Source organism: Rhincodon typus, chromosome 5 (assembly GCF_021869965.1).
Source record: "Rhincodon typus isolate 14 chromosome 5, sRhiTyp1.1, whole genome shotgun sequence".
In the NCBI taxonomy this organism is placed as follows: domain Eukaryota; kingdom Metazoa; phylum Chordata; class Chondrichthyes; order Orectolobiformes; family Rhincodontidae; genus Rhincodon; species Rhincodon typus.
The window spans coordinates 115,704,752-115,776,840 of record NC_063336.1 but is presented as its reverse complement, the minus strand read 5'-3'; the positions used below and the strand labels follow the sequence as shown (position 1 = coordinate 115,776,840).

At 41.8% G+C, this 72,089-nt stretch overlaps 2 protein-coding genes across 2 annotated transcripts in view; both read left to right on the top strand.

Annotated features, from left to right (window-relative positions):
- The first annotated feature begins 21,062 nt into the window (after positions 1-21,062).
- Positions 21,063-48,923, top strand: LOC109917191 (cytosolic 5'-nucleotidase 1A-like). Its single transcript, XM_048597174.1, has 6 exons — positions 21,063-21,328; positions 21,419-21,586; positions 24,807-24,936; positions 29,058-29,180; positions 41,800-41,984; positions 44,947-48,923. Exons 1-6 carry the CDS (start codon positions 21,173-21,175, stop codon positions 45,310-45,312), a joined length of 1,128 nt encoding a protein of 375 aa, XP_048453131.1. The 5' UTR covers positions 21,063-21,172; the 3' UTR covers positions 45,313-48,923.
- Positions 48,924-55,622: 6,699 nt separating this feature from the next.
- The window catches only part of LOC109920523 (cytosolic 5'-nucleotidase 1A-like), a 74,486-nt gene continuing 58,019 nt past the window's right edge, over positions 55,623-72,089 (top strand). The window contains exons 1-4 of the mRNA XM_048597125.1: positions 55,623-55,778; positions 55,869-56,036; positions 63,571-63,700; positions 66,963-67,085. Coding sequence (XP_048453082.1) covers positions 55,623-55,778; positions 55,869-56,036; positions 63,571-63,700; positions 66,963-67,085 — 577 coding nt within the window. The remainder of the gene's footprint in view (positions 55,779-55,868; positions 56,037-63,570; positions 63,701-66,962; positions 67,086-72,089) is intronic.

Below are 72,089 nucleotides of genomic sequence, written 5' to 3'. Positions count from 1 at the left end.
AAGATCTATCTGAAGGAGACATGAATGGGAGTATCATGAACAGTTGCTTCCAAAAACTAAAGTTAAGAGAAAGAAAGGAAACAAAAGAAGAAAAACTAAAATCTGCAAAGAGAAAAGACTCAAACTGTAGGTGTAGGTTACAAATTACAATCAAAAATTGTTGAAGACAACGTGTTCTGCTATTCAATGTTTATGTACCAATCATACAACAAGGACTGATAAAATAACAATGTGAGTTCTTTAGTTGAAGTTTAGACTTTATACCAACAATGTTAAGTAGAGGACAATGCCACAACTGCAGCCGTAAATGCATTCAGTGCCATAGAATGATGAGAATAGAATATGTCATGAATATATCACATTGTGTCATTGTACTTACAATTATCAGCTGCGTTGAATTTCACTCTGAACGGTGCATGTTCATCATATCACAACATCATTTTATTTTTCCAAACTAAAGTCGTACCCTTCAAGAATCAATCTGCTTACATGAAAGCAAAAGAAAATAACACTGGGTAGAATCTTACTGGAGTCTAAGTGACACTGGCCACTGGACACTGAAAGAAAAAATGATATTGCTGGAGAAACTCAGCAGGTCTGGCAGCATCTGGGGAGGGCGAAAGCAGAGTTAATGTTTCGGGTCCAGTGATCCTTCTTCAGAAATCGACTCTAAGTTCTGAACCCAAACCTGAGATTAAATCCAAAATGGTAACTCTGCTTTCTCTCTCCACAGGTGCTGCCAGACCTGCTGAGTTTCTCCACAATTTCTGTTTTTGTTCAGATTTCCAGCATCCTCGGTTCTTTGATTTTATTGGCTCCAGCGAAATTTTTGGTAGAATTGAATGAGAAGTCTGACAAGGGAAATCTTGACTGTGGGAACACCTTGCTCCATCTTTTATGTTTTTGATGCATGGTGAGGCAAGTTTCTTACTTGGCAGCAATGAGTTAATAACTAAAGGGGATATCTGCTTGTTAAACACCTTCTTAAGGCCCAACTCGTCTCATTAATAATTAGTTTTCTGTATTACCAAACAAGCTAGACGTTGATAAAACTCAGTTTAGGAGTCAATGAGGGTATCTGGCAAATTCAGCTAAGCACTTGCACTGAGCATCTTCCATATTGTGTACAATCAAATACCATTTCGGGGTATGACCCATGGGCACCATCCGCTTGCACCCCTCATTCACAGACGTTGCCAACCGCTTATGGTCATTATGGTATGTCATCGATACACTTGAGTGGCTTGATTTTGTTGCTTCTGCGCCACTACTTTGCCTGTGAGGGGCAATGCCAGATTGTCAACACTCGGAAATATGTTGATGATTTGCTTATCCATCCAGACTTGTTGCAATAATCTTGGCTCAATATTGCCACACATGCTTTCAAAATGCTGCAAAGGATGCTGTGATTGAGTTGTGTCTTAGTGCTCTGTTCAGAGTAGGATTACTTGATGCTTCTGATTGTGATATGATTCAGATTTGGCAGCTGTTCTGTCACAGACTGTCATACCATTGGATGTTCACTCTCGATATGATTTTGCTTGTGGGCATGTGCTGACAATCTCCATCAGATTTCATGCACCTTTCACTGGGGGTTGTACTTAAATACTTCAATCAGTATACAACGTTGGTGAGTTGTTACCTAGTTGTAGCATCTTTGTACTCTTGGGAGTATCCTGCTAGTGGTGACTGGCGAGCATTACCTGCTCTTGTCTGACAAATAATAATCACACGCTGGTTCCACTGTTCATAATTTTGGAATCGGTTTACATATTTATTTCCAACTGTGCTGCTTCCTCTGTCAGTTGTGACCTTGGCTCTGCTGGGACTGTTAAAGTTGCTGGCCAAACAGAATGGCTGGCAGCAACAGAGCATGGGGCTTCCATCCAATGAGGCCCAGAAATTCCACTCTGTACCAAGTTAACGCCCCACCCTAGCAGTGGGATGGGTTCTTCTCAATCTGCCAGCTGACCATTTACTTGCTGCCCACAAAAAGCTGCACTTGTTTCAGCCTTCTGAGTTGCAGTATGTTAAGCGGCCACAGCCTTAGCTGGTAACAGGTTACTGCCTGATCGCAACGGGAGGTATTATCAAACTACGTTTGTTTCCTCTCTCAGGCTTACTCTAAAACCCTGCCACAGGACAATGATTTTTGGACAAAACAGAACTGCAGGCTTCAATAGTAGAATTAAGCAGAGAAAGAAAGTAAGTTTTCAGCCTTCTGTTAGCTGTTACAAGTTATTAGGATTTTTTTATTGGATGAATGCTTTTGCCATAGCAACCTCATCATTGTTTTAATCTCCTTGGCCTCCTACTGGAATATGCAGCAAGCAGCAGTCATGGACCCCTCCAGCTATGGAGCTCTGCTTAAAGCTAAAACCTCAAAAATCATCTATTTAATCTTTGATCCTGTACAATATTAGGGAGATGATGGCCTAGTGGTATAACCACTGGATGGTTAATCCAGAGACCCAGGTAATATTCTGGGGAACTGGTTCAAATTCTGTCATGGCAGGTGGTACAATTTGAATTCAATTAAAATCTGGAATTAAGATTCTAGTGATGACCATGAAACCATTATTATTGTCAGGAAAACCTATCTGCTTCACTAATCTCCTCTGGGGAAGGAATTTGACATCCTTACCTGGTCTGAACTACATGTAAATCCAGACACACAGCAATGTGTTTGGCTCTTAACTGCCCTCTGGTATGGCAATAAACGCTGGTCCAGCTAGCAACATCCTTATCCTGTAAATGAATGAGAAAATTTTGTAAAAGATGTATATGAGTTAAGTCCTCCTAAATACTGTGTAGTGATTGTAACAAGGTCAGTCAGGTGGACCTCATAGAATATGAATTCCCTAATTAGGGCTCTTAATCTCATCCAATCATGGAGCTCTGGCTGACAGATTTAAAGAGGAGTGTCAGAGGTTCTGTTCACATTGAGAGCTGGCTCTGAGGAAACTGGACCAGTTTCAAATACTATGCACCTGTAAATAAAGGTAGACTTAGTGATGGGATACCAGCCTCTGTGGAGCTATTTCAGTGGCGATGAAAGTAAACAATGAGCACCTGAAGAAATTCACTTGCAGTGGTCATCTTTGAGTTGGGGTAAGCATTTCTGGCATCATGTGTTATTTAGCAAGCTTGACCCATTCAATCCTGACATCAAAGACTGGGTTCAGTATATGTAAAGAATGCATTACTTTTTTCAGGCAAATGACATTACAGCAGATGAAATGCAATGAATAATTCTCCTGACAGCTTGAGGACCTGCAGCTTTCTTGTTATAAGGAGTCTAATGTTTCTTGAGGCACCAATTACTGAAATCTTTTAAGAAGTAATGGATTTAGTTATGGAATATTACAACCCCAAGCCTCCTCTAATTCTGAGACACTGTCGGTTTTATTTAGCAGTTTGAGAACCAGCAGAATCTGTTGTGATTTTCAAAAAGATTAAGACAGCTGGCAGAGGCATATGACTTTGGTTTAACCCTTTATGAGATGCTGAAAGGCTGTTCAGTATGTGGGATTAATAGTGTAACCATGAAAAAGTGCCTATGGCTGAAACGCAACTGGACTACAAATTGGAACTACAACTGGCTTTGTCATTAGAAAATGCAGCAAGTGGAGCATATAAGTTACAGGGAATTCCAATGGAAGTGGACACCCTCGCCAGTCCGACTCAACTTGGGGGCCATCACTTGGCTGAAGGCAATTGTATAGTCTCACTCAGGACATATACTGAACAGAGGGAATCCAGGTCGGCCCACAGCAAAACCCCAAAACAAAGCCAAGTCTCAGCCAAACTGTTAACATTTTCTACAGGATCCAGACTGGCAAGGCATTGTAGTTGCTGCCAGTATGTAGACATGAGACAGCAAAGGAGTCCCAGTAGGCCTGAACTGAGTGAGAGAATTCTTAGGCCGGACTCCAAAAGGGTACATATCCTGGAAAACCCACCTACATTGAACTTGGAACCGTTAAACTGCTTAGCAACTTTCAAACAGAACCAATCAAAATAAACACCTGCTTAAATGGTCACCAGGTTCTAATGGAGGTTGATACTGGTGTGACTGTATCAGTGATTGCAGAACCAGTCTTTAACAAAATTCACTCTGGATTCCATCCCTAAAGTTTGCATAAGACTTTGGCTAGACTGAGAACCTATACCAAGGATCCTTTACAGATTAAGGATACAACTTCAGTTCTGGTCTTTTATGAGAAGCAGCTGGCTCGGTTACCACTGATTGTAGTAAAAGGCTCAGGCCCAAGCTTGATGGGGCGGAGTTGGTTGTGAAGGATTCACCTTTGATTGACTCAACACATTTCAATTAGAAAATGGCTGCCTGAGTGCAGTCCTAACTAAATACGCAGAAAGTTTTCGGGAAGGTCTAGGGGCTATCAGAAGAGCCAAGGCCACCTTGCATGTTGACCAGGAAGCAATTCCATGATTCTACAAGGCCCATTCAGTGCCATTTGCCTTAAAAGTAGAGTCAGACATCAGGAGGCTGGAAAGCACAGGAATCATCAAACCAGTCCAGCTTGTGAAATGGGCAGAACCGGTCATACCAACTGTGAAGCCCAATGGGTCGGTTTGCCTTTGAGGGGATTTTAAACAAATGGTAAACTGCTTTTCGCAGCTGGATTAATACCCAGTCCTTCACATAGAGGATTCATACACAAACCTGGCAGGGGGGACCAGTCCTGCACGAAGCTGGACATGAGCCATATGTACTCACAATTGCAGTTAAATGAGTATTCCCAGCCGTATGCTACAATTAACACTCATAAGGGTTTGTACCAATTTATGAGACCGCCATTTGGGGTATCATCAGCCTGTACCATTTTTCGGCGGACAATGGGAACATTTTACAAGGGCTACCTCAGATCACCATTTATCTGGATGACATGCTCATAACAGGGAAGACCAATAAGGAGCACTTAGAAAACGTGGATATTTCTCCCAGGTGGGCGTACACCTTACAAGGGATAAGTGTGGTTCAGGCACCCCAAGTGACCTACTTCAGTTACAAAGTTGATAAAACTGGGTTACACATGTTGGAAGATAAAGTGAGGGCGATCAAGGGTGCCCCAGCTCTCACATCTGTACCGGAGCTTAAATATTTCCTTGAATTGGTGAATTAATAGGGAAAGCTCGTACTAACCTGGCCTCCATCCTGCCACCCTTCCATCTGCAATTGAAAAAGGGTCAGCCTTGGAAATGATCTCATCACCAAGACATAGCCTTTAGGGAAGTGAAGGTGCAGCTTTCACTGTCTATTGCATGCTCTGACCCCAAGCGAGATTTGGTACTGACACACAATACCTGCCCATACAGTATTAGGGTAGTGTTGGCTCACAAATAGCCCAATAGAGTATGCTTCCCAGACTTTGGCTAGTGCAGAGTGCAAATGTGCCCAAATAGCATATAAGGACAGCTCCACAGCATCCATCGTCCAATGGTCTGGTGGAAAGAGCAGTCCAAACTTTGAAGGCAGGCTTAAAGAAGCAGCCTACAGCTTCACTTGATACCAAACTGTCCCAGTTCCTATATGATTATAGTTGCATTCCTCATGCAACTACAAGGATAGCTCCAGCAGAGTTGCCAATGGGAAGAAGACTCCGCACTAGGTTAAATCTGATCTTCCTGGACTGGGGAGGATGAAATGGCATCAGGAATGCCAATGTTGGACACGAGACTCTGCTAAGCAAGAGAGACTGTGTTTACTTCAGGGGATGACATTTGGTGTAGGAACCACAGGAATTGACCTACGTGGGTAAGAGGCATGTCCTGTAATGTACTAAGTACAAGTAGGTAAGGCAGTTCTGACAAGCATGTCGACCACCTGAAAGCTGCAAGCTTGCAAATGGAGCAGGAGCGAAATGTACCCAGGCTCTCAGAACAGCCGGAAAATCTATTGGAACCCCTGGGTTCTCCCCCTTCAACTAACGTCAAAGAAACTTCAGAGTCTGAGATGGACATGATGGATATCATAACCTCGATGCCTTCTCTGCCTGAGGAAGAGGATGAATTTCTTCAGAGATGTTCTGGATGCAAGACGCAAGCTTTGGTCCAGTATACGCTGCCCGTATCCAAAGCTGAGTTGGAGGAACCAGACCCAATACAAAATCGCCCCAGGAGACGCTACCAGAAAAAGAACAGACCTCTGTCCCCAGGCTTAGAGAGGGAGGGATGTAGTGATTGTAATGAGGTCAGCCAGATGGACATCGTAGAATGAGTTCCCTGATTGGGGCTGTTAACCTGCTTCAATCGGGGAGCCCTGGCTGACAGATAGAAACAAAAGTGTCAAACATCTTGTTCAATCTGAGAGCTGGCTCTGAAGAAGCTGGACCAGTACCAAATACTGTGCATATATAATAAAGGGTGGAGTGGTGACAGGAGACCGGCCTCTGGAGTTATTTCAACTAGGACCTGATCTGAAAGAGTTTTGGCCAGAAATGTTGACTTTCCTGCTGTTTGTCCAGCTCCATGTCTATTGACTCTGGCTTCCAGCATCTGAAGTCCTTACTGTCTCCTAGTCATTAAGGACCTGATGTCTGTAGGTTAGCGTGAGGTGTGGTATTCCAAAATGCAAGTACTGTGTGAAGGATTCCCTCAGAGCTGCAGAATCACAAAATTGTGAGCTAGTTGTCTCGGCTCTGTAGTTCTTTCGCATGTGCACAAGTTGAGGTCAGTCAAAGCTTTAAAAACCATGCTACCACCATGTATGTTCCTCTGTTTAATATAAAAGTACCAAACATACAACAAGGATTGTGAAGACAATATTACGGTTTATTTACTTGAAGATAAGTATGCACACAAACATTGTTAACTGAGAGATTATATTTGTGTCTGACCTTTGTCATAGCTGCTGTAGACTGAGTTCAGGGTGATGGAACGAATATTGCACATCCTCTATTGAGGGGGGTAATGATCAACAGCTGTTTATGACATGTCCCTTAAAGGTACATGCACATAATATTGCAACAGAGACCAGTTAAAACATGAAATGATGTTCCTGGAATTTCAATGGAACATTATAAAATGCTGAGGACAGAAATGTCAGGATGGGGCCAAGGCGGAGACATTGCTTCCAATTTCAATTGTTCTCTCATGTCCAAATTGTCCATCTTTGAACACTTTCCTTCATTTCTTTAACTTTTCTACATCCAATTCTGGGCATAACCTAGTAACTAATATCTACTATAAGCACACGGGCTTTCACAGTAACGTTGACTACACTTTCACACATCCCTTCTGGTTAGTACTCTATTCCATTCTTCCAACTTCTCCATCATTTCTCTTCCGTTAACGCAACCTCTCTCCCAACATATTCTCCCTTTCCATCACTGAGGATTCCCTCCCATTACGGTTGTCATGGCCCACAACTGCGTCAATTCCGTCTCAGCCGCTTCTGCTTTCACCAATCTCATTCTTCCCATATCTATGAAAGAGTTCTCCTTGCCTGCTTCACCAACCCCTGTATTCAGTGGATTACACTTCATCACTTGTGCCAGCTTTAAAAAACCTCTTCCCTTTCCCTTCACTCTTGCCATTTCACAGGGACCATTCCCTCAGTGATATCCTGCTCCAATCCATCACTGCTAGCAGATCCTGCATTTTAGATTAGATTAGACCTATTGTTGTCACGTGGACCGAGGTTCAGTCAAAAGTGTTTTTTTGCTTACTATACAGGCAGATCGTATCATACAAAATGCGTCAGGGTAGCAGAACAGAGTGCAGAATACAGTGTTACAGCCGCAGAGAAGGTGCTGAGAGGGAGATCAACATTTACATTTGAGAGGTCCATTCAAAAGCTGATAACCGTGGGGAAGAAGCCGTTCTTGAATTTGTTTGTATGTGTATTCAAACTTTTATATCTTCTGCCTGACAGAGGAGAGTGGAAGAGAGTATAACCTGGGTGGGAGGGGTCTTTGATTATGTTGGTTGCTTTCCTGAGGCAGCGGGACATATAGCTAGAGTCAATGGATGGGAGACTGGGGGTTTGTGTGATGGACTGGGCTTGTTCATAACTCTCTGTAGTTTTTGTATTGGTGGGTGTCATAGGAAGCAAAAGGGTGTGAAAAAGCTGATTTTTTTTTTGTCTACTTCTCACCATCAAGCTCTCATTTCAGGTGAATCAGTGATTTTTTTAAAAAAAATTTCTCTCAATGTGGTCTTCTCTCCACTGGTGTGACGAAATGCAAATTAAGTAACTATTTTGCAGAACACTCCTGTTCAGTCCACATATGCAAGCCTGAGCTCCATTACTTTTCATTTTAAATCTGCCTCTGTTCCCACTTTGACCTTTCTGTCGTTAACCTCCTCCTGCTGTGCTTCAATAAAGTGCAACATAATCATGAGGAATAGTACCTCATCTTCCAATTGTGCAGTCTGGGATTGACATTGAGTTTAACAGTTTTAAATCATAAACTCTGCCACCATTATGTTTCATTTTTATTTGCTGTTTGTCGCTTTACTCTTATGGTTCTCTCTCTTTTCCTTTTTCTTTGGCTACCATTCAAAAGCAATCAGGATCCTATCATTCCCACCACCTCTAGGCACAGTTTTTATCTCTTTACTTAGAGTCATAAAGTCATACAGCATGGAAACAGACCCTTCGGACCAACCAGGCCATGTTAACCATGTTCTCAAACGAACCTAGTCCCACCTGCCTGTGCTTGGCTCATATCCCTCCTAACCTTTCCTATTCATGTACTTACACAAATGTCTTTTAAATGTTGAAACTGTACCTGCATTCCTCTAGAAGTTCATTCCACACATGAACCACTCTATGTCCTTTCTAAAGCTTTCTCCTCTCACCTTAAAATATGCCCCATGGTTTTGAACTCCCCTACCCTAGAGAAAAGACCTTTGCTATTCACCTTATCTATTCCCCTCATGATTTTATAAACTTCTGTAAGGTCACCTCTCAAGTGAAAACTGTCCCAACATTTTCACCCGAGTTTTATAACTCAAACCCTCCATCCCCAGAAATATCCTAGTAAATGTTTTCTGAACACTCTCCAATTTAATAGCATCCTTCCGATAGTGGGGTGACCAGATATGCACACAGTACTCCAGAAGAGGCCTCACCTTTGTCCTCTACAAACTCAACACGATATCTCACCTCATACTCAAAGCTTTTCCCTTTCACCAGGAGCTCATTACCCATTTGATACTTCCTGCCTTCTACCCTATTAAAATGTCCCTCCTTTCTGCTTCTCCCTTTCAATTGCTTGAAATATAATTAGCTTTTCCTAGCTCCCATGTGGTGTCATGTAGGCTTCAGGAGGAGATCACAGGTCCAAAGGGGATTGCAGGTAGAGTCGGGAGTCAGCTGTTGGGTTAGGTTCAGTGGGTCATGTCAGGTTCTGAGGGGTATACTCTGGGATGAATTATAGGTCAGGCTGGGGGATGGCAGTGGAATTTAGTACTATTGGGAAGTTAGGCTCAGGTGCCCATGAAGGGTTAAAGAGGGGGTTTATTTAATTATTCCACAAGAGTTAAGTTAGATTTGAATTCTTCTAACTCTTCCTGCATAACTATTAACTAAGTCAGAACTCTCCAAAGTCTCCAACTCTGGCTCAGTGTTTAGGATCTTTTCGGGGGGATCCAGCCGGTGTGTAGTTGCCCATCACAAGTTTCAATTTCCCAGGAAGTTATGAAGACTGCGCTGCCTGCCCAGTGCCACGGTAAAAGCATATCCTCAGGGTTGGAGAGGAACTGAGTGAGAAAGAAGAGATCCAGTTGCTGTTATTCATGTTGATAACAATGACATTGATAGGACAAGAAAGGAAATTCTGCTGAAAGAATTTGAACAGTCAGGAGTTAAACTAAAAAGCAGAACCATCAAGGTAATCACCTCTGGATTACTACCTGAGCCACGGGCAGACTGGCAAAAGGTTAAAAAGTGGTCAAGGATTTAAGTGTGTGACACAAAGATTGGTATGGGTGGGTTGGGTTTCAGTTCATTGGGTATTGGCACTAATACTAGGGTAGAAGGGATACACTTCACTTGAACATACAAGTGCTGGCAAGGCAAATAACTAGGGCTACAGAGAGGCCTTTAAACTCATTAAGAGGGTGGAAGAATTTGGGACAGGAGAAATGTAGGTTTATGAAGCATTGGCAGCATGCAGGGCAGCTATTGGGATACTGACACCCAGAGTGGAACAGGAAAGGACAGTTTCCAAACAGAAATACAGCAAGAGTGGTTAACGTTGGGAAAACAATGGTAAAACAGCTGAATGAATGGCTCTTAACTCGATTGAATGTAATATTCAGAACAAAATAAATGAGTTAACAGCACAAATAGGGATGAATCAGCATGATCTTATAGTCATTACACAGACATGGTTACCAGGAGGTCAAAGCTGGGGGAGCCAAATATTCGGAGAAATATGATTTTTGAAGATGACAGGCAGGAATGAAAAGATGGTAGGAAAGTTATTCATTCAGGATGGAATAAGCATGATAGCAAGAAATAATCTTGGATCAGAAGATTTAGAATCCATGTCAGTAAAGGCAAGAAATAACTAGGGAAATTTCTTCCCTCAGGATAGTGGATCTGTTGGAATTCTTTACCACAGAGTGCTATCGAGGTTGGGTTGTTAAACTTATTCAAGGCTGAGATAGACAGATTTCTAATCAATATATTAGTCAGGGAATCTAGAGTTAAGGGAGGGAAGTCAGGAGAGTGGATTTAAGGATTATCAAATCAGCCAAGATCTCATTGAATGGCACAGCAGACATGATGGGCTGAATGGCCTACTTCTGCTCCTATACCTTATTATCTTGTGGCCGTATCATCCTTTCAATCGGCAATTAAATGAAAAAGTTCTACTCGTACACCATGGCTAGTGAAAATGATCAGTTTGTTGTTGTAATTCATCCTTTACTTTTTGAATTCCCTCTATCTTCTTGGATGTCAGAACATGCCAACATTCTTGATGCCCACTTATCATTGCAAAAGAGTGAATGGCTGGAAATGCAGCACCTCACATACTCCTGCTGCTAAAAAAAACCGAAAGAACTGCGGATGCTGTAAATCAGGAACAAAAACAAATTTGCTAAGGAAGGGTCACTGGACCCGAAACATTAACTCTGTCTTTTCCTTCACCGATGCTGCCAGACCTGCTGGGCATTTCCAGCAACTTTGCTTTTACTCCTGTTACTAATTCATCATCTTAATGTGTCCATCCAAATATGGGAGGATGTGTCCCAATTGGAAGTGTGGCATAAAGATAAAAAAAATTGCTGATGGCTTAAGATCCAGAAAGAGCAAAACAGACACATTGCAACAATGAAAGAAACATTCTAAAGGATGAATCTGCCACCTGTACTTAACTAAAAAAGTCTAAGATAAAAACTCAAATTCAAACACAAATAAAGGACATATACTTGTGCAAGGATGGCTGGTAGGTCAGAAATTTGGACGGAGTATTTGAAAAACAAAGCAAAGAATTACTAAAAGATTAATCAGAAGGGACAAATTACAGGACAGGAGAATATCAGCCAAAATGTGAAAACAAATCGGAATGTTAACAAAGTAAGTGTTCATCCTATAGCAAATGATTCTGGGACTTAGCAATGGAAGATAGAGTAATGGTAGGTTAACTGAAGGGATATTTATTGTCAGTCTTCATTAGAGTGGATACAAGTAACATCCTAGGGAAAAAGCTGTAAATCAGGAATTAAAAGGGAGAGAAGAATTCAAGAAAAATACAATTCCCAGGAAAATAGTACTAAGTAAATTGTTCGAACTGTGAGTTGACAAGTCTCCAGTTCATGATGGATTTCCATCTAATGTCTTCAAAGAAGTAATTAGTAAGATATTTGATGCATTGATTTTAATTCTCCAAAGCTCATTAGATTCAGGAAAGGTTCCTTTAATTGGAAAAGAACAAATGTAACTTCTATATTCCAAAAAGTCAGGAGGCAGAAAGTATGAAACTATCCATTTATTACAGACGTACAAACAACGGGTTTAACATCTGTTTAGAGAAAATATGTGAAACTATTATTAGAGACATTATAACAGGGCATTTGGATAGGTTCAAGGTAACCTGACAAAGCCAACATGGTTTTGCTAAGGAGAAATCATATTTAACCAATTTATTGGAATTCTTTGCAGAATCATAGCATTATACTATGTGGAAGCAGACCATTTGGCCCATCAAGTTGACACCGACCCTCGGAACAGCATCTCATCCAGACCCACACCCCTATCCTACCCCTGTAACTCTGCGTTTCCCATGGCTAATCCACCCTAACTCCCACATCTCTGGAAACGACGGGCAATCTCCCATGGTGAATCCACCTAATATACACATAGAACATAGAACTCAGAACTGTACAGCACAGGAACGGGCCCTTCGACCCACAATGTTATGCCGAGCATGAAGCCAAATTAAACTAATCCCTTCTGCCTACCCTTAGTCCATATCCCTCCATTCCTTACATATTCATGTCTTATCTAAAAGCCCCTTAAATGTCGCCTTGTATCTGCTTCCACCACCATCCTGGCAGTGCATTCCAGACTCCTACCATGCTCTATGTAAAAATCACCTGTGCCTCACACCTCCTTTGAATTCCACCACCAACCCCCCCACCCCCCACCCCAACCGCTCACCTTAAATGCATGCCCCCTAGTATTAGACATCTCAACTCTGTGAAAAAGATTCTGACCATCAAGCTTATCTATGCATCTCATAATTTTATAAACTACTATCAAGTCTCCCCTCAGCCTCCACCACTCCAGAGCAAACAACCCGAGTTTTTCTAGCCTCTCCTTTTAGTTCATACCCTCTAATCCAGGCAGCATCCTAGGTAAAACTCTTCTGCACCCTCTCCAAAGCCTCCACATCCTTCCTGTAATGTGGCGACCAGAATTGAATGCAATACTCTTAAGTGTGGCCTAACCAAAGTCTTATAGAGCTGCAAAATGACATCCTGACTCTTATACTCAATTCCCCGACCAATAAAGGCAAGCATATCATACACTTTCTTTACCATCCTATCTACGTGTGTGGCCATTTTTAAGGACTTGAACTCCAAAACCCTTCTGTATATCAATGCAGTTCAGAGTCCTGCCATTAAATGTATACCTTTCCTTAATATTTGATCTCTCAAATGCAGCACCTCACACCTATCCAGATTAAACTCCATCTGCCATTTCTTTGTACTGTGGGAGGAAAATGGAGCACCTGGAGAAAACCCAAACAGCCATGAGGACAATATGCAAACTCCACACAGACAGTCGCCCAAGAGTGGGATTGAACCCAGGTCTCTGGTGCTGTGAAGCAGCAGTGCTAACCGAGCCACCGTACCATGAGGAAGCAACTTATGCTTATTGATAAAGGGGAACTAGTGAATGTATTCTCCTTAAGTTTCCAGAAACTGTTTGATAAAGCGTCATCAAAGGTTATTGTGAAAGATAAAAGTTCAAGGTGTTAGTTAGTAATATATTGGTGTGGATAGAAGATTTGTTGGCTAACCCAAAGTGGAAATAAAATCTTCTAGTTGTCAGGATGCTATGAGTGGTGTGTCACAGGGTTCACTGTTGGGGCCTCAATTCTTCATAATTAAATTATTTAGACAAAGGGACCAAAGGTATTGCTGCTAATTTTGCTGGTGATACAAAAATATGTCAGAAAGTGAGTTATGAAGGAAACCTAAGGACTCTGCAAACGGATCCAGATAGGTGAAGTGAGTAGGCAAAGATCTGGCAATTGGAATATCATGTGGAAAAGTGTAAAATTGTCCATCTTAGCAGAAAAAATAAAAATAAGAAGCATGTTATCTAAATGATGAGAGATGGAAATTTCTCTGTCTGAGGTGTATAGAGATCTGAGAGTCCTTGTGCTGTAATCACAGTAGGTTAGTACGCAGGGTCAGCAAGTAATCAGGAAAGCTAATAGAATGTTACGTTTTATTGCGAGGGGAATTGAATGCAACAGTAGGGAGGTTATGCTTCAGTTACACAGGGCATTGGTGAGATCACTCCTGGAGTACTGTGTACAATGCTGTCCACCAAACTTATAGAAGGAAGTTAATATGTTGGAAGCAGCTCAGAGAAGGTTTACTGGACCATTACCTGGAATGAGCAAATTGTTTTATGAAAACAGGTTGGACACGCTAGGCCTGTATCCTCCGGAGTTTCGAAGAGTCAGAGGTAACTTAAATGAAACATATAAGATCCTGAGGGGACTAAATTAGGTGGATGTTGAAAGAATGTTTTCCCTTTTGGGAGAATCTAGACCAAGGGTCGTAGTTTAAAAATAGGTGTTTGCCCATTTGAGAGTGTTTGAATCTTTGGAATCCTCTGCTTTGAAGGCAGTGGGTGCAGAATCCCTAAATATTTCTAAGGCAAAGGTAGATAGATTCTTGATTACCCAGGGGATGAAAGATTATCCAGATAATATAGGAATGTAGAGCTGAGGTTAAATTTATGTCAGTCATGATCTCATTGAATGGTGGAGCAGGCACAAAGGGCTGAGTGGCCTATCCTTGTTTCTTGTTTGTTTATATTTTGACCTCTTTGAGACAATCTCAGAAATGCTTTCCCTTAGGCAACACTTGTCTTTAATTGTCCATATTCTTTTAGATTTTACTGACATGTAAAGTCCTACCACCTTGCTGCTGTGAATGGAAATTTGCCTGGTGAAGCAGTTTCATGTTAAATGCTTGCCATTTCTGACTTCACAGAGTCATACAGCCACACAGAACAGAAGAGCCTGTCAGGCCCATCACATCTGTGCCAACCTAATCCCATTTTCCAGCACTTGGTTGATAACCTTGAATGTTATGACTTTCAAGTGTACAATTACATACTTTATAAAGGCTGTGAGGTTTCTTGCCTCTACTGCATTCCAATTGCCACTAGCCTCTAAGTGAATTAAAATGCCCTGAAATCCCTTTTACATCTCCTGCCCTTCATCTTTAAGTTATTCTCCCTTGTATTGACCCTTCAACTAAGGGGAACATCTGCTTCTAATGCCCCCGTCCTTGCCCCTCACAATCTTATACACTTCTATCAGGTCCCCTCTCGTCCTTCTCTGCTCCAGAGAAAACAACACCAGCCTTTCCAGCTTCTTGTCATCACTGAAATGCTCCAGCCCAGGTAACATCCTGGTGAATCTCCTCTACACCCCTCCAGTGCAATCACATCCTTCCTCTGGTGCAGTGGCCAGAACTGCACACAGTACACCAGCTGTGGCCTGAACAAAGATTTGCACAGCTCCAACATAATCTCTCTGCTATTATCATCCATGCCACAATTGATAAAGGCAAGCATCCCATATGCCTTCATAACTACCCTCTTAACCTATACTGCTGCCTTCAAGGATCTGTGCACATGCATCTCAAGATCCTTCTGTTCCTCTGAGCTTCCTACTATCCTACCATTCCTTGAGTACTCCTTTGTCTTGTTCCTTCTTTCAAAATGTATCACCTCACACCTTTCAGGGTTAAACTCTATCTGCCAACTGACCAATTTGTCTACATCCTCCTGTAACCTTTTTCCTTATTACTAAGCACCCAGACATTCTTTTGTCATCTGCATACGGACTTATCATTTCTCCCTTCCTCCCATATTCTCATCTATATCATTTACATATAACATGAACAATAAGGGACACAGCACCGATCCCTGTGGTGCGCCACTTAACACCAGCCTTCAGGCACACAAACAGTCCCCTACCACTCAGCCGGCCTTGAATCTAGGTCTAGGCCCGAAACGTCAGCCTTTCTGCTCCTATGATGCTGCTTGGCCTGCTGTGTTCATCCAGCTCTACATCTTGTTGTCTCGGATTTTCCAGCATCTGCAGTTCCTACTATCTTTGAATCTAGCTTGCCAGGTTACCTTGGATCCCACTTGCTTTTACCTTCTATTTTGGTCTCCCCTGTGGGAGATTGTCAAAGGCTTTGCTGAAATCCGTATAAACTACCCAGTGCACTACTCTCATCTATACACTTGATCACTCCTCAAAAAATTCCTTCAAATTTTTTGAGTACCACCTCTCTTTGACAAAGCCATGCTAACTATCCCTGATCAAATCTTCCCTGTCATATTGCAGATTAATTCTCTCACACAGCATTTTCTCCAGTAGTTTCTTTACCACTGATGTGAGACTCCGAGGTCTGTATTTCCCTGGTTTATCACTATCACCCTTCTTGTAAAGTGGAACCACGTTAGTTATCTTCCAGTTCTCTGGCACCTCCCATGTGGCTAATGAAGAACTTAAAATTGGAGTCAGAACACTTGAAATTTCCTCCTGTGTCTCCTAAAACTGCTTACTATACAGGCCATCTGGATCCAGGGAGTGTGTCTAATTTTAAACCCACCAAAACCATCGATATCTCCCCACTCCCAACATCAATCTGATCAAGTCATTGACAGTCCCTGTCCCCAAATTATGTGCTGCCTTCTCCGCGTGAAGACAGGTATGACGTACTCATTTAAGACTCCGCCAATGTCCTTCAGGTCCACAAACAGATTGCCCCCTCGTCCATAACAGGAGCTACTCATTCCCTGGTTATTCTCTTCTCCTTAATATACTTCACAGTACCTTGTGATTTTACCTGTTGGTATTTTCTCATATCCCTTCTTTACTCTCTTAAGTGCTTTCCTTTAAGTGTAAGTTCCCCCTTACGCAATCAAGGTGCACCAGGTCCTCTGTTGATTTGCTATTTTTCCATCTGCTATAAACCTTTCTTTTCCTTCCAATGCTGTCCAGAATATTTGTAGACATCCAGGGTTCTCTGGTCTCATCGCTCCCACATTTCACCCTGAAGGGATCACGTTGGGCCTGTATTCTCTCGTTTACCTTTCTGAACCATCCCTGCACTGTTCTGCTGTAGATTTTTCTATGAGTAGCTCTCTGCAGTCTACTTTGACCAGATTGTGCCTTATTCTAATACAATCTGCCTTCCCCCAATTCAAAATGATTCTCTGCAGACCCTTCCTTTTCCATAACAAACTTATAACATATGGTATAGAGAGAGAGATAGTGGGAAGTGCCGATGCTGGAGATTCTGAGATAACAAGGTGTAGAGCTGAATGAACACTGCAGGCCAAGCAACATCAGAGGATCAGGAAAGCTGATGTTTCGGGTCTGGACCCTTCTTCAGAAAAAAAAATGGTGTTGTGGTCCCTATCACTGACATGTTCCCTCACTGCCACTTCAAACACCATTCCAGCTTCATTCCCCAGAATTGGGTCCAGCACTGCACTGTCCCTTCTAGTATCACCTACATGTTGATGTATAAATCTCTTCTGTACACATTTCAAGAAATCTACTCCCTCTAAACCCATTATGTCTATCCCAACTAATTTTCTGGGAGTTGAAATTCCCGAATATAATCACCCTCTTTTTATTTTTGCACATCTCAGTGAATTGTCTATCTATCTGCTCCTCTTTAGTCCCTTTGACTATTTGGGGGTCTATAATACAGTCCGAAATATGCCTGCTCCCTCTTTGTTCCTAAACTTTATACACAAAGCTTCTTTTGAAGGCTCTTCCAAGATTTTGTCCCTCTTTATTGCAGTAACTAACGTCTTCATTAATAAGGTGACATCATCTTTTCTATTACACCCTCCCCTGCCTTGCCTGATGATCTATTATCCCAGAATGTGAAGCTACCAGTCCTCATCTCTCTCAACCACGTTTCTGTGATGGCAACAATATCACAGTTCCACATGTCAATCCAAGCTCTTAACTGACCCTATCATACTCCTACCTTCCTGCCTTGAATAAAGATGGCTGAACTCTCTATGCCCTGGCTCTTTTACCATATTGTCTTTTACCTGTGTCCCTATTGTCGGCATGCTGGTCTCATTCTGATTTGTACAGGTTCCCCAGAAACAGTCCCAGTGATCCAGGAATCTAAAACCCATCTTCCTGCACCAATTCCTAAGGCACGCATCCATTTACCCTACTCTCCTATTTCTGTACTCACCAGCACATGGCACCAGGAAAAATTCAGAGGTTACAAATGTAGAGGCCTTGCTTTATAATCTACTGCCGAGCTCCCTGAATTCTTGATGCAACACCTCATCCCTCATTCTACCCATGTTGTTGGTGCCAATGGGTATAGTGACCTCCGATTTATCGTCCTCCCTCTTCAGGATGCCCTGTAGCTACTCAGTGACATCCCTAACCCTGTAACAATGGAAGCAGCACACCACCCTAGGGTCATGTCTGTATGTTCCGGAACGAATGATGTGTTGGATGTATCTTTCCAAAGAAGAGAAGTAGAGTTTGTTCCTCACTAAAATAATAATTGCAGTATTTCGTACAATCCCAAAATTGTAGTTGTGATAAACCTGAAGGTATTTCTTATGAATTTAATGTTTCATTGCAACAAACAGGATTAACTACCAAGACTGCATTACCTACACATGATGCAGAAATCATCCCATTAAATTATTGTCAGAGGTGTGTCATCCACAATAAGGAATAATATTGCCTACAAGAAATAACATGTAGGAGTATTGTGTCTAGTTCTGTGTTCCATTATAGAAGATCCACTGAAAATGAATTCTGGTTCATTTGGGTGGAAACTAAAGTACTAGGGAAATATTTGGGACTACTTCTCAACAGGCAAAGAAAACTGATGGATGTCTTAAAATGAAGAAGGATTTTGATGAAGTGAATAGGAAAAAATAACTTAGTGATCTTTGGCCAGCTGGTGACAAATTGCATGTAACTGAGCAGCAAGAGGCTCAGAGTTTTTAGAACATGGTAACATTATTGGAGCAAAACGCCAGGTAAATGAATAACTCAGGTACTTGGATGTTGACAGGAGTGAGATCAATAGGGCCTTGCAATTGTGAGGTGAGGGTAGGGCAGATGAAACTTAAATTTAAATTTTGGGATACTTATTCTCTGGATCCTTATTCCACGAGATACCCTGGCAGAAAAGGCAAAAAGCTTTCCCTGGCACACTCGTGATTAAAACTAGCTGGCAGGCCATGATAATGTAATTGGTACCTGATCTGTATATTTGTCAGAGCCAGCTTCTGAACAAACTGGTCGCACTTACACCTACTGATAAAAATGGGTTAAAAGCAGGTCAATACCAAGGAGTATTGTTACTGCATGTGAACCCAGTGGGCAGAATTCAGTCTGATCGAATGGGGAATTTAAAAGTGACACAGCATGAGATATCAGTGTCTCACTGTGGAGCAAATGAATGATGATTGTGGAGTTCCTGCTACAACTATCGGGTCATTAACAAAGCATCGCACATGTACAGAGGCTTTTACCATAGCCTTCCCTAGATGGGGAACAAATAGCTGGAACAACAGTGATGTCCACTGTTAGGATTTCCATCAAAAGCTGAGGAGTTCAGCTCACTGCAGGACAACCTGGAAAAGTAACAGCAGGATCTGAAACCCCAACACCCCCACCCCCACATTCCTGGTGAAATCAGCTAACTCAATGAGGAGGCTGGAAAAGTCAGACTCAAGATTTTGAGGATTTGTATTGAAGGGTTGTTGTCAACTGGATTGACAAGTACCAAGAGGCAGCATCCCTGGGTGATTGATGGACATTCCATTGACTGTTTCCCAGAGATCTTTGATTCTGTGGTGTCCATTTTCCTATGGTTTGCTGTAATCAGCATCTTGTTTGCAGTAGCAATGCAGAGGGCGGTTCACGTGAGCTTGCCTCCAGCAGAATGTTTTACCTGATGTGGCAATGCTCATGTTATCCCTCCGAACATAAAAACTGCATGTGTGTATTATACTGAAGAAAGAAACAGACATTTATTACAAATAACTATTATGTACAACCAGAACATTGACAGGAATTTAAGATTCTGGGCAACATCAAGCTATTACATACAACAGAAGAAAATGTTCCCGGGAGAAATGTGTTATGTTATAAGATGGGTAAGATGCCAAATGAGACATTTATACCCTCAGTTTATGAACTGATATACACTGAAGTTAATAATAAGTAAGTTTCTTAAAATACTGAGTGACATAACACATTAGTAGAGGCTGAAACCCAGTACATAGAGTCCTTCACAGAGGTTTTACAGTAAAGGTGCAGACAGCATATGGCTGTTGAGTTCCATGACCTTCACTGAGATGTTTCAATTGTGAAATATATCATCCAGTGATTTACCACTTGCAACATTTTCTCCTGCAAGAACAGAAATGATTAGGTTCATATATGGTAGCATTAGGTAGCACAGGGCAGTGTAGGGCCTCAGTGGTTAACACTGCTACCTCACAGCACCAGGGACCTGGGTTCAATTCAAGTCTCGGCTGACTGTGTGGAGTTTGCATATTCTCCCTATGTTTGTGGGTTTCCTCCAGGTGCTCTGATTCCCTCCCACAATCCAAAAATGGGCAGATTAAATGGATTGGCTGTGCTGAATCGTCCATTGTATCCAGAGCTGTGTAGGATAGATGGGTAAGCCTTGGGAAATGCAGGGATGGGGTAGTGGGATGCTTTTCAGAGGGCTGGTGTGGACTCAATGGGCTGAATGGCCTACATAGACACTATTAGGATTAAATGATAGATATGCAATGCTGTTAAAATAGATACCTTGGAGATATGCATGAAAGTAACTTTTTTTGAGGATGACAGGCAACAACTGTACCCACTATATTAGACGTTGCGAAGTTTTAGTCGACTAAATGTCATTTTTGGGGAGGGTAATCTGCACTGTTGTAGATGAATGAGACCAGTGTGCACGGTCTACTGTATTCTACTGTGCTTCTCTAAATCACAAGGGTCCATTCTTTTAAGCCTATAAAATGAGAATGCTGGAATAAAAATATGCATCCCCAATCCACAAGATTAAAGAAACACAAATACTTTTCTTGATCAAGTCGGATTCTTTGGGCAGAACGCTCTTGAGACAAATTAGAAAGGTGAATTGTTATAAAATAACTGGAACAAGTTTTCCAAGTATTAAATCTGTACGTTTGCACTGCCCCACGGGAACTGAAGGAAAATTACTGCTACCATTCAAGTCAACTTCCTCTGCTCTGCATCAGCGTTTGATGCAGAAATGACACACCTCACACATAGAGAATCATGGGGGTAGGAACGCCCAGTAGTAACACTGACACTTCCTTGTTGCAGTTCCAGAAGCTGAGTTTGCTTCCCCAGCAGCAAACGATCCCTGAGCTCTTAAAGCTGTTTCAATCATGAGCGAAGAAAGACTCAGAACGGAGGATGAATCTTCAGGCGCAGTCACTCAAAACAATCCGCAAGTCAGAGGAGGTTCTGATGCCGGAGAAACCGACTGGAAAGCTGCACAGAAGGCATTTGAAAAGATAGCTTCCACAAAGAAACTGCGGACTGTGAGTAGATACAAAAAAAAGGGTTTGTATTTAGTATCCTATTCAACTTCTCCCAATGATTTATAAATTCGTGTCCTTTTCCTTGGCTAGCCCAAGTGTCAAGATGCTATCACGATCGCCGTGTCTTCTCGCTGCCTCTTTAACATGGTGGAAGAAAGAAAGATATATGAACTGCAAGGCCTGGAAAGTTACGTGAAATACCAACAGGAACACGAAGAGGAGCCCCTGAAGAAGGGGCCGGCTTTCCCATTAGTGAAGGTAGAGGATATGTCCGGGTTAATCCCATCCAGCCTTTTAGAATGTGTGTCGTTCCCCCTTCCATCTAGAAACTTACATGAATTAGTATTAACATATTTCGATCATTGTAACTCTGACTCTGAAAGGGAAGTTCCTCAATGTACAATTTTAAGTGTAGAGTGGTTGCAACAAATTATACTGCCTGTCCCAGCCACAAATGTTGCACAGCTTAACATGACACAAATGAAAGCTGAGCAGATGATGTTTCTCTAGAAGATGGAGATTAATTGGACCTCAGATGTGGTAAGGAGACTGATGTGTGTTGTAGGCTGCTAAAACAGTGGGCTACTGTTTCATTACTGTCCATTTAGGCCAGTACTTCACAGTTATGGGGTGGGGGTGGGGGCGGGGGCGTGGAATCTTGAGATAGATTTGATTTTCAGAGGCCTTAAAAGGTATAAGGCATTTTAAATTCCAGGGAATGGTTTACAAAAATGGGTAGACTAACACTGTGGTTAACTGTGGGCAACTTGTGAGAGGAAAAGAAGTTATTTTGAACACTGAAATCCTTTCATAGGATTCAACCAGAAAAATGAAAGCAGTGTAGCTTACACATGCTGCAATTTTCCCAAAATGTAAACCCAGAAAAATCTTTTAATATCTACTCTAGGAATACTATGAATGTTTCAGTCAGTACCTTTCTCAAATTCTATTTTATAAAATCCTTGCAGATATTTGCCAAAAAATTTGGGCTGTTTCTAAGTGATGCTTTTCCTCCTAAGATAATCCTTTCCCTGTACTAACCAATGCATGTACAGTGGTAAACTTTCCCTAAATTCTCTCAATTGTAAGTAAAATCCCCTCTTTAAATGAAATAATCAAAACTGCCCACGGTAATCTAGGTGTGGTCTCATCAATACTTGACAGAGGTGTTGTAAGATTTTCCTGTTTTCATACTTCACTCGCTTTGCCTGAAACTCAACATACCACTTGCCTTTGAAATTACTTATTGTACCTGCATCAGAACTCGTGTGTTTCATGTATAAAAACACCTATACCCCTCTGCATCACAGCATGCTGTATTTAACCGCCACTTAAATAATAAATAGTTTATTTTTTTCTGCCTCCATCACAATTATCCTACATTATTCTCCATCTGTCATTTTTTCTTCCATTTACTTAACCTGTCCATATTTGTTGTGTCCTCACAATTTGCTTTCCCACTTATCTTGTGTCCATAGACAATAAGAAATAGGAACAGGAGTGAGCTGTTCGACCCCTGCTCACACCATGTGATAGGATCATGGCTGATCTAACATTCCTCATTTTCCTTGATTCCCCACCTGATCTCTCAAATCTATCTGTCTTAGTCTTAAATTTACACGAGGACTATGCACCACAGGTCTTTGCTGTAAAGGATTTCCAAAGATTCTCGACCCACTGAGAGGAGGAATTCCTCCTTATCTCATTTTTTAAACTGATGCCCCATTATTCTGGGACTGTTCCTTCTGGTGCTAGGCTCTCCCATGAGGGAAAACATCCTATCCGCATTTATCCTGTCAAGCCCCTTAAGAATCCTATATGTTTCAAATGAGATCACCTCTCATTCTTCTAAACTCCAGTGAATACAGTCCCAACCTGTTTAGCCTTTACTCGTTAGACGATCCCTCCCTACCAGGGATGATCCTAGTGAACCTTTTCTGAACTGTCTCCAATGAAATATCTTTCCTTAAGTAAGGGGACCAAAACTGCTCGCAGTACTCAAGATGTGGTCTCACCAGCAACTTGTAAAAGTTGCAATAAGACTTCCTGACTCTAATTCCCTTGAAATAAGGGCCAACATTCCATTAGCCTTCCGGTCATTTAATTTGGCTACAGTATGCCTGGTCTCATTATCCAAGCCAGTAATATAAATTCTAAATAATTGGGCTCAGCATTGATCTCTGTGGCAGTCCAGGAGTTCCAGCTTGTCAACCTGAAAATAACACGTTTAGCCTGACTCTGCTTCTTTTTAGTTAGATAGTCTTCTATTCATGTGGCAACTTTTTGAATGTGTTTTAGAATTTCAAACACACGGCATCCTCTTTATCCAGCATGTCTGTACATCCTGAAAAAAAACTCTTTTAAAAAAGGGTCAAACACAATTTTATTTTCATAAAGAATTGACTCTGCATGAATGTATATATTTTTTAACTTCCTGCTTTTGGTTACACAACTAATAGATTTTAGCATTATCACTGTGACAGACCTCCGGCTTACTGGCCTTTGGTTTCCTGCTCTCTTCTCTTCCTCTTTTCTGAAAATAGGTGTTTTGTTTGCAGTTGTTAAATCTGTTGGGACCTGTCCCGGATCTAGGGTATTTTGGAAGATTATAACGGCACGTTGGCTCAGTGGTTAGCGCTGCTGCCTCACAACGCCATGGACCTGGATTCGATTCCACCCTCAGGTGACTGACTGTGTGGAGTTTGCACATTCTCCTAGTGTCTGCGTGGGTTCCCGCTGGGTGTTCCAGTTTTCCTCCCACAGTCCAAAGATGTTTGGGTTAGGTGGACTGACCATGATAAATTGTCCATAGTGTCCAAGGATGTGCAGGCAAGGTATATTAACCATGGGAAAGCAGAGTTACAGGGGTGGGATAACAAGGTGTAGAGCTGGATGAACACAGCAGGCCAAGCAGCATCAGAGGAGCAGGAAAGCTGACGTTTCGGGCTTGGGTCTGGGTGGGATGCTCTTCGGATGGTCGGTGTGGACTCGATGGGCTGAATGGCCTGCTTCCACACCCTACAGATTCTATGATTTTCTAACCAATGGCTCTGCAAGTTTTTTTTTAAGACATATATATGGAGGCCTTTAGTCCTATTAGTTTGACTGTTAGTTTCCTCCAGTGATAGTGACCATTATAATTTCATCCCTTTTACATCCTGCCCACAATTTTCTCCTTTTGACCGGGATATTTGTAAAACATGTGCTACCGTGAAAACTGTTATAAAGTATAAGGTATGACATCATTTAATGGAGAATGGATAAATATTTGAAAGGATGGAACACTTGGTGAGCTAGCAGCTACAGAGACACAATGACCCAAGTGCTCACTTTCTGTGCTGGAATATCTGTGATAGTTTGTGAGTTTTCATTTAAGGCTGAGGAAATTTATAAGTTTAAAACCGCTTTCATTAAGCTGGATCATTACTTGTAGAACAATAAATCATCTTCAAGAACATAATGCATTTATTTCTTCCAGGCACTAGAAACTGTTAACTTACGACTACGTGAACTTTACCCTGACAGTGATGAAATATTTGATATTGTACTGATGACTAACAACAATGCCCAAGTAGGCGTGAGGCTGATAAATAGCATCAATCACTACGGTAAGTTCATAAAAACTATGTATGTTTGCTTATTTTGATGACATTGAATTTTATTTTATATTTACACTCTGGTGCTTCTGCTGCCTTCTCCCAGACACACTGCAGTTTCATTACCCTGTAGTTACTCTTCCTTAGTTTGTATCTATACACACTAACTTTCCATTGCTATGGTCAGCTCACTTTACTTCTGTAGTGATGTACCTAATCTTGTCAGTACATGCTTGCAATAAAATAATTAGTGCTCACTGTGCGATACACCCATAAAACAAATTACAAAGTACTCAAAGACAGATGATTTTAAAATTAAAAATAGCAATTTTCTGGGGTCACCATATATTTACTCAATATGTAATTATGCATTTTTTAAAAATCTGTGTTCAACCACTCAAAAAGCCAGATGTTTGAACAGGAACAGGCATACTCATGGCTAGGCAAGTTAAATTAAAAAAGAAATAAAATTTCAGTAACTTAGAAAGATGGAACGGTGTGATACTTTGACACAAATGACATATGCTGTTTAAAACATTGTTCATGAGAAATCAGACATGCTGATTAAAATGGAATGCATTCAGCTACTAAATACCTGGAACTTTATTCACACACCATTGATGTAGCCCAAAGCCATTTGGTACACTTGTAAAATCCATGAAGACCATGACATGTAGTGGGTGTGGTTATTGTGTTGCATTAGTGTTATTTTCACTGAAACACTTCAAAGGAAATTAACTAAACACTTCTTAATTTTTGCGAAGGTGCTTTTGGTTTTATCAGAACAGAGTGGGCACAATTGGCCTGTGCATGTTTCATCTCCAGTGGTCACACATTGACACTCAATGTCACACATGCAAAACACAGGCCCATCTAGTGAACCCAACCTGGAAGTATAAAGAAAAAAAACTCGAGATGAGTATCAACTGTTGCAATGTCAAAACCAGAAAACAATCGTAGCTCAAAAGATTATGCAGCCAAAGGATGAGATAAATCAGAAAGCTAGTTACTATGTAAATAATACAGTTATATCTAAGGAAGTGCATTTCAGTTGGAAAGAGGTCATTCTCATTTTAAATCAATGTGTTGCAAAATATTTTGTCACTTTCTATATTTTGCCTCCCTTTCTTGTCTGTTCCCCTAGTATTTTCATTCTGGTACATAATTTATACAATCACTACAACAATAAAATACTATCACAAGTTTTTGTTTTGCTCAATCGAAGAATAATCGTCATCAGTAACGTTGTAGATTTTGTACCAATAACACAGTAGTAGACAGTACCAACTCAGGATAGTTTACATAAGAACATAATGAGTCTGATCTGATAGTGATGATATTGAAGAAGGCTGCTTGGTTTGATATCTTTTTTAATTCATTCATGGACATAAGCATAGCAGACTTGGCTAACATTTATCCCTATCAGTTCTGAGCCCAGTGTCTGTGTCCAACTCATACTTAAGTCACCTAGGTACATACACAACACTGCCAAACAGATTGAACAGCAACTGGTCACTCCTTCCAAAAATGCCAGTGGAAGGCAGTAAAAGTATGATAGATTTGTGGTCAGCCATGTGATGGACGTATTTGGGGTGGCACAGTAGCTCAGTAGTTAGCACTGCTGTATCACAGCACCAGGGACATGGGTTCAATTCCAGCCTCGGGAGACAGTCTGTGTGGAGTTTGCACATTCTCCCCGTGTCTGCGTGGGTTTTCTCCGGATGCTCTAGTTTCCTCCAACAGTCCAAAGAGGTGCAAGTTAGGTGGATTGGCCATGCTAAATTGTCCATAGTGTCCAGGGATGTGCAGGTTGGGTGGATTAGCTGTGAGAAAGAATTGGGTGTGGGTCTGGGTGGGATGCTGTTTGGAGGGTCAGTGTGGACTTGATGGGCTGAATGGCCTTCTCCCACACTGTATTGATTCTATAAAATTTATGCATATACTATCACTGTCTGTGGCTCCAGACTGCAACATGCTATTAAAATGATATGTTAACACAGCAACTCTAGCTCCTGACCATGGGGAGGAGTGATAGGAAGTGGTAGGAGGAGGAATGGTAGTTGGTCCAGTTAGCTGGGCAAGCTAATGTGAATCTGTTCTGGGTCTGACTGGGATGGTATGGTTATCTGCAGTTTGCCCTAAATGTAAGAAGGTGTGGTATTGTGATTTGGAGCTGCCTTAGGGAGGAGAATTGAAGAATTTATAATCTGAATGGATTGGCATATGAGACACCTCTCTCTTATGTTAACTATTTCCTGCGTTGCTTCCTTCAGCTGGAAGCAGTTAAAACTCGGGTCAGAGTTTCTCACTATGATGTAGCTAACAAATACCTGACTGAATTATCAGATCACATTCCAATTCCCACTTCGAAAAATAAACAGCAAATATGGAATGAAACAGAAGAGAAACAAACACTTGCTTTGTGGGCACTCAGTTTCTGAACCATGTCAGTTCTTGAGACAATGCAGTTCAGGTATTTTTTCCCAATAAACTGCATCAAGTACCACTATACAGGATAAGCGCTCAGGACACACATTCCCACAATTACAGACTAAACCCTGGAGTAAGACCAGACAAATTTGTGTTTGCTGCACCTAAGTTGTGCAATGCATGTCTGCATGATGGATATCTTGCTGTAATAGCAATTTAATACAAATCAACCTGGGTGGATTTATCATCCTCAGGGTGTGTGCAAGTGTGGACCAATGAAGTGGAATGACTCATTCATATACAATGCACACACCTATATGATTGTTGCAAAAGTTTGACCTGCATGAAACAGAGAACAAATACTCATTCACAGATTTTGCAGCTTGTCATACAGGAATTCATTTAGTATCAGAGATAGTAGGAACTGCAGATGCCACAGAATCTGAGATAACACGGTGTAGAGTTGGATGAACACAGCAGGCCAAGCAGCATCATAGGAGCAGGAAGGCTGACGTTTCGGGCCTAGACCCTTCTTCAGAAATGGGGGAGGGGAAGGGGGTTCTGAAATAAATAGGGAGAGGGGGGGAGGCGGATAGAAGATGGATAGAGGAGAAGATAGGTGGAGAGGAGACAGACAGGTCAAAGAGGTGGGGATGGAGCCAGTAAAGGTGAGTGTAGGTGGGGAGGTAGGGAGGAGATAGGTCAGTCCAGGGAGGACGGACAGGTCAAGGGGGCGGGATGAGGTTAGTAGGTAGAAGATGGGGTGGGGCTTGAGGTGGGAGGAGGGGATAGGTGGGAGGAAGAACAGGTTAGGGAGGCAGGGACGAGCTGGGCTGGTTTTGGGATGCGGTAGGGGGAGGGGAGATTTTGAAGCTTGTGAAATCCACATTGATACCATTGGGCTGCAGGGTTCCCAAGCGGAATATGAGTTACTGTTCCTGCAACCTTTGGGTGGCATCATTGTGGCACTGCAGGAGGCCCAGGATGGACATGTCGTCTGAGGAATGGGAGGGGGAGTTGAAATGGTTCGCAACTGGAAAGTGCAGTTGTTTAGTGCGAACCGAGCGTAGGTGTTCTGCAAAACGGTCCCCAAGCCTCCGCTTAGTTTCCCCGATGTAGAGGAGGCCACAACGGGAACAGCGGATGCAGTATACCACATTAGCGGATGTGCAGGTGAACATCTGCTTGATGTGGAAAGTCTTCCTGGGGCCTGGGATGGGGGTGAGGGGGGAGGTGTAGGGGCAGGTGTAGCACTTCCTGCGGTTGTAGGGAAAAGTGCCAGGTGTGGTGGGGCTGGAGGGGAGTGTGGAACGGACAAGGGAGTCACGGAGAGAGTGGTCCCTCCGGAAAGCAGATAAGGGTGGGGAGGGAAAAATGTCTTTGGTGGTGGGGGCGGAAGTGTTGGAGGATGATGCGTTGGATCCGGAGCTTGGTGGGGTGGTACGTGAGGACGAGGGGGATTCTTTTTTGGTTGTTATTGCGGGGAGGGGGTGTGAGGGATGAGTTGCGGGAGACACGGTCGAGGGCGTTCTCAACCACTGAATTCATTTAGTATAACTGGTTTTGAAATAGAATGTGATTAAATACACCTTTTAGAAAATGTTTTACTGATACATGCTTGTAAATTGAAAAATAATCTCAACAAACTACCTGAAGTGGGCTGCATCTTAAAAATATTGCCTTTGTTCTTTTTTTTCAAACAGATCTGTCAATTGAAAGGTTCTGTATGACTGGTGGGAAAAGTCCAGTTGGGTATCTGAAAGCATACCTCACCAATTTGTATCTTTCAGCAGATTCTGAGAAAGTGGGAGAAGCAATTGAAGAAGGTACAGATTCAACAAACTGACATAAACTTATTACAGCATTGTATTCTATTGTAGGAGGGAAAATTGGTACAACAACAGCACTTAAACTGCTTAGTTTTTTTGTGTTGGTGGGTGTGTTTTTGAGCAACAGGGTTTCTGTAAGGAATTAATTTAACCAGTTACACTTAAGAAATACTGGTTGTTGCATTGTACACATTCTTTGTTCAGTGTTTAACTTTTTCCTGATCTTCTGAACCATTTATATCATGATCCTGAGCAAATCATTTCAGAATAATCTGGAATCCAACTATTTTTAGTTTGGAAGGTCTATTTTTACAGCAAATTGGGTGCTCAGCCCTTTTAAAACTAAAGGGTACTGATTCTATGGACTATTTATCGTGTAATTGACATCTCTAACCTTTAGATGCGATTAGTAGTCGGGATTATCTACTGGAGCTTCCATCTCCACCTACCTGTGTAAACTTGGTGGTGAGGGAGGTGGGAGGGGAAGTCTTTTGGAAGTTGTTTTGCCAGCTTGTCACTGCTGTTGTGGAGTTTTCTGACGGAAGTGACATGGGTGGAGTACACCTAGAGTACACCTTTAACACATAAGTGAACAAAATGAGAAAGTGTACAAATGGCAGGATAATGACAGCTAACATTTTTTCACCATCACTATCACCGGAGCACTGTTGCATTAGACCGTATGATGTCGCAGCAGATGCAGACCATTCAGCCTTTTGAGTCCGTTCCGCCATTCAATAAGATCATGGCTGATCTGATCATCCTCAACTCCACTTTCCTGTCTTTTCCCTCACAAATTAAAAATCTGTCTCTCTCAGCCTGAAATATAGTTCGTGATCCAGCCAATAGCTTTCCATGGTAAAGAATTCCACAGATTCACCATCCTCTCTAAGAGAAGAAATTTTTTCTCTTTTCTGTCTGTTGTGGACCAGACCAAATCTCCTCAAAATATATTAAGAAGATAGTCTAGACCCTAAAATTTTCTTATTTTAAAGGTAAGTGTAAGGTGTTGCATTGCAGATACAATTCGATTGGTCAACTACTTGATTTTACACAAAACATGCTTTATTTTTACACTACAGTTAAAATACTCAAACTAAAGACAAAAGGAAAGAATTTGCTTAACTGTAACTCTATCAAAATGCTCAACAAAACTATCTATATATGTATATATAAACTACTACTAATTAACTGTTCCAATAAAGTAACTTCGCATAAACGTACCCTTGACAAAGACAAATTCAATAAAATAGATTGTCTTACGTGCAATTCCAGTAGCAAGAAGAGAACCACAGCTTTTAGCTGTAACAGAGAGAGGAATAAGAGCTTCCACATCCAAATTCAGGACCCCAGCAACTGTTAAAAGCTAAAACTACAAATCCTGGTTTTGTGGGAGTTTGCCCCACCCATTCAGGCTGCTTCTATTGTTCCAACTTTAAAAAAAAACCCCAGGATCTCACAAGCTGTTTACTTTATTGGCTTTAAGCAGACCGCTCATCGCCTCTGACTCAACCTTACAAAATATACCTCTTACACAAAGAGCAGATGTGAGCTCAATTAATAACAAATCAGAAGTAATAGCTTTTTGCAGACCAAGACGATTAAAAAATACTAAGTCAAGGCAGGTGGCCAGAGTTAAGATATAAATCATGACCTTGCTGAATGAAAGAAGAGCTTGGGGAGGGCGTGGCTTGCTGCTGTCCCTGTGTACCTAACACAGTCATTTTACATCAGTCTACAGTCCATTTGGCAAAGACAGTGTACTCTGAGTGGGGGACTTCAGTGCCCACCACCAAGAGTGGCTCAGCAGCAGTACTACTGATCGAGCTGGTTGGGTCCGAAAGGACATAGCTGCTAGACTGGGTCTGCAGCAGGTGGTGAGGGAAGCAACAAGAGGGAAAAACATACTTGACCTCATCCTTACTAATCTGCCAGCTGCAGTTGCATCTGTCCATGACAATATCGGTAAGAGTGACCATTGCACAGTCCGTGTGGAGATGAAGTCCTGCTTTCACATTGAGAATAACTTCCATCCTGTTGTGTGGCACAATCACCATGCTAAATGGGACAGACTTCGCACAGATCTACCAACTCAAGACTGGGCATCCATGAGGCGCTGTGGGCTATCAACAGCAGCAAAATTGTACTCCAGGACAAGTTGTAGTGTCATGGCCTGGCATATCCCCCACTCAACCATTACCATCAAGCCAGGGGATCAACCCTGGTTCAATGAAGAGTGCAGGAGGACATGCCAGGAGCAGCACCAGGCATACCTGAAGATGAGGTATCAACCTGGTGAAGCCACCAAACAGGACTACTTGCAGGCCAAACAATGAAAGCAGCAAGTGATAGACAGAGCTAAGCGATCCCACAACCAACGGATCAGATCTAAGCTCTGCAGTCCTGCCACATCCAGTCGTGAATGGTGGTGGACAATTAAACAACTCACTGGAGGAGGAGGCTCCACAAATATGCCCTTCCCCAAGAGCACAGCACATCAGTGCAAAAGATAAGGCTGAAGCCTTCGCAGCAATCTTCAGCCAGAAGTGCTTAGTGGATGATCCATCTCGGCCTCCTCCAGTGGTCCCCAGCTTCACAGATACCAGTCTTCAGCCAATTCAATTCACTCCACATGATATCAAGGAATAGTTGGAAAGACTGGATACTGTGTAGGCTACGGACCCAGATAACATTCCGGTAATAGTACTGAAGACTTGTGCTTCAGAACTTGCCGCTCCCCTAGCCAAGCTGTTCCAGTATAGTTGTACTCTGGCATCTGCCTGACAATATGGAAAATTACCCAGGTATGTGCTGTACATAAAGAGCAGGACAAATCCAACCCAGCCAATTGCGTCCCATCAGTCTACTCTTGATCACCAGTAAAGTGATGGAAGGTGTCATCAACAGTGCTATCAAGCAGTACCTGCTTAGCTATAGCCTGCTCAGTGATGCTCAGTTTGGGTTCCACCAGCCACTCAGCTCCTGACCTCATTACAGCCTTGGTTCAAACATGGACAAAAGAGCTGAATTCCAGAGGGGAGGTGAGAGTGACAGCCCTTGACATCAAGGCTGCATTCGACCAAGTGTGGCATCAAGGAGCCCGAGCAAAACTGGAATTACTGGGTATCAGGTGGTTGGAGTCATACCTGACACATAGGAAGATGGTCGTGGTTGTTGGAGGTCAGTCATCTCAACTCCAGGACATCTCTGCAGGAGTTCCTCAGGGTAGTGTCCTCTGTCATCTTCAGCTGCTTCATCAATGACTTTCCCTCCATCATAAGGTCACATCATGATTGCACAGTGTTCAGCATCATTCGTGACTCCTCAAATACTAATGCAGTCTGTGTTCAAATGTAACAAGATCTGGATAGTGACCAGGCTTGGGCTGACAAATGGCAAGTAACATTTGCACCACACAAATGCCAGGCTATGACCATCACCAATAAGAGACAATCTAATTAATGCCCCTTGACATTCAATGGTGTTACCATCACTGCATTCCCCAAAAGCACCATCCTGGGGGGTTACTATTGACCAAAAACTCAACTGGACTTACCACATAAACACAATGGCTACAAGACCAGGTCAGAGGCTGGGAATACTGTGGTAACTCACCTCCTGACTCCCCAAAGCCTGTCCAACATGTACAAGGCACAAGTCAGGAGTGTGATGGAATACTCCCACTTGCCTGGATGAATGCGGCCCCAACAACACTCAAGAAGCTTGACACCATCCAGGACAAAGCAGCCCGTTTGATTGACACCACATCCATGAGCATCCACTCCCTCCACCACCGACACTCAGTAGCAGCAGTGTGTACTATCTACAAGATGCACTGCGGCAATTCACCAAAAGATCCTCAAACAGCACCTTTCAAATCCACGGCCACTTCCATCTAGAAGGACAAGGACAGCAGATACATGGGGAGGCCACTACTTCCAAGTTCCCCTCCAAGCCCCTCACCATCCTGACTTGGAAATATGTCACTGCTCCTTCACTGTCACTGGGTTAAAATCCTGGAATTCCCTCCCTAAGAGCAAAATTGATCTACCTGCAGCAAGAGGACTGCAGTGGTTCAAAATGCAGCTCACCTCCACCTTGTCAAGGGCAACTAGGGACAGGCAATAAATGCTGGCCAGCCACTGACACCCACTTCCCACAATTGGATTTTTTTAAAAAGCTAGCTAAATGCTGATGGTTGTTGCAGTAGCTCACCTGTCACAATCCACTTTATTTGCTGTGGATATGGGCTGGGGTATATCGAAAGAAGTTTAAAATTGCATACTTTCACTGAAATAGCACCAGATTTGTTCTAAAACGGTGGCCATGCCTTGAAAGCTGGCCACACAAACCACATAAATCGGGAAGAATACTCATTCCTTTGCACCTCAATCTGTGTCTCTCAATATGTCGCATTCTTTAAAGAAATGAAATATATGTGTATCAGGTAAGGATTCTGTTAAAGCATTATGAATACCTCAAAGGGTTCTGAGGAAGGGTCACCGGACCCGAAACGTTAGCTCTGTTTTCTCCTTCACAGATGCTGCCAGACCTGCTGAGCTTTTCCAGCAACTTTGTTTTTGTTGTTGTTGATCTGAATACTTCATTGGTTTCAGTAAATGGTTTCATATTGCTTTGCAAGTCCACAGCATACTTTATACTTTTGAACACTGATTCACGTGGAATGTGTTTTCAATCATGTTAAAGATGCTTCTAAAATAGTTCAAACCCCTAAGATGTTTATGATCTGTTAATTGTATCAGTTTTATGTAGTATCCATATTGGTGTTCAACACTGAACTACATTGTACTTTAAATATCCTCTGTTTGATTTGTGTCAGACAAATTGAGCAGGTTTTGTGGGTAACACACCTTTAAGTACCTATGTGTCATGCAGGAATCTTTTAATAATCCTATCGGTAATGATATCATTTTGTTCCTCTAGTTCAAGGTGATTAGTGTGTGGAATGTTAGATGGGTACAGAAATGAAAGGCAACAACAAATTCATGGAACAAATATGTGAGGGTGAAAAAGTGAAAACGGCCCGAACAAAGTTTTTAGGAAAGAAAATATGTTTTAAATTAAAAAATGCTGGAAATCACCAGCAGGTCAGGCAGTATCCATGGAGGGAGAGCAAGGTAATTGCTTTCTCCGCAGATGCTGCCTGACCTACTGTGATTTCCAGCATTTTTTGTTTCAGTACAGATCCCAGCATCTGCAATAATTTGCTCCTACATTTTAAATAATCCTGGAATAAGTGAAAGGAAATCGTTGGTTTTCAGTCTAACCTTCCCTGGTCTGTCGGTTTTACTCAGAATATCAGTAACCCAAGGTAGGCTCAACAATGGGGAATACCCATTTCCTCTTTATTAAAGCAAGGCACATCCTACAGCAATAATAATACAGAAAAGGCTTACTTGTGCAATGTTTGCAGTGACCAGGTTTACAGGTGATTGGATATGAACTTTATTGAATTTTTCTAGGAGGTGACAACGACGATAAATGAGGGTGGAGCAGTGGATGTTGTCTACATGGATTTTATAAGGCTTTTGATAATAGACCTCAGGATGGGCCCATCCAGAAGATTAAGATGCATGCGATCCACGGTGATTTGGCTGCGTGGATTCAGAATTGCCTTGCCTGTAGAAGGCAGAGGGTAGAGGTGGAAGGGTGTTTTTCAGGTTGGAGGCCCATGACTAGTGGTTTTCCGTAGGGATCTGCACTGGGACTGCTGCTGTTTGCAATATATGTAAATGACCTGGATGAAAATGTAGATGCATGGGTTAGTAATTTTGCAGATGATACAAAGATTGATGGAGTTGTGGATAGTGTAGAAGGTTGTCAAAGGATACAGTGGGATATAGATCAGTTGCAGATATGGGCGAAAACATGGCAGATGCAGTTTAATTCGAGTGAGTGTGATGTGCTGCATTTTGGGAGAACAAATGTTAATGAAACATATACAGTTAATGGCAGGAACCTGAAGAGCACTGATGTACAGAGGTATCTTGGGGTTCAAGTCCATAGCTCCCTGAAAGTGGCCACACAAGTAGATAGGGTGGTAAAGAAGGTGTATGGTATGCTTGCCTTTATTGGTCGAGGAATTAAGTACAAGAGTCAGGATGTCATGTTGCAGCTTTATAAGACTTTGATTAGGCCACACTTCAAGTATTGTCTTCAATTCTGGTTGCCACATTACAGGAAGGGTATGGAGACTTTGGAGAGAGTGCAGAAGAGGTTTACCAGGATGCTGCCTGGATTAGAGGGTATGAGCTAAAAGAAGAGACTAGAAAAACTCGGGTTGTTTTCTCTGGAATGGTGGAGGCTGAGGGGAGACTTGACAGAAGTTTATAAAATAATGAGATGCATAGATAGGGTTGACGGTCAGAGTCCTTTTCCCAGAGTTGAAATATGTAATATCAGGGGGCATGCATTAAAGGTGAGAAGTGGAAAGTTCAAAGGAGATATGAGGGGCATCGTTTTTACACAGTGGTAGGAGTCTGGAACATGCTTCCAGGGGTAATGGTGGAGGCAGATACAATAGGGGCATTTAAGGGGCTTTTAGCTAAGCACATGAATATGCAAGGAATGGAGGGACATTGACCAAGGGCAGGCAGAAGGGATTAGTTTAATTTGGCTTCATGTTCGGCACAACATCGTTTGCCATAGGGCCTGTTCCTGTTCTGTACTGTTCTATGTTCTTTGTGATCAGTCAGTTCTGTCTCAACCTTCAGCCACTGATAAATAAGCTAACTATCTCTCTCAGGCACATTTCCCTAAATTCCTTCAACACTGTTCGGTCTTCAGTGATTGATTACTGGCCAGTATCACAAGGGTGTAACGTTTTCCATGGTCCAGTTAATCTTCCTTTCAGTAGGACAAGTGCTCTTTTGTAAAGAGGCTTAATGTTCAGTTTTAATAAACCTTGACTGTAGTTCAGCTTATTCAGGTTGTTCTTTATAAGGTATTTCTTTGCGGTTTTTGTGTTGCCCAATCAACCAAATGAAATTTACACAGCACACTGTGTTCAACAACTTTGTTTACTGATACAGTATATCACACATCTAGTGTGTTTGTTTTGAGCAAAAACTCAGCCAAGCACACTATCAAGAGTTACAACACACAACTTAAACCCATAACACATCAGGAAGCATAGGAAACAGCTACCTTCTAGTGATTAGGTCAATATCCACCCAACTGACCTTTTAAAAGAGCATGTTTTATAATAAAAAAAACCTGCAGATTCTGGAAATCAGAAACAAAAACAGAAATTGCTGGAGAAACTCAGCAGATCTGGCAACATCTGTGGAATGAGCAACAGAGTTAACATTTCAAGTCCCATCACTGCTCTGGAGAAGGATCACTCAATGTTAACTCTGCCTTCTCTCTGCCAATGCTACCAGACTTAGAACAGTGCAGAGCAGGAACAGGCCCTTCAGCCCATCATGTCCGCACTGACCATGATGCCCTTCTACACTAATCCCATCAGCCTGCACATGATCCATTTTCCTCTATTCCCTGCCTGTTCATGTGTCTGTCTAAATGTTTGTTAAACATTGCTTTTGCATCTGCTTCTAACAGCTTCCCTGGCAGCATGTTCCAGGCACCCACCACCCTCTGTGTAAAAAAAAAACTTGTCTCCTTTAAACTTTCCCTCTCTCACCTTAAACCTATGGCTCCCTGGTATTTGATATTCCTGGGATAAAGACTTCAAATATCCACCCTATCCGTGCCTCTCAAAATTTTATATATTTCTATCAGGTCGTCTCTTGGCCTCTGACGCTTTAGTGCAAACAAACCAAGTTTGTCCAACCTCTCCTTACGGCTAATGTATTCCAATCCAGGCAACATCCTGGTAAATTTCTTTTGCACCTTCTCCAAAGCCTCTACATCCTTACTATAGGGTAGCGAGCAGAACTGCATACAGTAATCCAAATGTGGCAGAACCAAAGGCTTATCCAGCTGTGATGTGTCTTGCCAACTTTTATACTCAGTGCCCTGAACAGTGAAGGCAAACATGCCTTACATCTCCTGTACCACCTTATCCAATTGTGGTGCCACTTTCAGGGGGCTGTGGATTTGCAGCCCAAGATCCCTCTGTATGTCAGTGCTCCTAAGGATTCTGCCAACGGGGTTTCTCCAGCAATTTCTGTTTTTGGAGCAGGTTTTACATGTCATTTTCTCATTTCAGCTAATCCAGCAAATTTAGGGTTAATATCTCCACAATTAAGTTGCATTAAGTATTATACTGCATTGCTTTAAATATTATACTGCATTTGGCTGAGAAAATAGATATAAGTAGTAGGTTACTGGAATATTTTAGGGTTAGCTTCTGTAGTAGCAGACATTCCAATCACTGCTTTCCACCAGACATAGACAGATTTAGAAATGGCAAATCTTCCACAAGTCATGAGAAAGTACTGCCCTTGTAACAAAGAAAATCAGCAAGTTACATGGTCAGTTGCAGGCACTACAAAATATACAAGTCAGATTAATAAAACAGCAGAATCTCACAGCAGATCTGAGTGTTCAATGGCTTCAATTTGCTTCTTCACCCACCATGCTTCCGATACACACATCCTAGCTCCATTGGAGAATTCTCATCTCTGCATCAGAAGCTTGAGAATTCAAGTCAATTGAGGACTTAAATGTACTAAAATAAAAAAAAGCCAAGAGCTGACACGCAGTGCTGTACCAAGGGTGTGTTGCACTATCACCGATGCCAAATAAGGTGTTAAATTGAGACTGCCCCATCATGATGGTTGTAAGTGATCCTGCAGCACCGTTTTGAAGAAAGGGAATTATCCAGGCTTTCTGGCCAATCTTTATCCCTCTAATGCCTTGAAATCCCTGGAAAGATCAGTTTCCCTGTGACTGTCTGTAATTTTGTAGATCACACATTTGAAGGTGAAGGATTGAATCAAAACCAATTCCCTGTGCCATTCGACAATCCAATGCCCAGGCCATGTGAGCCCATGGTTCTAGGATACATTAATGTCAGCTGTAGCTCAGTCTGTTCCATTATACACCAGAAAGCTGAGTGTTCCAGTCACAAACCAGAGACCTGGGCGCAAGGTCCAAGGTTGATACTCTAACATTATACTGACCTGTTAGAGCAGCTATGTTACTACAAAACAAGCTTGATGTTGGGAAAACGAGGTGTTGAAACTAGAACAGGTAACTAGCGGATTATGCTTGCTGCTTTGTTAGAATGACCTTCATGTTCCCATGCAACCAAACTGCCTCCAGTCCAGGGCATAATCCACAAGTATAATGGGGAGGCAATGGCCTATTGGTATAATTGCTGGACTGTTAATCCAGAGACCTAGGTAACATTCTGGGGACCCGGGATTGAATCCCACCGTGGCAAATGGTGGAATTTGAATTCAATCAATATCTGGAATTTAGAATCTAGTGATGACCATGAGTTCATTGTCGATTGTCAGAAAAACCCTTCTGGTTCACTAATGTCCTTTAGGGAAGGAAACTGCCATCCTTACTTGGTCTGGCCTACATGTGACTCCAGAACCCACAGCAATGTGGTTGACTCTTAACTGCCCTCCGGGCAATTAGGGATGGGCAATAAATGCTGCCTCACCAGCGACGCCCTCATCCCGTGAATGATTAAAGGTAAAAATGAATAAAGGTATAAGCTGCATTCCGCCCTTGCAAAGACATTGATATGTGGCATCTGTAGATCCCTGACAACCATTGTGTCACCACTCTGAAACACTGGCACTGCACTATGGAAGCATAGACTAGCATTGTAGGGCTCACTCACAACAAGCATAGAAAGGCTGCTGCAAGGATACTTTGCGCTCAGGGACATGAACCCAGCTCATGGATTGGGCAAGGCTGCATCTCTGGGCTGCTCAGTTGGTCTCTCGGTGTTTGCTCACTTAGCACCAAATTGTGTGCTGACAGCATCCATTCATCACTTTGTATTGCTGTGCGGATCAGTGTCACACAACTAGGCAGGGTTGCCTCGCTGGTCAACAGTTTGCCGTTAATTGGACAGCCGTCTTGCTGCATGGCAACGTGCCATGTCAGTCTCGCTCCTGCACTATGTGTCAGCAGTGAGTGAGGAGACATTTCATCACCCAGACAGCAGTGAGCCTGTGGAACCACAGAAAGTGGTTAAGGCCAAAGAAGAAGGTAGATAAAGTTCTTGGGGCAAGAAGGGTCAAGGAATATGGGAGAAGGGGGGATTAAGGCATGAAGCTGGATGATCAGCCATGATCATATTGAATGGTGAAACAGTCTTGAGGGGCCGAATGGCCTACCCCTGCTTCTCTGTTTTCTGCATGTGCACCAAGCAGACATGGAGACAGAGTAGCAGCGCTGAGCCTGGGCTCGTTCTCTCCCATCTGCTTTCTTTCCCTTTTTATTTTCTTCTTTTTACTTTTGCCCTCGTTCCTTTTTTTTTGTTTCTTTCTTCATTTTCTTTCCTTTAAAGACGGAGAGTGGTGGCTGAAGAAAGAGGCCTCCAGCAGCACCAGACACAGCTCCACCTGAGCCCGGAGTCTCCTGGCGAGCGAGGAGCAGGTTTCGGGATGACACCCCCCCAGCCCGGATCCGCAGGCTAGGCTGAGGCTCCAGGACCATAGCTAGGCCCGGACACCTGAAGGATAGGAAGCGTCAGCGAAAGGGACAGTGGAGGATCCCAATGACCAGTGGCCTGCAGTAGTGTTTGGAGAAGCGTCGGATAGGGAACAGGAAGTATGGAACCCATGTACCCCCAGTCCCGTGGCTCCAGCAGGGATGCAGATGTCGCGGGAGTGGCCGTGACAGAGGCCTGTAACCGAGACCCTGGAGCCTGTTACAGAGACCCCAGCCGACATCAAGCAGTGCCTGGAGGAGCAGCGGAACAGGAACAAGAAGGACAGAGAAAGATGAACTCTATTGCAGTAAAACTTTGCTTTATATTCAGCATTTCAGGATGGTGGTGGAGCATGGCGACACTTAGCATTTAACATGTGAAAAAACACTTTTCACTGTATTTTTATGTACATGCGACAATAAATCTAAAACTAATCTACATGTCTCAAAATCCTAGGGGCGCAGTCCTCACTGGAGTCAATGGAAGCTCCAGTCAGACAGGGTTTCCCAATACAGTTATTCAGGGGCAGTCTCTGATACAAGCACAGTGTAACATCTATGGATCTGCTCAGTGTGGTTCCGGTCAGGGAGTCAGTGCCTGGGGAGTGGGTCACAGTAGTCGCTGTGCCTACACGGTAGCTGGACTTGAGGAAGATATACACGTATCAGTGAGGGGTCTGGATACATCTCACTGGCCGATCAGACCACTCAAGGAGGTGGTGTTTGTTGGCACCATCCACAGAAGCTAAGATGAAAGATGGTCACAGTCAGTTCATGGACAACAGTGACTGTTAACACTTGTTAGGTCAGTCGCTGGGACTGGGACCCACAGGCTCTGAAGAATCGATTCTAATTGTGAAGGAGGTGGAAGGACAGTACTGTCTTCAAAGAGGCATAGAGGACCGCAGGGGTGGACAGGGGGTTGTGTGGGTGCAGGGGTTGTCCACAGTGAAGAGCACCCTGGCTTCAAGCAGATTGGGGGAGGAACACCCACACCTGGCACAATTACCTCCCATGCCAGGAGCTAGATGGGAGACATGGATAGGTGCTAGTGCACGTAGGTGAGTCGGGTGAGTGCCTGGGGAAGTATGAAGGCTGTGGGACTTACAGAAGGAGTTCTATAATGGGGATGTGGAAGTTTTGGGATCACCAGTACATTCAGGTGGACCACTGGCTGGAGAGCACTCAGTGGTCACCTTGCACTGTGCTGGAAATTGAAAGCCTGCCAAGGGGAAGGAGTTGGTTCCACACACACTCTGAGTGGGACTCCATTTGTGATGAAAGGACCTGCACCAATGTTAGGGCTTATAAAGGGAAAGAACATTGTGCACACGCCCATGTACTGTACATGACACAAGCCAGAGGGGTGACCTTATAAAGGTTTATAAAATCATGACGGACACAGATAAGGTGAATAGCAAAGATCTTTTCCCTAGTGTATGGGAAATTCAAGACTAGGGGGCATATGTTTAAGGTAAGGAGAAAGATTTAAAAGAGACATATGGGGAACTTTTTTACACAGAGAGTGGTTCATGTGTGGAATGAACTTCCAGAGGAAGTGGTAGATGCGGGTACAGACAATGTTTAAAAGACATTTGGATAAGCACATGAATAAGAAATCTTTGGAGAGATATGGGCCAAACGCAGGCAGGTAGGACTAGTTTGGTTTGGGAACATGGTCGGCATGGACTGGTTGGGCCAAAGGGTCTGTTTCTGTGCTTCCTGCGTGGTTCACCCCCCACTCCCCAGTGACATACAAAGTATCTCGAATTTCAGGAGAGTCAGTTATCAAGTATATTCAATGTGACAGGTTTTGGATTACAATTAGAAGTTTTTGAAAAGGACCTAATAATATCATGTAGCCCCAATCTCCAACACTGAAAAACACTGGCAGTGTTGAGTGAAATGTATTGTTCAATATGGTACAGTTGTTGTGGTATACAGTGTTTGTGACAGGCCTGTATTTAGCAGTGAGGCTGTTATAACATGTTTCCTTGTTTCGTTTCCCTGTACACAGGAATTGCAGCAGCGACTATGTTTCAGAGTGAAAAGGACCTGCAGCTTTCAGATCACCAGCTCAGGGTGGCATTCGATGGAGATGCTGTTCTTTTCTCTGACGAATCAGAAAAGATCGTGAAGACTCAAGGATTAGATACGTTTTTTGAACATGAGCTGAAGTTTGAGGACAAGCCACTTGCACAGGTTAGATGACACTTACACAATACAGCGGCAGTACTATGGCTTTAAGAGGTGTATTTTGTCCTTTCTTTTGAAGAAGGGTTGAGACAGAAGTCGGCTTTTTTTCCATTAAAAAAAGGATAAAATACATCTCTTAAAGCCATCGAATCCCTACAGTGTGGAAGCAGGCTATTCAGCCCATCGAGTCCAAGGAACATCCCACCCTGACCCACATCCCTACCCTATTGCCCTGCATTTCCCATGGCTAATCCACCTAGCCTGCATATCCTTGGACACTTAAGCATGGCCAATCCACCCTATCCTACACATCTTTAGACTGTGGGAGGAAACCCACACAGACATGGGGAGAAAGTGCAAACTGCACACACACAGTCGCCTGAGGCTGGGCTCGAATCCAGGTCACTGGTCCTGTGAGGCAGCAGTGCTAACCACTGAACCACAGTGAGACCTTGACCGTCATAGCAGAGTTAGAAATTTGGTCCAGGAAATATTCCCAGCCCAGCTGAGACTATTCTGGTAGGGGAAGGTATCTCTAACACTGGAGCAACAGATGAAGTTTTTAACTTTACAGGAGGACACAAGTCATATTTTTTCATTCAGTAGAATGTGACCATGAAGCCAAAGTGATGGCTTGCCAACCTTTCAAATGAATAACATGCCATTTGAATTTCAGTGCCAGTATGATGCCAGGTAAGCCATATGCCCCAGTAACTGGCAGAACATGTCAAACAACACAGCCCTTTCACTGCCCACAGTGGCAGCATATATTGTCTGCTCAAACAGCCCATACTTCAAAACCTAGTCCATATAGTGACCAGCATATAGGATTTTCCTGAAGAAGGGTCACAGGACTCAAAACGTTAACTCTGCCTTTTCTCCATAGATGCTGCCAGATGTGCTGAGTTTTTGTTCAGACCTCCAGCATCTGTCATTCTTTGCTTTCTGTTATATGATTTTCTTACTCAGCAACATTTACTAAATAATTCTGTTTATGCTAAAAAAAAAATTACACCGGAAACCAATTTAAGATTATCAGCTGGATTTTTGGTGTGAGACAAAAAAAACTGCAGGTGCTGGAATCCAAGGTAGACAAACAGGAGGCTGGAAGAACACAGCAGGCCAGGCAGCATTTGGAGGAAAGGAGCAGACAATGTTTCGGGTATTACCCTTCCTGAAACGTTGACTGCTCCTTTCATCCAGATGCTACCTGGCTTGCTGTGTTCTTCCAGCCTCAGGTTTGTAGTGTGATTCATTTCACAGGCTAGAAGTTACATACATTGACAAAGACCCTGTTCTTTATAGGCAAAAGGCATTTGCCCACACTTTTCATAGGATCCCTATAATGCAGAAGTAGGCCATTTGGCCCATCAAGTACACACTGATCTTTGAAGAGCATCCCATCCAGACCTGTTCCCCTACTCTATCCGCATGAGCCTTCAGTTTTCATGGCTAATCCGTGTAGCCTGCATATCCCTGGACTCTCTGAGCAGTTTAGCATGGTCAATCCACCTAACCTGCACATGTTTGGACTGTGGGAGGAAACTGGAGCAAACCCACACAGACACGGGGAGAATGTGCAAACATCACACAGACTGTCGCCAAGGCTGGAATCGAACCCAGGTCCCAAGCGCTGTGCGGCAGCAGTGTTAACCACCGAGGAACCATGCTTTACAGCCTATTTGTTGAGGGGAGGGTTGTTGAGACTTCCCAACTTTTCTACATACTCTGCGGCTAATATGATGCAATAGTTAGGTAACGGGTAAAGATAGCTGGGAGTAATTTTGTGAAGTTGAATGGTGTGTTAACAATAAAAAAAGCATAAGCTTGTAACAAGCAAAAAGCTCATAAGATACTACATTCCATACTTCTATTGAACTTTCTAAATGCCTCAGAAATATAGACAATCAGTAAAGATCTGTGGGGAAAATAAAGACCTTTGAAATGTGGATATTAAGATGAATGATACAAATTCTTATTTACGGACCATAAGACAAGTGATGAAAGTCTTGACATGGAAACTCGCACATGTGACAGAAACCTGATGTACTTGGAATAGAGGAGTAGCAACAGAATCCATTTCCACAAGGCTTCTAAAGGTTTCTGGAGAAAATTCCACCTGAGGCATCATCCTGGAGAGCTTGCCAGCGCAGGGTATCATGTGAGCATCGTAACACTCTGTTAAAATGATCTAAGATCAATTTTAATTTGGTGGGGGTGGTGGGTACTGAATGGCATGGAAGTGACTAAGAGATTTGAGGCTTCAGATCTCTAGACAGAACATCATTTTCCCCCACTGTGTTGCACCTCCCCACCTCTTCCTCCCTCCAACTCCACCCTCGCTAAATGTTAACATCCACCGCACAATCTCCCTCACTGTATGGAGTGGGAAATTCAAATTTTAAAGATCATTTTCCAGAATAAGGGAAGAAACTGCTGAAATCTAGAAAGGAATATTTTATTCACGATTATAAATCAGTTGGGAAAGAGAGAGACACTGAAGTTCCCATCATCAAATGAGAGGAACATTAAGAGGAAAGAAAACAATATTTTGTCTATTTTGAATCAGATAAAACTGCTTTTGCCCCACCCCATCAGATTGAGTTTGCCACTTAATATAAGTGAAGCATTAATGTGTATTTTATCATTAGATTGCCTTTCTGTACAAAGTAAAAAGCAACATCTTTCTCACATTATTATACTTTAGGTAGTTTGCAGAAGTTTTGGAGAGCTGCCAATTCCATTTATTCCAAATTGGTTTTGACTTGAAAGAACATGGGGTGGTAGGAGCAGTAAAGAGACATACTTTTGAGGTAATAACTGGTAACTGATTCAGCAATTACCTTGGATGACAGAAGTGTAAAATGAGAAATTATCTTTAAGTAGAGGCTCGAGATATCTGCTCTAGCAACCGTTACCCCGCAATCGTTTCTGAAAGGTCTAATTTACTCATTTACTTTGCACACAGGGTCCTCTCAAAGGATTTCTGGAAGTTTTAGGAAAACTTCAGAAGAAGTTCCATGCCAAGGACTTGCGTTTGAACTGTCCCATCAGGACTTACCTGGTGACCGCGCGAAGTGCTGCAAGTTCTGGAGGAAGGGCTTTAAAGACTCTTCGCAGCTGGGGCCTGGAGGTTGATGAAGCACTTTTCCTTGCAGGGGCACCTAAAGGACCACTCTTGGAAAAAATACGCCCTCACATTTTCTTCGATGACCAGATGTTCCATGTTAAAGGAGCACAAGCACTGGGAACAATTGCAGCACATGTTCCTTATGGCATGGGGCAGAAATACAACAAAAGCACCCCCATAACTGAATCTCCAAAAAAAAGTTAATCTTGAGCAGGATAAACTAACTCCTATATATATATATAGTTTACACCTGTGCTGCATCATTCTATGCTACCTGTAAGTGCAATGTGAAAAAATGTCAATCCTGATCAAAATTTGGCTTTATTCAGTGGGGTCTATTCATCAAAGCACTTAGACAAATGTTTACCTCCTCTTTTTCACATTTTCTAACGCTGCAGTTCAGTTTTTTATATTGTCTAGCTTAGGTGCAGGAGGACTGCATGAAATTAGTCAATTTAATATTTTCATGTTGTATTTAATTTGAGCACAGTAGTCTTGAAGCAATTTTGTTCACATAGAAATGAACATCTTGCGTTACTTTCTCTTTAAAACTGGAACCATTTGAAATTATTCGAGGTAGCTTTTCTTTTTAAAAGCCACATGAAGTTTACAGAATGATCAGGCGATCACCAACATTTTCCTCGTCTGGCAGCATCAGTGGAGAGAAATCAAAATTAACATTTTGGATTGAGTGACCCTTCCTCAGAGGGAGTTTTGAGGTATGGTCACTCGACCTGAAACGTTAACTCTGATTTCTCTCTACTGATGCTACCAGACCTGCTGAGCTTTTCCAGCAATTTCTGTTTTTGTTCCTGATTTACAGCATCCACAGTCCTTTCAGATTTTACCAAAGTTTTCCAGTCTTGCAATGAATTGTGCTGAGTACTTGGCCTTGATTTTTAAAAAAAAATTAATCGATGATCAGAGTTTTCTCAAAGTGCTGGGAAAACCACTTCTGCGAAGTGAGTTTAGACCTCTCATTCACATTAGTAAAGGGTGAAATGCCTGCTTTCACTAGGGGTAAAGAATGAATCTTCATCGACAGTAGCAATATGGTGAGTGGCTCGCCTCTGCTGACAGTCCACCCATGCTACCCAATGTTGAGTCTCTTCTCCTCCCTAGTCCACCATTTTGAGGCCTTCAGTGACCACACAGCACCTGAGCAACAGGTCTCATATGACTCAATCCCTTGATGTTTGAATTCCCCTAGTGCTTAATGTTTTCCTTCGTAAACTCTCGGTGTGGTCTTTGCCCTTTACGCGCAGAGAAGAAATTGTTTTCATCCACCTAAATAATTCTTCTTATTTATCCGATTTTGTTGTTTAAATTAAAGATGTTTCAGTTCCTCCAATTCCCTCTTATAACTAATAACTCTGTTCCCTGATATCATTGCTCAGCACTACTGGGCTTAAACAAGTTTTGACACTACATTGCAGTTGATGTTAAATTGGAGGAAAGAATCTTATGCAACATGTGTGCTGGGAACACAAGACAGCAATGGGTATAAGTATGGTGGAGACCAATAATGTATGTGATATATGAATTCATTTTTAGGAACCACATAGCACCATATATTTTAATTATTTTCTCCTCAGTATACTAACAAGTGGCAACTATCCTAGGTCTCTGAAAGACTGGGATTCATAACTGTAACCCCCACCAATGGTCCCATGTTCAATGCTGTATTTATCTACAGAATGCAAAGAAAATTCGTCACTATGTTGCTCTTTCCTCCTGTTGTGCATCAAATCTGCTGTCTGTTTTATTGCCTGCAGTTGTATACATGTTTACATTTATGATTATCTCACAAAGTATTGCAATATTTGGGCAGAAGTCTAGGGTCACGGTGCAGGACACCATTACACATGAAACAGTTTGGGGGAGTTTGAAAAGATTGTCCAGGAATTAAACAGTGAATCTTGGGAAAATATTCCATTACTTCCTGTTTTCATTTTGGATTGTAAAATTGTAAAGTGCAATTGATTCTAAAAGTGATATCATTTGGAAGTGAATGTTTTGAATGAATGCTGTGTGATAGATTTGTTAAAATTTGTTTTTTTAGTCATTTGGACTAGGATGCCTGAGATGGTTCGGTAAATCAAATGTATTGGACGTTCCTCTGTGTTTTTGTACCTTGGTAATCACTATCCATTCATGAACTGCTATATTAGAGGAAGCAATGGCCTCATGGAATTCTCACTAGACACTTAACCCAGAAACTCAGCTAATGTTCCGGGGACCCAGGTTTGAACCTAGGTACGGCAGATGGTGGAATTTGAATTCAACTTCTATGGAATTAAGACTCTAATGACGGCATAACATTATCAATTGTTGCAGGAAAGCTCATCTGGTTCACTAATGTCCTTTAGGGAAGGAAACTGCCATCCTTACCTGGTCTGGCCGACATGTTACTATGGACCCAACAGCGATATGGTTCACTCTTAACTGCCCTCTGGGCAATAAGTACTAACTTAGTCAGTGATAGCCACATCCTGTGAATGATTTTTCTTTTAAAACAGTGAGAAATCTTCAGAAGTAATTTTTCAAAGGTTTTCTGATTAGTTCATTCACTTAACACCTTAACACTTAACAAGCAATTAGAGATGATGTCAGTCTTGAAAAAACCTGTTTTTCTGTGAATTCCTGAATAAATGTTTAGTGATTGTAATAACATCAGTCAGCTGGACCTCATAGAATATGATTTCCCTGATTGGGACTGTTAATCTGATCCAGTCAGGGAAACCTGGCTGACATGAAAGGATAAATTTCAGCGATATTGAGCCCCAGAATGTCTGACTCAGCAAGATGCAGTGCTATTGTCAAAAACTATGTATTTGTACATAAAGGGTGACTGGTAATGGGATACTAGCCTCTGAAGAGTTATTTCAAAAAGGAGTGTGAAAATGACAGCAGAGTTCCCAACTAACAGAACTTTTCCTAAATTAGCAATCACACTTAAAGAACCATAAAGATGGCTACTCTATGAAATGTAAATGTCATATAGAAGCAGTACAATATCTTTTGTCCTGATTGGAGATTGTTCCAAGAGATTCTAAGTAAATTGTCACTTATTTTGTGTCTAACAATGATTATCTGTTGGTCAGTACTACTCTCATTTAATGGGTGTTATAGGTCAAAATACTGGAATTACCCATCCCACCCCCATACCTCTGTGGGTATACTTGAATATTCTGCAGTCCATGGGGTATAAGAAGGCAGCACAGCATCTTCTCCAGGCCTGTTAGGGATGGACAATAATTGCTGGTTTAGCCCGTAATGCTCACATCCTATGAATGAATAAATTTTAAAAAAACAGGTAAGGAACTGATATCAAATTTTAATACCTCAATTTCTTTTAGAATTAGGAGTAATAAATGAGTTGTATAAAAATGTGTCCTTCATAGGATTAACATCTGTAACAAACAAGAGGTAATTTTCCACTCTGTTCTCCTAGCAACTGAGATTTGGAAAATATCTAAATGATGCTGCCTTTAACTCAAGCATGAAAGAAATAGTCAGAGCCATTAATGATCAATGACATCTGTAGTTTGCACTTGGATTATTTCAGTATTTTGTTGTAAAAATCACGTCTTTCTTCCCATTTAAAAAAAAAATTAGCTGCACAGAACTCACACCATTTATTTCCATGCTTGGTTACAATAGTCTCTAGTAGTATATTGACTTAAGTTTATCTTTTTGCATTGTGGTTTTATTTTATTCGTTTTGTTACCAACAACTGCTTTTGTGCATATTTTTAAAGTATACTGTACTTGGTCTAATTTCAATAAAGCTGGCTTATATAAACTCACAATCAATTTGGTATTTGCTATTTTGCACCAAAAGCGTTTTTAATGGATTAAAAGGAAAATTCCAAATGTCAGAAAGGTGAAACTGACAATCCTGTAAGTCCTTGGTGGACCAGGTCAGCGAAAGAACTGAGAGGCAAGGATCTTCATCTAACAGCATTGAATCCTAATGCCGATGTCAATGTAGACTTCTCCCAAGCAAAAATAAACAACTTATTTTCTGAAAAATCACAGTAGAAGAGATAACAGCGTAGTCTCACGAGCTATTTTCGAACACTTTTCACTGGGTAATGGTGATTTCTGGGATCTGGGTGTCATCTATGATTCACAGAAGGTTGGTATGTAGGTGCAGCAAGTAATTGGAAAGGCGTATAGACCAAGGACATTCACTGTATGGGAATCAAAGTGGAAGATTTTTGTACAGTTGTACAGGGTGCTGGCAAGATCATCTGGATGGTGTCAAGCTTTGAGTGTTTTTGGAGCTGCACTCAGGTAGGTTAAATGGAGAGAATTCCCATCATGTTCTTGATTTGTGCCTTTTAGATGGTGGACAGTAAATTGGGAAGACAGGAAGTGAGTTACTCACTGTCAGCTTCCTAGCCTATAACTCTACTCATGTAGTTACAACATTGATATGGTTAGTCCAATGTAGTTTCCAGTCAATGGTAACACTCAGGAATTTGATAGTTGGGTAAAAAAACAATGGAAATACTATTGAATGTCAAGGTGTGATTGTTAAATTTTCTCTTGTTAGACATGGTCACTGGCTGGCATTATTACACAAATGTTTTGCTATTTGTCAGCTCCAACCTGGATTTGTTTAGTACTTGCTGTATGTAGATAGGGACTGCTTCAGTATCTAAGGAGTCACACATAGTGCTGAACATATGGTAACCATCAGCAAATAATGGAGAGAAGGGCATTGATGAAACAACTAAAGGTGGTTGGGCCGAGGCAACTTAGTTCCCAGCCTAACGAACCAGGTCTGTTGTAGTGCAATGTCCCTACCTCTAAGGCAGGGAGCCCAGTTCAAGTTCCACTTGCTCCAGGGGTATGTCATAAAATCTCTGAACAGGCTGATTATATGTATCAATCCTGAGGAACTGGAGGGCTTTTAGGGTGAAATGGAAGTATCCCTATCACTAGGCAAGAAGGCCCACATTCAGCTATTATTTTTTTTTTCATCTTTCTTTGCTTTGTTTCCTTGGCTGTGAAAGACTGAGTTTTCTTTGCCTGCTTGCAGCCTAGTGGACCCTCTCTGGTCTGCCTCCAATCTCAGTATACCTTCCTTTAGAAAAGGTGCCTAGAACTATTTGCAGGACTCCACAAGTGGTCTGACTAATGCCTTGTACAGTTTTAGCAAAACCTCCCTACTTTTATATCCCATTCCCTTTGAAATAAGGGCCAATATTCCCAATAACCTGCTGAACACATATGCTGGCTTTCTGTGATTTATGGATAAGGACTCCCAAAACTCCCTCTGTTCTATAGTTTTATGTATGCAAATATAAATAATCTTCAGCTCCTCTATTCTTTGGCTTAAATGCATAACCTTATACATTCCCACATATTTTCTATCTGCTAAGTTTTTGTCCATTCACTTAATCTGTCTATATCCCTCTGCAGACTTGGTGTCCATCCCACCATTTGCCTTCCCACCTATTTTGGTATCATCTACACAATTGACTGTAGGACATTCACTTTCCTCATCCAAGTCCGCTAGTTATAGGTTTCTATCCTGAAAATGCCCCCCTTTATCCCAACTCTGTTTTCTAATAGTTAGCCAATCCTCTATCCATGCTGGTATATTACCTCTACCATCATAAACCCTTATTAATTGCTTAATGTGCAATATCTTAACATCTACTGAAAACCCAAATATATTACATCCACCAAAACTCCCTTATCAATCCTGCTTGTCACCTTGTCAAAGAATTCTAATAAATTTGTCAGGCACAATTTGCTCTTTGTGAAGACATGCTGTCCCACTTGATCATAATATGTATTTCTAAATGCTCTTTATAATTATAACCCTTATAATAGAGTCTAACATTGTCCAAATAACAGATATTAAGCTAACTGGTCTACTGTTACTGATTATTTTTGAAATAAAGGTGTTACATTAGCAGTTTTCCAATCCTCTGGGACTTTTCCAGATTCGAAGGATTCCTGGAAGATTACTTACCTGTGCATCCACTACCTCTGGTAGCTACTTGCTTTAATAACCGAGGATGCATCCCATCAGTCCAAGGGACCTGTAGGTTTTTAGTCCCATGAGTATCCTGAGCATTTTCTCTCCAGAAGTCTGAAGGAGGCTGATAAAAGAGAGTAAGGGGGAAGTCAGTAGATGTGCTTTGGAAGACAAGAAAGAAAATATTTCAGAACACTTAGCAAAAATTATTCTGGTCAGAAAAAGATTCAATGAGAAAGATGCAGCATTAACAAAGGTGGTCAAGTAAAGTATCCAATTAAAAAATTAAGGCATGCAACGTGGCAAAAAAAAGTGAAGGGCCAAAGAATTGGATATTGCTTTAGAAAGCAACATGGATTATGAAAAAGCTAATAAAGAGGGAGAAAATTGATAATAAAATTAAACTGGCAATAAACAGAAACAAACAGTAAGTGCTTCTTAACAGAAAGAGATTAGCTAAAGTGAGTGTGGAACCCTTGCAGGATAATAGGGAACAGGGAAATGACAGATAATTTTAAACCAATATCTTTCATCCATCTCCACTGTGAAGGACACCATAAACATCCTAAAAATATCAGGTAAGCGAGGTGCTAATGGGAGGGAGGCCCTCTATCACAAGGGACAAATTATTTGACAAATTAATGGGAATGAAGGCAAGAAAATCACCAGAACCCAGTGATCTGCATCCAAGAGTTTTAAAGGAAATGGTGGCAGAGATAGTTGAGGAGTTGGCTGAAATATTGCAGAACTCACTGGATTTCAAATGTGTCCAGTGGCCTGGAAAATTGCCAAAATGATGCCACTTCTCAAGCAGAGGATTTGACAGAAAGCATGATACTGTCAGGCAGCTAGCCTAGCACGTGTTATTTGGAAAATGCAGGGTTCCACTAATAAGGAAGAAATAGCAGGACGTTTCGAAAAGCATTTGATTTTTGATTTTGATTTTATTGTCACATGTACCGAAATACAGTAAAAAGCTTTGTTTATGAGCGGTACAGGCAGGTCACAGCAAGCAAAGGGCATGCAGATCAAAAAGACTTAGAGGCATACAGGTTACATTGCAGGTTACATAACACAATCAGACAGAGATGGTTTTGTGAAAGGCATTCTATAACGTGCCTCATAGAAGTTTATTGCAAAAGATAGGTGCTTATAGTAATGAGTTAGCTTGGATTGAGGATTGGCCTACACCGAGTCCAGGTTATTGGATCTTTTTGGGTCAGATTGCAAAGACATAACTAAGGGAGTACCACAAGGATTGGTCATAGGGCCTCAATTACTTATCAACTGTATTAATGACTTGGAGGAGGAGGCAGAGGATATTGTATGCAAACGTTGTGATGATACAAAAATAAATGCCAGGGCATGTTGTGACGAGAACATCAGGAATCTGCAAGGGGATACAAATAGATTGAGTGGACAAAATCTTGGCAAATGGAGTTCAATGTAGAAAAATGTGAGATCACACACACTTTTAGGAAGAATAAGAGGGAGATTATTATGTAAATGGAGAGAAACACCAACAAAGTTCAGCACAAAGGAACATCAGTGTGCTTGCATTGGAAACACAAAAATTAGCATGAAGGTGCAGCAGGCAATTAAGAAGGCAAATGGAATTTTGGTCTTTATTGCTGGGGATGGGCCCAGGGAATGTGGAACTGTTCAGGGTATTGGTGAGGCTGCATTTGGAGTACAATTCTAATCTCATATTTAAGAAAGAGGATATTAATATGGGAGTCAATTCAAAAGAGTCTCACAAGGCTGATTCCTAGGGGATAACTTATCAAGAACAATAATGAGGTTAAGTCTTTATTCATTAGAGTTCAGAAGAATGAGGGGTGTTCGTATTGAGGCATACAAGACTGAGAGGGGGCTTGACAAGGTAGATATTGAGCTGATGTTTCCACTAGTGAGGACATATTTACAGATTGGAGGGACACTGATTTAAAACTGATTTGTGAAGGAATTTCTTCTCCCAGAGAGTAGTGAAAATCCAGAATTCTCCACCCCAGAAAGCAGTGAGGGCTCAATTATTGGAAATATATAAAGAGAGGGTGGATAGATTTTTGAAATCAAGGAGTTGAAGGTTATGAGGAATTAGCATGAGAGAGGAATTGAGGCCTGGGACAGATCAGCCATGATTTTATAGTATGGCAGGCTGGGACTGGGGAGCTGAATGGCCAACTCTTGTTCCTATTTGTGTTCTTAACAGTCGTTCATACATTAATTGTCATTTTCAGTACAATTTGTGTTCCTCAACAAATTGTGCCTGACAACAGTCTATGCTAGACTTTGTCCCCTTCTAAGAAATGAGCAGGATAGGGGTATTATACCCTTTGTCTCCCTTCAGAATAATGGTATTTTAGAACACACAACTTATTCAGTAAAATCCATGATCATTCAGTATAAAGTGAGTTCTTGATTAAATATAAATGCTACTCCAATAGACAATAGTCTACTCTCACTGCTAGCTCCAATGTTCAGCTGGCAGATCCACACAGTCCTTTCCTCAAGCACTCTTACCAACCAACCCACATGTTCATTATGCATTGTCGGAAAGAAGGGAGAAAATGGTGATAGAGCTTAATCAATGAGCATTTAGACAGTTATCTCAAGCTGACCCAGGACAAAGTATCAGAGTTCAAGATCTTCATACAAATACATGAGTTCATGGGAAAATACTATGACGTTCTGTACACCCAGGTCTTATAACGATGTCAAATTCAACAATGAAACAGGTAACACATTCAAATTCTACAGGATCAATCAGGAATGTGATAGAATACTCCCCACTTGCTTGGATGAGTGCAGCTCGAGCAACACTCAAGAAGCTCTAAACAAAAGCAAATTGCTGGAAACTGCTGAGCGTTCCCAGCAACTTCTGTTTTGTTTCTGATTTCCAGCATCCACAGTTCTTTAGTTTTTCTCAAGAAGCTTGACACCATCCAGGAGAAAGCAGCCCGTTTGATTGGCATTACATCCACAAGCATCCACTCCCTCCACCACCAACACTCAGTAGCAGCAGTGTGTATTATCTACAAGATGCACTGCAGAAATTCACCAAAGATCTTCAGGCAGCACCTTCCAAACCCACAACAACTTCCATCAAGAAGGAAAATGGCAGCAGATACATGGGAAAGCCACTTCTTCCAAGTTCCCCTCTAAGCCACTCATTATTCAGAGTTGGAAATATATCACTTTTCCTTCACTGCCCCTGGGTCAAATTCCTGGAATTCTAAGGGCATTGTGGGTCAAGCTACAGCACATGGACTGCAGCGGTTCAAGGAGTCAGGCCACCAACATCTTCTCATATACCATAAATGCTGGCCCATCAGTGACACTCGCATTGCACCAATGAATAAAAAACAGTCATCCCTCACTCGGGAATGATGATCGAATACTGCAAGTATCACACCTATAACCCATCATATACATCCATCTACAGTGTCAATCAGCACACTGTGGAGTGAAGCCATATAGCCTAGTCAAGATGATTGTCTGCAAATGTGTTATCTTAATGTATAAAGATACGTACCAATATGTACATGTTTATCAGAATGGGGTTCTCATTCTTCAAAAGGTAAAAAAGGGATGTTGTGTTATTGCACAAATCTCAAAACAATACTATAATTTTAAGATGGCTAGATGACATTAGGCCATGTCACACACTGAGATAAAGGGTTTCCATCGCACTCTCAGTTTATGACGCTGTTAAGCAGTAATTCAATATATATACATAATTTAACAGTGATTTAAGTAAACAGAGAACCCGGACTATGAGACAATTAGTTTATATACTTAATTTTGCTAATAAAGCATCATTAAGAGACATCTCCCTCAATTACAGATAGTAAGGACTGCCGATGCTGGAATCAGAGATCACACAGTGTGGAGCTGGAGAAGGGTCCAGACGCGAAACGTGAACTTTCCTGTTCCTCTGATTCTGTCTGGCCCGCTGTGTTCCTCCAGCTCCAAACTGTGTTATCTCTCAGGTAGAGCCAAGACTTTCTGGTATATGTTATATGGGCCAATTACAGGGAGTGACTCAGCCCATTCTCTAGTGGCAGTGGTGTTTTACCCAAAGGGAGCCACATTACTCATCAGTAGCGAAATTATATCATCCTGCTTCATCAACAAATTTCACATAGTCGGCGTATTGCAGTGTTCCAAAGTTCCCAATAGGCAGGCAGTCCTTTAGCTGAGGGCAGTTCGAGGAGAGTGTGAGAGTCAGAGGCTGTACCCAGGCTGGTGGTCCTCTCAGTGAGACCAAGTGCAGACGTGTTGTCTCCCCCCCCCCCCCCCACCTTGTGCTTGTCACAGAGGCTGGGCTGTTTGTGACGCTTCCCTGTGAGTTACCTGGTGAAGGAAGTAGCCTGAATGAGTGGGGTAGCCCAGGGACTGCACTGCCCGAAGACTCCATCCAACCTTGGTACACGTGTTTCCGAGCCTGCTCAGGCCGCCTACACAAGCAGCTGCACTTGTTGAGTTGGGAAGCAAGAACAGGGGAGCCCGGAAGGATGAGTGACACCGGCCTCTACTCGCTGAACGATATGGACCTCTGCGCTGTACCAGTTCCAGATAGACCCTCGTCAACAAAGAAAAACCGAGGAACAACAAACAAGACTCCCCCAATTATTGATAGGGACAAGAGTCAACTCCCGGCACAGTTGGAGGTAGGGAGGAACAACCTTTGTGTTTGTGTATGACTCTAGAAAATAAAACGAAAACAATCTAAACTTCTTTTGCTTTCTTTGTTTCTTTAGACCAAACCCCAGCAAGCCATCACCATCGCAGTGTCCTCCAGGACACTCTTCAACATGTCTGATGAAAGGGCTATCTATGAGTCTGATGGGTTGGAATCGTATGTGAAATACCAGCTGGATCACGAAAATGAGCCGCTCAGGAAAGGATTGGCTTTCGCCTTGATGAAAGTAGGACCAAGAGGCCTTTAAGCTTCCCCACTGGAGATCTGTTGGTTTTGGCTATCCCGATCAAATACTCGGAGACAGCAAGAACTGCAGAAGCTGGAGTCAGGGTCCATATAGTGTGGAGCTGGAGGGACACAGCAGGTCAGACAGCATCAGGGGAACAGGAAAGCTGATGTTTTGGGTCGGGACCTCTATTTTTTGAAGAAGGGTCCTGACCCGAAACGTCAGCTTTCCTGCTCCTCTGATGCTGCTTGGCCTGCTGTGTTCATCCAGCTCCACACTGTGTTGACCCCGATCAAATACTGTAGTGTGTTTGTGAAATCAGATTAAAGTATTGCATATTCGCGTTTGGAACACAGCGCTGATTACTTCTCGATTAGCTGCTTACCAGGCCTTGTATATTTCAGCTCGATGGGGAGGTCCTGTAACAAATACGTTGAATGAATTTTTCAGAGTTGTCCGGATTAAGTGTAATCTTCAGAAGTATCTAAGTGAGAGGGCCAGGATGAGCAAACATAATTCCATCCCCATGTTAAAAATGGTCCCCATGTTAAAAATTGATTCTATCTTCACTTAAAAAACATCATTTCAGAGCAAAGAGAGCTCAGTCCGGCAGATCATCACTTCTGCACCAATTGAAAGTGAGCAATTCATCTCATCCTATTTCTCTACCCTGTACCAGAAATGTTGTATATTGTTTCTTTTCAAATAACAGTGTAATTTCCTTTCAATAAATCTGCCTCTAGTACACTTTATATTCAAGGCTTTTAACCGCTTGTTGCATAAAAAAGACTTTCCTTGTGTTACTTTTCCTATTGCAAATCGCCTTAAATCTGTACCTTCTCATTCTTGATCCTCTGGTGAGTGGGAGCCTTTTTTTTCCCTATCTACTCTGTCCAGCCCCTCATGATTTGAATACCTATATTCAATCTCCTATTTAGGGAAAACAATCTCAACTCCTCCAATTGATCTTCATTTTTAATGTTCCTCATACCTGGAACCATTCTTGTGACTTTTTCTGTAGCCACTTTGAGGTTTCACATCTTTCCTAAAGTGAACCACCCAGAACTAGATGCAATGTTCCAGCTGAGGGCAAAATAGTGTCTTCTGGCTCTTGTGTTGATGCACGTATTGATAAATACTTGGACACTTTAGGCATAATTAACCACTCTCTGGACTTATCCTACCACCTTCGAAGACAAATGCACATTTGTTCCCAGGTTTCTCTGTCTCTGCACTCACTTTATGGTTGTATCCTTTAGTTTAGATTGAATCTTCAAATTCTCCCTACAAAAGTGAATCACTTCAATATTTCTCAGCTTTAAACTTCAGCCACTTGTCCACCCATTCCACCAACAATGATTTTTCTCCCTTTGGTGTTCTACTCTATCCTTCTCACAGTTTACAATGTATCATTCACAAATTTGGAAATTATGCCCTACATCTCCATAAATGCTGCCAGAATTGCCAAGCTTTTCCAGCAATTTCTGTTTTTGAAAATGTGCTCTGTATGCCAGGTTCCCTCAGGTCATTAATATAAATATCGGGAAAAGGAACATTGACTGTTGATAAACTCCGCTACAAACCTTCCTCCAGCCCAAAAGTAAACACTAGCCACTACTGTTCACTGCCACTCAGTCTCTTATCTATGTGGCTACTGTGTCTTTTATTCTGGGAGATATAACTTTTCTGTCAGGTGTGTGGCATCGCTCTGCATCAAATGTCATTTTGAAATCTGTCGACACTGCTTTGACAACATTGCTGTCTTAAACCATTTTTGTTACCTCTTCAAAAAGCTCCTCCAAGTTGGTTAAGGACTATTCTCCCTTGACAAATCATTGCTGGCCTTCCTGCATTTGTCCATGAGACTACTAATTTTGTCCTAAATAATTGCTTCTTCATGTCGCCCTACAATCACGGTTAGACCGTCTGGCAGTTGCTGAGTTTACATACTTTTTGAACAAGGGTGCAAGGAAGTGGTGGATGTGGGGTAAAATTACAACATTTAGAAGGCATTTGGATAAGTACATGAATAAAAAATGTTTGGAGGGATATGGACCAAGTGCATACAGGTGGGACTGATTTAGTTTGGGAACATGGTCGGCATGGACTGGTTGGACCGAAGGGCCTGTTCCCATGCTGTTTAACTCTATGACTCTCTCTGCCATTCTCTCGTCCTCACTCTCTGAATCTTAAGAAGACTAGAAAATCATGGCAAGTGTCTTCATAATTTTAATCATCAAGCTGAAGCCCATCTTTTTGGCCTCGGGCACATTTTTTTGTTGTTGTGTTATTTTGGAGAAATTGTCTCCACAGGACCTGGTGAGATATCTTACCACATTTTACCAAACACACCTCATTGCCTACCTACTTCAACCCATTGTGTCCCGCACATTTAATTCTAGCCCTATCTTACCATGTGCCATTCCTAGAGTAACTCACCATTCGTGGGGTATCCATCATGCACACCTGGCATTTGTGCCATCTGTAAAATTGTGCAGAGCTGTCCCACATAGATCCTGACATTTGCTCCTGGGCCTGGCAGACAGGAGGAAAGTGAGGGCTATGAGGGCACAATCCTGGCCCTCCTGCGGGATGTGGTGATGTTGAGGCAGGATGTCCTTTTGCTCCAGGATTAGCAGTGGAGACCATGATACCAGACCATGCCAGTTGCTGAAAGATCACCACCCTAGTTAGTGCAGTCTATGCCATCTGAACGTTTACCCAACACTGCAGGGAAATGATCAATATCCTTCCCACTTCATCAGCTTAAGTGCCACCACCATCTTCTCTCCACTACCTTGTACTCACTATCAATGCTACTGTACACATACCAAGGCTCATGCTCTATCTACCACTCTCATGAAACTTCTGCCCTCACTCACTGAGTGTTCTTGCTGCAGCATTACAATGATAATTGTTGGTGTAGCATTGAAATGCAGAAGCATGCCGTAAGTGGATTGGAGATGTGCCTTGAGGATCTCTAAAGGCTGGCACATTTGGATTCCACTATCTGTGGACACAGGGTACATGTGGCCAGGGCTCATGAAGCGTGCCCTGAAATATTTTTGCCTGGTCTCCAACATGGACCACCACAAGTGGCGAGCTGAAATCACCAGATTTCTGTTCTGATTTCTGTATTAAGTTTTCTGAGCATGTGGTTTATTTAGTCCATTTGGTAAGCTGGGAAGATAAACAGTGATGAGGTGAAAGCCAAATTCTGTGAATTCTGGAAATCTGAAACAAATAAAAATGCCAGAGAAAGTCAGCAGGTCTGGCAGCATCTGTGGAGAGAGAAGCAGAGTTAATGTTGAATCCAGTATGACTGTTCTTCAGAACTCCTGACTTCTTCAGAACTTCTTCAAACTCTTCTTCAGATCCTGAAGAAGATTTGTGAATGTTAACTCTGTTTCTTTCCCCACAGACGCTGTCAGACCTGAGTTTCTGCTTTAATGAGGTGAGTTGTGCTGTCAATAAAGGCTTTAACAAGCCATTGCCTAGTAAGAAACTTGCCATGTCGCTCAGCGAAAACATAAATGCTAGAGTGAGATGCTCCCAGTGCTGAGATAGGCCTTGCTGGACGTGTCATCTGATTCTGTCGCAAATCCCACAGGAATCCACATCACTGAGACCACTATAACACTCCACCCATTTATTTTGGAAGCATTGAAATAGAAACATAAGAATTGTTAGACAAACTAGACTATGGTCCCTCCAGTTTGCCATTAAATAACCTGGTACTACATGATACAGTCAAAGTAAAGTTATAAACGTGACAATTAAGCTGTATTAATTACTCTGCAATACACCCAGATACAGAGAAAACATCCAATGATGGGAAGTGTAGATCAAGAGTCATCTGTCCTCACCATTGGATGTTATATTTAGTTTATTAATAAGTTGAGGCATTGCATATACTGTGACCCAAAATATTATTTTACAAGTTTTCTAATTTGTGTTCCAATGAAACAACAATATCTCCTTCCACTGTTTTCATGGAGAACGGATTGAATAAAATTATGACAGGAGTTTGTTCATGCAGAAGGTCCTATGAGTTGTATAAATTGAAGTGTAATAATATCACCATTGACAGGCAGAGTCTAATTAGCATGTAAGAAGGAGGCAAAGGCAAGTTTCATGAGAGAGATGGACGTAGGAACTGATATTATTCCGATCCCCATATGGACCAATGACATATGAAAAGATATTTGAATTCCTGGTGACTGCCTTAAAGACGTTATACAACAAGATTTCAAATTTAAGACTTAGAATCATAGAGATATACAGCACAGAAACAGACCCTTGGGTCCAACTCGCTCATGCTGACCAGATATAAGGGGTGGCACAGTGGCTCAGTGGTTAGCACTGCTGCCTCACAGCACCAGGGACCTGGGTTCAATTCCACCCTTGGGCAACTGTCTGTGTGGATTTCCTCCAGGTGCTCTGGTTTCCTCCCACAGTCCAAAGATGTGCAGGCTAGGTGGATTGGCCATGCTAACTTGTCCTGTAGTGTTCAGGGATGTTTAGATTAGGTGTGTTATAGGGATGGGCCTGGTTGGGATGCTCTATGGGTCAGTGTGAACTTGTTGGGCTAAAAGGCCTGCTTCCATAGTGTAGGGATTCAATGATATCCAAGATAAATCTAGTCCCATTTGACCTGTATCCCTCTAAACTCTTCCTATTTATTGTTTCACTACCCTGCTGGGTAACATCATCAGTGCAACCTCCGATGAAGCGCTGTTGTGTTTTCCCGCCTGGTATTTAAAATTTAAATGTCATTTAAATGATAGGCGGGAAAACACAACAGCGCTTCATCGGAGGCTGCACTGATGATGTTACCCAGCAGGGTAATGAAATGTCTGCGGAACAACAAACCAGCTCGGCGAGCAAACCAACTACAACATTCACAACCCGAGCTACAAATCTACTCTAAACCCTTCCTATTCATATACCCATCCAAATGCTTTTTAAATGTTGTAATTGTACCAGCCTCCACCACTTCATCTGGCAGCTCATTCCATACATGCGCCAGCCTCTGTGTGAAAAAATTGCCCCTTAGGTCCCTTTTCAATCTTTCCCCTCTCACCTTAAACCAATGCCCTCTAGTTTTGGACTCCTCCACCCTGGGGAAAAGAACTTGCCTATTTACTCTATCCATGCCCCTCATGATTTCATAAATCTCTATAAGATCACCTTTCAGCCTCTGACACTCCAGAGAAAATAGCCCCAGTCTATTCAGCCTCTCCCTATGCCTCAAACCCTCCAACGCTGGCAACATCCTTGTAAATCTATTCTGAACCCTTTCAAGTTTCACAACATCCTTCCTATAGGAGGGAGACCAGAATTGCATGCGATACACAAAAGTGGTCAAACCACCAATTGTAACCATATCTGCAGTGAGCAGATTAGTTTCTGAGGAAAGGCTAGACAGGCCTGTATCTTTGGGAGTTTAGAAGAGTCAGAGGTGATTTAATTGAAATATGTAAGATCCTGAGGGGACTTGACCAGGTAGCAAAGTTGACTCGGTAGGTTTTGAAAGAATGTTTCCTCTTGTGGGAGAATCTAGAACTTAGGGTCATAGTTTTAAAATAAAGGGGCACCCACTTAAATTATTTGTTTCTCTTTCAGAGGGTTGTGAGTCTTTGGAATTCCCTTGCTCAAAAGGCAACAGATGCAAAATCTTTAAATAATTTCAAGACAGAGTTAGATAGATTCTTGATTATCCAGTAACCAGTGGGACTTGTTCTGTAGAAGCGTCACTGGACCTGAAACATTGACTCTGCTTTCTCTCTGCAACTGCTGCCAGACCTTCTGAGTTTCTCCAGCTACTTCTGTTTTCGTAAAACAAAATAAACTAGAGATTACTTATTTGGCAGTTAGAACCCTACAAAAAAGTTAATTCCTATTAATGTTCACACAAACAATAACACCACCACTAGCTTTATGTATATTTTATAGCATGATTTCCACAAATTACAGTCTTATCAGGAAATAATCTTTAGTCAATCCTAGTTTCCAATGGGTTCATTTCTCCTTGTTTCACTGAGTCATTATGCCCAGCATCTGTTACAAACTATTTCCCTCGTTCTTCTGAAAATTTTGAGACTGACTTCCAGCAGCGATGTTCATTTCGTGAGATTCCTTCCCGGCCTCACCAGAGTGAAGCTTTCAGTGACCTTAAATCTCTGCTCGTTCCATCTCTTTTCCCAGAGGGTAGGCTTTCACTTCCATCCCACCTGACAGTATTTCCCTCCTGTTCAAAATGCCTGCTGTTTCGCTATCTCTCTCTACCTCTCTTCCCCTGCTCCCTCTGCCTGTTCAAATCTCTGAGACAAAGACTGTAGTATTAACGTTCATTTTTGAATTTTTATACTTTAAGTCGAGTATATGTATTATAACAATGTGTGACTTGTTCTCCATGGCTTTTTGTTGGCATAATTTGGCTCAAATCATGTGACTCTCATCATTACTTGATTTTGCCTGAAATTAAAGAGATAGTTTAAAACATAACCATTTTATAAAAACTTGTGGCTCAGAGGTAGGGGCACAATCATCACACCACAAGAACGCTCAGAGCATCAGAATGACAATTTCTTAGCACAATGCAAGCTGATTTGATGACAATGTCCACAGTTTTCTCACTTAAAACAAATGAGGCCAAAGTTCAAACGGACTGACATCTCCATCTGTGTATTTCAGTTAAATCCCTGGCTTGTGCCAGAAGTTGGTGCAAGTTGAATTATTCTCTTCTGTCTGTTAGCTGAAAGTAGGTTTTCAAAATTTATAGAAAAATACGATAATTGTGTAATCAGTGCACATTTTCAGTTTGGTTTGCAGGAGTACACAAACATGCAGACATGCATATAAACATTTTGAAATTTGCCTCTAGCTTTCTTTCAGATTTACTAATAAGAGAGCTTTGCCATCCAGACTAGAACTGTTCAATTAAATTGCCTGCCCACACCGACTGGGCAACGCTGATAAATATAACCTTACATGAGGCCTGTATCCTGAGATCATAAAATAATTTTTAAAAATTGGCAGAATTTCTGGAAGCTGGATATAAATATTCAGTCTGTTCAACTTTCTCCTACTTCTGCATTTTGCAAATTTAGGTAAATTGCAAATTCTAAAAAATTGTGCATTCTGAATTCACCTGATAGAATCATCATTCAAAGCAGATACATGTGGTTCAAGATGAAGTTTTTGAAAGAAGCTATAATATTTTGTTGATTCCTCAATAAAAGCATTAAGGGACTCAAAAGGCAACTCATGTGATAAAATGATGGATAGTGGCATTTTAGAGAAAATAGAATTCAGCATGTCCTAATGACAAATAACTGTACAGCAACAAGAGGAATTGAAAGGCAATGTAGATGTAGGAATTTACAGTGAGCAAACTTTTATATAAAAGTGTGACTGAAAAGTTTGATGCCTTTGTGAACAGGAATTATGTGTAAACATAAGACTTACACTAAAAGCATAAAAACTATCTGAATTATATTGTTATAATTGGAAACCTCTATCTTATTTCCAGGCATTGGAGACCGTTAACTTTCGATTACATGAGCTTTATCCTGGCAGTGATGAAATATTTGATATAGTTCTGATGACTAACAACCATGCCCAAGTAGGAGTGAGACTGATAAACAGCATCAATCACTATGGTATGTATACTGTGACTTGTCTTTCCGTAACTAGTAGCAACAATTACCACCCATAGATTTATTTTTGCTAATTGTATGATGAGATGACAGGAACAAAAACAAAGTTGCTGGAAAAACTCAGCAGGCCTGGCAGCACCTGTGGAGGAGAAAACAGAGTTAACGTTTCGGGTCCGGTGACCCTTCCTCAGAACTGATGGTGGCTGGGAACAGAGTAAACGATAGGATAGAGCCCAAAGAGAGAGAAAGACAGTTGGACAGACAAAGGAGTTGCTAACGATCAGGCTGGGAGGGTGAATAGTTGTTAATGGGAACTGTTAGTGACTAACAACAGGGGGTGTGTAGTGGCAGGCTATGTGGTAACAAGGCCTGGTGTATGGGGTGGGGGCCTGGGACATGGGAGAGTTTAGGCCTTAAATTATTGAACTCAATATTGAGTCTGGAGGGCTGTAGGGTCCCCAAGCAGAAAATGAGGTGTTCTTCCTCCAGTTTGCGTTGGGCTTCACTGGAACACTGCAGTAAAACTGAGACAGAGATGTTGGCGCGGGAACAGGGTGGTGTGTTGAAGTGGCAGGCAACTGGAAGCGCAAGGTCATTTCTGTGACAGAGCATAGGTGTTCTGTGAAGTGGTCATCCAATCTACACTTCGTTTTCCCAATGCAGTGGAGACCACATTGTGAGCAGCGAATGCAGTAGACTAGATTCTGGGAAGCGCAGGTGAAGTGTTGCTTCACCTGGAAGGCATGTTTGGGCCCTTGGATACTGGGGAGGGAGGAGGTAAATGGGCAGGTGTTGCCCCTTTGTCAGTTACAAGGGAAGGTGCTGCAGGGCTGTGGGGAGGTGTTGGGGATGAAGGAAGTGTGGATCAGGCAGTCCCGGAGGGAATGGTCCCTGCAGAAGGCGGACAAGAGAGCAGAAGGGAATATGTGTCTACTCCTTTGTCTGTCCAACTGTCTTTCTCTCTCTTTGGGCTCTATCCACCTCGCTATTTTCTGCATATAAACTGACGTTTTCCCAGCCATCATCATTTCTGAGGAAGGGTCACTGGACCCGAAACGTTAACTCTGTTTTCTCCTTCACAGATGCTGCCAGACCTGCTGAGCTTTTCCAGCAACTTTGTTTTTGTTCCTGATTGACAGCATCTGCCATTCTTTTGGTTTTTATTTTGATGAGATGACAAGTTGTGTATTGACTTTGTGTAATAAATTGATGGAATGAAGGCTTGTCTCAAAACGTAAATAACTAACAAAAGCCACAGGGATACAAAGCATAAAAGTGAGATTCCAGCAAAAACCAATATGTTAAAGCAACAACAAAATATTTAGCTGCTCTTGACTTAATCTGTAACCAGTTTTCAGGCAGCTGATGGTTCACCTAACAAGCTTAAATTTTCCAAACTTTCTTAATACCACAGTTAAGTGCATACTATTGGGAAAGCCAATTTAAGGTTATCAGGATTGTAGTGATTGTAACAAGGTCAGCCAACTGGGCATCAAAGAATATGAGTTCCCTGATTGGTGCTGTTAATCTGATCCAATCAGGGAGCCCCGGCTGACAGATATAAACAGGAGTGTCAGAGGTTCTGTTCACCCTGAGAGCTGGCTCTGAGGAAGCTGAATCAAAGTCAAGGATTCTCCACGTGTAAATAAAGGGTGACTTGCTGATGGGACACTGGCATCTGTGGAGTTATTTCAAGGGGTTGATGGGAATGCTGAATTTGAAATACTAACAGTCAGCCAATGCTTTTATTAGAAGGTGGAACAGACTTGAGGAGCCATATGGCCTACTTCTGCTTCTATTTTCTATGTTCTGCACCACAAGATCACCTAATCCATCCGTTAAGGAAACATAAAACCACACAAATCAATAAGAAGTCCTTGATGCATGCAAAACGAAAATGACTCATTGAACACACAAAATGCAAGGGCAGCAGATAGATGGGAGCACCACCGTCTGCAATTTCCCCTCCAAGCCACTGAGCGCCCTGACTTGGAAATATATCACCCTTCCTTCACTGTTGCTGGGTCGAAATCCTGGAAGTCCCTGCCTAAGGACACTGTGGATCTACTAACAGCACGTGGACTGCAGCAGTTCAAGAAAGCAGCTCACCACAACCTTTTCAAGGGAAACTAGAGGCAAGCAATAAATGCTGGCCAGCCAGTAATGTCGACACCCCATAAGAGAAAGGAAAAATGTGCTAAAATGTGATAAAGTTAATGCTCTTTTGCAAACTTCTCAGTTTGTGCAGAAAGTGTTTAAGTGTAAAAGAAAACATGACTTTTTTTCTTGCAGGAATCTCTAATAGTTGTGAGAATGCTTTTCAAATTTACAATTCAAGTTGAAATTAATGAAAATTTTGAAATGCATGAATTCATCATATCAACCAATACAGATTTGTAACAGCCAGTTTTCATTGTCAGTTTCAACAAGTATAATCATGTTTTGGATTGATAAATGTTGTAAATGTTATATATGTGGATTTTTGGAAGGCACTCAATAAGGGTACGTCACAAGAACAAAAAAAAATCAGTTAGGCGGTATTAAAGAAAATGTGACAGCATGGCTAGACTAAAAACAAGAATAGTTAGTGTAAGTAGTGCACACTAGAGGTGAATGTTGGGTCTTTGCTGTCAGTATGTTTTCATATTTGGGCTTGACTGTAAGGGCAGAAGCTTGAATCAGAATTTTGAAAGAACAATCGTAGGTAAGCAGTCAAGAGAACTGCAAAAAATGGAATGAAGACATTAGCGGACAAGCAGATGGATGTCACATAAAATTTAATTTGGTTGAATGTGAAATAATACATTTTATGAAGAAAAGGAAAAACAAGAATGTATATTTAATTAAAATATTATGAAAGAGGCAAATACAATCAAAGGCAATATTCCATTAGCTTTCCTTATTATTTGTGTACATTCATGATCACTTTTTGTGATTCATCGAAGAGTACACTCAGATCCCATCTGTATTGCTTCACTCTGTAGTCTTTCTCTGTTTAGGTAATATTTTCTGTTTCCTTATTTTTCTACAGCTGAGAATAATTTCATTACTTGTATCTTCTGTTTCATTGCATGAAGAATTAATTTCCATATCTACAGCATGATTATGGCAGGAATGTAGCATGAATTGGAGATGGAGAAATGTCATTTCTTTGTTATCAATATTACGACAGACTTGGTAATCACCCAGGGATTTAACTGTACAGTGGCATTATCAAATTATCTCAAGTGAACATGCAATTTTTATGCTTTAACTTTTGTTTTAGGCTTGGCAATTGAAAGATTTTGTATGACGGGTGGAACAAGTCCTGTCAATTATCTCAAGGCATATCATACCAACTTGTACCTTTCATCAGATCCTATGAAAGTTGCAAATGCATTAAATGAAGGTAAGGATGAAGAAGTCAATACATCACAGAAATAGAAGTGTATTTTTTAATCTTAAAATTTCACTGCAAAGGCAACCAATGGCTTGGATGTTAAGGAACCACAGCTATGATTATTAGCTTTTGTTTATTGGAATGATATACAGAATATGCATGTTGGGGGTGGAGTGCCATGCAGAATAAGCTATTTATAAAATTGTTAGCTACTTAAAGATCAGGAAGGTCATCCATTGTTCATTTCCAGTTAGGTACTCTGAATGGCCTTTCGTTATGACATTCAAATATTTCTGAAAGGGTTCAAGACTTTATTCCTCTATTTGTTTTTTTGAATAACTATTTCTCAAATATTCATCATCCTATGTGAAGATGTTGTAATCAGTCCTAAGTTTATCTCTCGTAAGTCTGAAATTGTCTCCATTATTCACTTAGAGATAGTATGAACTGCCGATGCTGGAGCCAGAGCTAACACAGTGTGGAGCTGGAGGAACTCAGTATGCCAGGCAGCATCAGAGGAGCAGGAAAGTTGATGTTTCGGGTCGGGACCCTTCTTCAGAAATGATTCGAAAAAGGGTCCCAACCCGAAACATCAACTTGCCTGCTCCTCTGATGCTGTTTGGCCTGCTGTGTTCCTCTAGCTCCACACTGTATTATCTCCATTATTCAATTCCTATGTTTGAATGAATATTCTAGGTTTTTAATACTCCTAACATGTTGATTGGCCTAAATTTCTCCAGTCCATCTTCATACATAGGTCCATGATACAATGGATCTGGTCTAGTGGTTCTTCTTTGTACTATCTGTCAACAAGGTCCCTCACAATAGGCTTATCCAGAAGATTAAGATGCATGGAATCCACTGAGACTTGGCTGCATGGATTCAGAATTGCCTTGCCCATGGAAAGCAGAGGGTAGCAGTGGAAGGTTGTTTTTCAGGCTGGAGGCACATGACTAGTGGTGTTCCACAGGAATCCATACTGGGACTGCTGCTGTTTGTGATATGTATAAATGACCTGGATGAAAATGTAGATGGGTGGGTTAGTAATTTTGCAGATGATACAAAGATTGATGGAGTTGTGGATAGTGTAGAAGGTTGTCAAAGGATACAGTGGGATACAGATCAGTTGCAGATATGGGTGGAGAAATGGCAGATGGAGTTTAATTTGGGTGAGTGTGATGTGCTGTACTTTGGGAGATCAAATGTTAATGAAACGTATACAATGGCAGGAACCTGAACAGCACTGACGTACAGAGGGATCTTGGGGTTCAAGCCCATAGCTCCCTGAAAGTGGCCAAACAAATAGATAGGGTGGTAAAGAAGGTGTATGGTATGCTTGCCTTTATTGTTCAAGGAATTGAGTATAAGAGTCAGGATGTCATGTTGCAGCTTTGTAAGACTTTGGTTAGGTCACACTGAGAGTATTGTGTTCAATTCTGGTTGCCACATTACAGGAAGGGTATGGAGGCTTTGGAGAGGGTGCAGAAGAGGTTTACCAGGATTAGAGGGTATGAGCTATAAGGAGAGGCTAGAAAAACTCGGGTTGTTTTCTTTGGAGCAGTGCAGGCTGAGGGGAGCCTTGATAGAGGTCTATAAAATTATGAGATGCATAGTTAGGGTTGCCAGTCAGAATCTTTTTCCCAGAGTTGAAATGTATAAAACTAAGGGGCAAGCATTTAAGGTGAGAGGGGGAAAGTTCAAAGGGGATGTGAAGGGCAAGTTTTTTGAACAGATAGGTAGGGTGTGGAACGCGCCGCCAGAGTTGGTGGTGGAGGCAGATACGACAGGGGCATTTAAGAGATTTATAGATCAGCACATGAATATGCAAGGAATGGAGGGACATGGACCAAGGGCAGGCTGAAGGGATTAGTTTAATTTGGCGTCATGTTCGGCACAGCAACATGTCCGAAGAGCCCGTTCCTGTGCCGTACATTTTTATGTTCTATGTTCCACCTGCAGACCTTGAACGTCTGTCCTGTTGCTTAACTACTAGAAGTGGATCTGATTGGACCACAGAGATATAAAATGTGATTAATATCTCTTCTGATTTGTATTTCACTATTTAGCTTTGTGATTCAATATTCAATGTTGTATTGATTGGTCACAGTACTTTACATGGTTTGGATTAAATTTCATCAGCTATTCTTATACCCATTTGTGTATTTAGCAACATTATATAACTTGGTTGCATTTGACCCTGATTCTATGACCTGTCTTTGTTGATGTCATCCACAAATTTGATCACTTCATACTGATTTTCAGAATCTATCTATATATCACATATTGTAGAAATGGTGAATTCTGAAACATTGAACTCACTAGTTTATCCCTCCTGTCTTAAAAATGACTCCATGCTAATGGGTAGAATTTGTTGCCCTCCCCAGGACCAGGCTGAGAGGTTACATGATCAAGTCCACCCAACTAAAACCCCCTCCACCCAACTAAAACAAAGATGGGGAATTTTCAGCTCAGTGGTCCTCCTCTTGAGGCCAATTGAGGCCCTAACATAGCCCATTAGTCATCACTTTAATGGCCCCATTCCCCACATACTGCAACAACTAATATTCAGTAATGAGGCCATTTGGAAAAACATTCTGTTGTCTCCCCTTCCAACTCTATTTGATTTAGCCTCCTTCCCACTCTCCCTATCTCTCCCTCACCTTCAATGGTCTGCATTGGCCTTGCTAGACATTGCACATAGTTTGAATAATTGGAAACACAGGTGATTTAGTGGTGGTGGATAATAGATGAAAGTACCACAGATAACTTGGTGATGGGAAAAAGCCATTTGGTTTTGTGTGATAACATTCTGTTCAAACTGCTCTGTGACTACAGTTGAGAGATGGCCTTGTTATGATTGAGGAAAAAGTCCAAGAATGTCTAATCTCAGTACGCAATGTTTACACAACTGATTTATTTGATGAATATATTGCAGTATCTTGTAATAATTTTTTTTGAAGAGGTTTTCCAATGACTGTGTATTTAATTATACATAGAACACAAAAGCATAAAAAAAGAGCCATTCTGCTCTCAGAGCCTACTCCACCATTCATTGAGATCATGATGGATCTTCTACTTGTTAACAGAATTTTCCTGTACTATCCACATATCCCTTGATATTTATAAAATGTAGATATCCATCAAACACAGTCTCCGACAAAGTCAACAAATGAACCTCGACAGCACTCTGGTGCATACAATTCTAAAGATTCACCTCCCTCTGAATGAAGTCTGAATTGGTCTCCCCGGTATTCTAAATGACTATGCCTGTTCTTGGTGATGTTGCTGGGCTGAAGATGTGCCTGCCCTCTGATCGTCTGAATCCTATTGGAGGCAGATTATCCTGACTCAGAAGGGTAGATAACCAACCAACTCCTGACACACAAAATCACGCAACTAACTGTCTGACCACTGTGAATTCTGATTGGCCTTCCAATGGTGGTAGAAGTGAGCTCACTCTGTACTTTCCAGTGAGTGTGTGTTCACTACCTCCAGATTAAATCCCAGCCGTTTCTTTATGTTTGATCTCAGATGATCTTGCTTGTACTGCTTATAATTTCTATTTCTAATATGAATACCTTGCTGATGTTCATTTTGTCATCTTTCATTGCTGGTGTTTCTCTCTGCCTTTGTGATCAGTGTTTTTGCATTTGCTCATACTCATTTCCTTCTTATCCTGTACTTGTATAATGTGTTCACAAACACTGATATATACAGCTTTTAAAGTTGTTATTTCCCTATTATCAACAATATTGACAACTACCAGAAGGTTCTTATTTGCTCCACTGGAGGCAGTTCAGAGAAGGTTCACTAGGATGATCCCTGGTATGGAGGGATTGCCTTATGAGACAGGTTGAGATTCTGCTTTCTGAAGTTTAGAAGAATGAGAGGTTTCCCCTCATGGGCAAGTTTAGAACCACACTGAATAGTCTCAGAATAAAGGGCCAATTTAAGACTGAGATGAGGAGGAACTTCTTCTCTGAGAGTTCTGCATCTTCGGAACTGCTTGCCACAGAGAACTGTGGGGGCAGAGTCCTTGTGTATATTTAGAGCTGAGATCGATAGATTCTTCATCAGTCAGGGATGGAAGGGTTATGGGGAAAACATAGGAAAGTGTTTGCGAGGAATGTCAGGTATGATCCTATTGAGTGTCAGAGCAGTCTCAAGGGGCTGAATGGCCAACTCCTGTTCCAATTTTTTATGATCAGAACAGTCTGAAAAGGGTCACTGGATCCAAAACATTAATGCTGCTTTCTCTCCACAGATGCTGCCAAACCTGCTGAGATTTTCCAGCAATTTCTCATTTCCTCCTAACTCCATGTACAATGCTTGACCTTGAACCTTGATCTAGGATTAAGATGAGCATGAGTAAAACTAGGAGCAGACTGAGAAGAATTAGCAATCTTTCCCAAAGAGACCTGCTACTCAATAGGAAAGAGGCAACAAGCACAACAGTACACTTCACATGTGACATTAAAGGATATAGACTGAGAATCAGCTTTCTTAACACGTCAAGTTCAATAACTTTAGGGCTTGAGCTCTTCCATGACCTTACTCCAACCCCCACACACCAGGCCTTGTTATCACGTAGTCTGCTATTACACACAACCCATTGTTGGTCACTAACAGTCCCCATTAATCAGTATTCACTCTCCTGACTAGATTGTTATCCACTCTTTTGTCTATCCAACTATTCTTCTCTCTCTTTGGGCTCTATCCCCACCTATCATTTACTCCTTGTTCCCACCATCTACCCTATCTTCTGCATATATACCAACATTTTCCTAGGTACCATCAATTCTGAGGAAGGGTCACTCAACCTGAAACATTAACTCTGATTTCTCTCCACAGATGCTGCTACTGAGCTTTTCCAGCAATTTCTGTTTTTGTCTCTGTGCTATATAGCCATCACCTTCACACTGGCTTGAAGCTACTGCTCAATTTCAACCCTCAGTACATTATCATCCAGCTCTGTCCTCATTGTATCATCATCATTATGTATGTTTATGATGT

What these genes read in the sequence shown, in the direction of transcription:
- LOC109917191 (XM_048597174.1), top strand. Translation starts at nt 21,173, where the DNA reads ATGAGCGAAGAAAGACTCAGAACGGAGGATGAATCTTCAGGCGCAGTC. An exon ending in GGGAGAAGCAATTGAAGAAG is followed by an intron (nt 29,181 to 41,799) that starts GTACAGATTCAA and finishes CCCTGTACACAG; the next exon opens with GAATTGCAGCAGCGACTATG. An exon ending in AGGACAAGCCACTTGCACAG is followed by an intron (nt 41,985 to 44,946) that starts GTTAGATGACAC and finishes CTTTGCACACAG; the next exon opens with GGTCCTCTCAAAGGATTTCT.